The 71447-nt window shown below is 46.8% G+C and overlaps 3 protein-coding genes across 8 annotated transcripts; 2 read left to right on the top strand and 1 right to left on the bottom strand.

The window, feature by feature from the left end:
- The first annotated feature begins 8824 nt into the window (after nt 1-8824).
- gpr132b (G protein-coupled receptor 132b) lies at nt 8825-9904 on the top strand. The gene has a single exon (XM_069685475.1). It carries the CDS (start codon nt 8825-8827, stop codon nt 9902-9904), a length of 1080 nt encoding a protein of 359 aa, XP_069541576.1.
- A 4776-nt stretch (nt 9905-14680) lies between these two features.
- Nucleotides 14681-52111, bottom strand: cdc42bpb (CDC42 binding protein kinase beta (DMPK-like)). 6 transcript variants are annotated; one of them, XM_069657384.1, is made up of 40 exons: nt 51414-52111; nt 47262-47353; nt 42569-42652; nt 42354-42449; nt 41119-41267; nt 39805-39898; nt 39415-39615; nt 38766-39014; nt 38450-38678; nt 38231-38338; nt 37997-38130; nt 36990-37232; nt 35702-35812; nt 35339-35583; nt 33604-33709; nt 33341-33465; nt 33148-33253; nt 32983-33045; nt 32032-32180; nt 31855-31952; nt 29032-29111; nt 28600-28644; nt 25478-25549; nt 25315-25386; nt 23917-24022; nt 23019-23155; nt 22777-22916; nt 21573-21654; nt 21272-21488; nt 21073-21135; nt 20752-20993; nt 20283-20637; nt 19874-19971; nt 19645-19729; nt 19173-19290; nt 18203-18320; nt 17804-18034; nt 16208-16316; nt 15813-15874; nt 14681-15444 (listed from the first exon to the last, which is right to left on the bottom strand). In XM_069657384.1, the coding sequence occupies exons 1-40, from the start codon at nt 51580-51582 to the stop codon at nt 15322-15324; spliced, it is 5406 nt and encodes a 1801-aa protein (XP_069513485.1). In that variant the 5' UTR covers nt 51583-52111; the 3' UTR covers nt 14681-15321. The 6 variants fall into 6 exon arrangements, with proteins under 6 accessions (XP_069513485.1, XP_069513489.1, XP_069513486.1 ...); XM_069657388.1 differs by lacking the exon at nt 17804-18034; XM_069657385.1 differs by lacking the exon at nt 28600-28644.
- A 12605-nt stretch (nt 52112-64716) lies between these two features.
- LOC138585273 (photoreceptor outer segment membrane glycoprotein 2-like) lies at nt 64717-67816 on the top strand. The gene is made up of 3 exons (XM_069657560.1): nt 64717-65297; nt 66769-67015; nt 67562-67816. Exons 1-3 carry the CDS (start codon nt 64717-64719, stop codon nt 67814-67816), a joined length of 1083 nt encoding a protein of 360 aa, XP_069513661.1.
- The last annotated feature ends 3631 nt before the right edge of the window (nt 67817-71447 follow it).

Raw genomic sequence — 71447 nt, 5'->3', positions numbered from 1 at the left:
GCTAAATAAATAAATAAATAAATTAGCGAGAGAAGCAGAGTAATGATAAAGGCTGAGGTAATCGTAATTGTAACAGTTGAAGTCAACAGGTCTACTATTAGCATTAGCAGCAACAATAATGATACTATGGGGAAGACTGATGTTAGTAGGTGTTGCAGTCGAGCAGGTCCACAGCAGCAGGTGGTCTGCAGCAACGATCCTCAGGAACCTTCAAGACAAGGGAGCACAAGAACTCCCGGGAAGATATGTGGTTAGTAATGTTAATGGGACCAGAAGATACGGAGTTAATGAGCTGCATTAATATGACAGAGAGAGAGAGAGAGAGAGTCAGAGAGAGAGAGAGAGAGAGAGAGAGAGTCAGAGAGAGAGAGAGAGAGTCAGAGAGAGAGAGTCAGAGAGAGAGAGAGAGAGAGAGAAGCTTGGTGTGTCAGATCCCCCCGGCAGTCTAAACCTATAGCAGCATAACTCTGGGCTGGTCCCAGCCTGAGCCAGCCCTAACTATAAGCTTTATCAAAGAGGAAAGTTTTAAGTCTACTCTTAAAAGAAGAGAGGGTGTCTGCCTCCCGGACCTTGACTGGTAGATTGTTCCAGAGGAGGGGGGCCTGGTAATTGAAGGCTCTACCTCCAACACTACTCTTAGAGACTTTAGGTACCACAAGCAGGCCTGCATCCTGGGAGCGCAATGTTCTAGAGGGGTAATATGGCACTATGAGCTCTTTAAGATATGATGGTGCCTGACCATTAAGAGCTTTGTAAGTAAGAAGAAGGATTTTAAATTCTATTCTAGATTTTACAGGAAGCCAGTGCAGAGAGGCTAATACAGGAGAGATGTGATCTCTCTTCCTAGTTCTTGTCAGCACACGTGCTGCAGCATTTTGTACCAGCTGCAGAGTTTTTAGTGACTTATTAGGGCAGCCTGATAGTAACGAGTTACAATAATCCAACCTGGAAGTAACGAATGCATGGACTAGTTTTTCTGCATCGTTTTGAGACAAGATGTGTCTGATGTTTGTTGTGAAGATGAAAGAAGGCTGTCCTTGATATTTGTTTTATGTGGGAGATGAAGGACATATCCTGATCAAACAGAACTCCCAGATTCCTAACAGTAGTGCTGGATGCCAGGCTGATGCCATCTAGGGCAGCTATATCATTAGAGAAAGAGTCTCTGAGGTGTTTTGGGCCGAGCACAATAACTTCAGTTTTGTCTGAATTAAGTAGCAGAAAATTTCTAGTCATCCAGATCTTTATGTCCTTAAGGCATGCTTCTAGTTTAGATAGCTGATTGGTTTCATCTGGCTTCATAGATAAGTATAATTGAGTATCATCTGCATAACAATGAACATTAATGGAATGTTTCCTCATGATATTACCCAGAGGAAGCATATATAAGGTAAAAAGAATCGGTCGGAGCACAGAACCTTGTGGAACTCCATGACTAACTTTGGTTTGCATAGAGGACACATCATGAACATTAACAAACTGAGATCGATCTGATAGATAAGATTTAAACCAACTTAGTGCAGATCCTGTAATGAACATTAGCTGTTCTAGTCTCTGTAACAGGATGTGATGGTCTATCGTGTCGAAAGCGGCACTAAGATCTAACAGGACGAGTACAGAGAGAAGTCCTCTGTCTGAAGCAGGAAGTAGATCATTTGAAACTCTCAGTGCTGTCTCAGTGCTGTGGTGGACTCTAAATCCTGACTGAAAGTCCTCAAATAAACTGTTGTTATGAAGAAAGTCACATAATTGATTAGCGACTGCTTTCTCAAGGATCTTTGAGATAAAAGGAAGGTTAGATATAGGTCTATAGTTAGCTAAGGTGCCTGAATCATGGGTAGGCTTTTTAAGAAGTGGCTTAATTACAGCTAGTTTAAAAGGCTGGGGTACATAGCCCGTCGATAAAGACATATTGATCATATCTAGTAAAGAAGTGCTAATTGAGGGAAAGACTTCCTGAAGCAGCTTGGTTGGAATCGGGTCTCAAAGACAGGTTGATGGTTTAGACGAAGATATCAGAGAATTAAGCTCAGGAAGGTCACCTGGAGAAAAACAGTGTGAACATCAGGTTTTTGAGCAGTTTCCAAAGATACATCTGCACCAGGTAACGGCAGGAGGTTACAGAGTCTCTAATCTTTAGGATTTTGTCCTTAAAGAAGCTCATGAAATCATCACTGCTGAGGCCTATAGGAATACTTGGCTCAGTGGAGCTGTGACTCTCTGTCAGCCTGGCTACAGTGCTGAAAAGGTACCTGGGATTGTTTTTATGTTCTTCTATGAGGGAGGAGTAGTAGACACCTCGAGCATGCCGTAGGGCCTTCCTGTATTTATTAAGACTATTTTGCCAGAGTAAACGAGACTCTTCTGTTTTGGTGGATCGCCACATTCTTTCAAATTTACGCGACATTTGCTTCAAGTTACGAGTTTCTGAGTCATACCATGGAGCTAGCCTCTGTCGTTTAATAATCTTCTTCTTTAAGGGGGCAATCGAGTCTAGAGTACTTCTCAGCAAACCTGCAGGACTATCAACAAACTGATCAAGCTGAGAGGGACTAACATTAGCATCAGAGCTTTCTGTAGGAAACAGATGTGGTAAAGAATTGTTTCATTAAATTTAGCTACAGTCCTATCAGACAAACATCTTGTGAGTACATGTTTGTTAACTGGAGAGTAGTCGGTTAATAGGACATCGAATGTTACTAAATAGTGATCTGATAAAAGAGGATTTTGTGGGAAGACAATTAAGTTTTCGGTTTCAAGGCCATAAGCTAGAACAAGGTGGAGGGTGTGGTTAAAGCGGTGAGTAGGCTGGTTTACACTCTGAGTGAAACCAATAGAGTCCAAAAGGGACATAAATGCCATGCTAAGACTATCATTATCAACATCTACATGAATATTGAAGTCCCCTACAATAATTATTTTATCTGAACTCAGGACTAAATCTGATAAAAACTCTGAGAATTCAGTTAGAAAATCAGAGTATGCGCCAGGAGGGCGGTATACTATCACAAATAAAACAGGCTGTAAAGTTTTACAGGCTGGGTGTGAAAAACTCAGAACAAGGCTTTCAAAAGAGCTGAAACTAAGTTTGGGTCGAGGGTTGATTAGAAGACTAGAACTGAAGATAGCTGCCACTCCACCACCTCGACCAGTGTCTCGAGGAGTATGAGTATTAAGATGACTGGGAGGAGTGGATTCATTGAAGCTGACATATTCTTCCTGACACAGCCAAGTCTCAGTTAGAGAGAGTAAATCAATATGATCATCTGATATCAGGTCGTTCACTAATAGAGCTTTAGATGACAGGGATCTGATATTTAACACACCACATTTAATTCTCATATTTTTTGGCATAACTTTGGTTGTTGTTTTAATTTTTATTAAATTGTTTTGATTTACTCCTTTTTTATTTGAGTTTGAATTAACTGTAATAAAAGGCCTGGGTTGGGGGGCAGACACAGTCTCTATAACATGAACATTGTGGCTGGGAAACTGCTCACAGGGAAGCTCAGAGGAGTGTGTAGGACTACAGCTCTGCCTCCTGGTCTCAGCTCTGGTTTGTCAGGTTTTACGACTAACAAACTTAGCCATATTATGAGACAAAAGAGCTGCACCATCCAAAGTGGGATGAATGCCGTCTCTTCCGATCAGACCAGGCTTTCCCCAGAATGTCTGCCAGTTATCTATGAAGCCCACATCGTTTGCTGGGCACCACCTCGACAGCCAGCGGTTGAATGATGACATGCAGCTATACATGTCATCACTCGTCAGATTGGGCAGGGGTCCAGAGAAAACTACGGAGTCCGACATCGTCTTTGCAAATGCACACACCGACTCAACATTAATTTTAGTGACTTCCGATTGACGTAACCGGGAGTCATTAACGCCGACATGAATTACAATCTTATCAAATTTACGATTATCCTTTGTCAGCAGTTTTAAATTGGACTCGATGTCGCCCGCTCTGGCCCCAGGACTACATTTCACTATGGCCGCTGGCTTCGCTAACTTCACGTTTCTGACTATGGAGCTGCCAATAGCCAGAGTTGGTTTCTCAGCGGGTGTGTCGCTGAGTGGGGAAAACTTGTTCGAAACGTGAAGTGGTTGGTGGTGAACCGTGTGCTTCGTCTTGCGGCTATGCTTCCCTCTGAGAGTAACCCAGCCACTGCATCCCGGCTGCTCGGGAGTTGCCGGGGGAGAAGCTACGCTAGGTCGGCCCGCACCGGCTACTGGCCCTGGGGGCTTGCTGCTGATTACAGCAGCTAGCGATGCTTGGTTTTCCAAGGTGCGGAGCCGCGTCTCTAATTCCGTGATCCTCGCCTCCATAGCTCCAAAAATACTACATTTCATACAAGTACCCTTATCCGTAAAGGAGGTCGAGGTAGAGCTAAACATCTGACACACCGAACAGGGCAGATCAGGAGAGCAGGAGGGAGAAGGAGAAGACATTTCAATTGATTAAGCTAGCTGCTAAGCTAACGGCTAAGCGAGTATAAAGTTAAGGGTTTAGCAGATATGACGCTAATGCAACAACGAGAGTGCTTGATGAAAACTAGTGTCTGTTTAAGTACACAGCAGCTGAATAACCACAGTGATGATAACTACAGCAGATTAATTGATTTAGCTCGAGCTCTAGCAGCAGCTACAAACAGCACAGGACAACACAGTAGCAGCGAGAAAACAGGAAATGACGTAATGACGCAATACGCTCACCTGACGCAATACGCTCACCACAAGAACAAAAACACAAGAACATTCTGCCGGCTGCTCAGTGACTTGATTATTGATAACAATGTACACATGAGGTGGATCGATCTGCTGACATGTTTTATGTCTCTATGATTGTAGTGAAGATAAGTCTGGCACGGGGGGCGGCCCACCGACCAAGGAGTTCACTCCAGCAGAGGTCGAGAGGAGGGGGTCGAGAGGAGGAGGAGGAGGAGGAGGAGGAGGGGGAGGTCGAGAGGAGGAGGAGGGGGAGGAGGGGGAGGTCGTTTCTTCTGATATTTTGTGAACGCGTCTCATGTGACGTCACTCAGTGCGGTGCGTTCAGGGACCTGCCGTCAGATTATTGATGTTTTTCTGTCTCATAGTTGTTTTGATTTTTTCAGGAGCCTGATGAATAAATGATGACGGGATGAATTAAAAATTGCGGATGAATAAATTATGATCTTGCTGTAGTGTATTGTCACGTGACCCGCCCCAGTGTTACTCTCGTCACGTCTCATCGCTTCATTTAGAGTCAGAGCGCGCGAGCAGACAGACGGCGATGCGCGAGACAGCGGTGAGTTTTTCCCTCTCTCGTCATGTTCCTGCTGTGATTCTATTCGATATTCAATTGATCGATTCTATTTTACTCAATAACTCGAACCAGAATCTAAAACTTGATTAATGATGACGTCAAATTAACACAAAGTTCGTTCATAAATCAAGAGAATGTTTTGAGTGAATGATAACCAGATTAAAGATCATCTTTGGATACTTGAATCAATGTTAATGATTTTATGTACAAATAAATATGAAATGAGTGTTGATACAGACCGATAGAAATAAGTTAGTTTGTGGAGGATCAACAGGAAAACTAAAGAAACGTTTGTTTTGTGAAATTAAATGTCCGATTCTTTATTTCCTGTTTATCTTTAGAAAATAATCAGTGATAGTATGATGAAGCACACGGTGGTATACTTCGGCCTTGAGTGATCCGTGCAGTCAATAGGGTTTTATACATACGAGTAATGTGAGCAGGTGAAGGTGTGAGCGGGAGCAGCAGGTGAAATAACTGAAGAGCAGCGAGGTGAGCAGATTAGTTTCTGTACATTAATGTGATGTGAAGTGCGGATGATTACCTGGATGTAATGAGGTCAGAGTGCAAACAATCAATCAGAGGGCAGCAGAGAAACAAAGAACATTAGAACAAAGGGGACCAGAGAGCATCATAGGACTTTAGTCTCTTTTTTTTTGAAAATAACAGGCTGACAGAAATAGTTTAAATTTGAGATTCTGAACTCTTATTGGATGACTGAAGCAGCCAAACAGAAACCGTTCAGACCGAACGTTTCACTGTCCAGATGACTCGTTTGTTCCTGAAGGAGTAAAAAACAAAACAAACTTTAATAGAGTTATTGTGTGAAAACTACGACTGACCGACGGCCGTGGCTCCACGCACACTTTATTTTCACATCAACATTTTCTGAGCCAAACAAACTGATCAGATCTGAGCCGGTTTCCTTTGGTCTGTTTCAGACTCCATGAATCAAAACGTAAGGCTGTTGTGGCGGGGACTTCCTGTGAGTGTCACACAGGAAGCGAAGTCTCAGTCAGAGAAACGCTGACTGTCAGTTTGTGGGTGGAAACGTGTCGACACTTGAGAAAGAGATTTAATCTGAATGTGAAGATGAACTTCATCTGACTGTCAGGACGCCAGCGTCACGGATCGAACATGACACCAATGTCACAATGTACAGGTGATGGTTAACAGGTGATGGTTAACAGTTGATAGTGTACAGGTGATGGTGTACAGGTGATAATGTACTGGTGGTGATGTACAGGTGATGGTGTAAAGGTGATAATGCACAGGTGATGGTGTACAGGTGATGGTGTACAGGTGATAATGTACTGGTGGTGATGTACAGGTGATGGTGTAAAGGTGATAATGCACAGGTGATGGTGTACAGGTGATGGTGTACAGGTGATAATGTACAGGTGATGGTGTACAGGTGATTGTTTACAGGTGATAATGTACAGGTGATGGTGTACAGGTGATAATGTACTGGTGGTGATGTACAAGTGATGGTGTAAAGGTGATAATGCACAGGTGATGGTGTACAGGTGATGGTGTACAGGTGATAATGTACAGGCGATGGTGTACAGGTGATTGTTTACAGGTGATAATGTACAAGTGATAGTGTACAGGTGATGAAGTACAGGTGATGATGTACAGGTGATGGTGTACAGGTGGTAATGTACAGATGATGGTGAACAGGTGATAATGTACAGGTGATGGTGTACAGGTGATAATGTACAGGTGATAGTGTACAGGTGATGGTGTACAGGTGATGGTGTACAGGTGGTAATGTACAGATGATGGTGAACAGGTGGTAATGTACAGGTGAGGGTGTACAGGTGATAATGTACAGGTGATAGTGTACAGGTGATGGTGTACAGGTGATGGTGTACAGGTGATGATGTACAGGTGATGGTTAACAGTTGATAGTGTACAGGTGATGGTGTACAGGTGATAATGTACTGGTGGTGATGTACAGGTGATGGTGTAAAGGTGATAGTGTACAGGTGATGGTGTACAGGTGATAAATGTAAAGGTGATAGTGTAAAGGTGATAGTGTACAGGTGATGGTGTACAGGTGATGGTGTACAGGTGATTGTTTACAGGTGATAATGTACAGGTGATGGTGTACAGGTGATGGTGTACAGGTGATTGTTTACAGGTGATGATGTACAGGTGATGATGTACAGGTGATTGTTTACAGGTGATAGTGTACAGGTGATGATGTACAGGTGATGGTGAACAAATGATTGTTTACAGGTGATAGTGTACAAGTGATGGTGTACAGGTGATGGTTTACAGGTGGTAATGTATAGGTGATAATGTACAGGTGATGGTGTACAGGTGATGATGTACAGGTGATGGTGCACAGGTGATGGTGTACAGGTGATGGTGTACAGGTGATGGTGTACAGGTGATGATGTACAGGTGATGATGTACAGGTGATGGTGCACAGGTGATGATGTACAGGTGATGGTGTACAGGTGGTAATGTACAGGTGATGATGTACAGGTGATGGTGTACAGGTGATGGTGTACAGGTGGTAATGTGCAGGTGATGGTGTACAGGTGATGGTGTACAGGTGGTAATGTGCAGGTGATGGTGTACAGGTGATGATGTACAGGTGATGGTTAACAGTTGATAGTGTAAAGGTGATAGTGTACAGGTGATGGTGTACAGGTGATGGTGTACAGGTGATGGTTTACAGGTGATAATGTACTGGTGGTGATGTACAGGTGATGGTGTAAAGGTGATAGTGTACAGGTGATGGTGTACAGGTGATGGTGTACAGGTGGTAATGTGCAGGTGATGGTGTACAGGTGATGGTGTACAGGTGATGATGTACAGGTGATGGTGTACAGGTAGTAATGTACAGGTGATAGTGTACAGGTGATAATGTACAGGTGATAATGTACAGGTGATGGTGTACAGGTGATGATGTACAGGTGATAATGTACAGGTGGTAATGTACAGGTGATGGTGTACAGGTGATGATGTACAGGTGATAATGTACAGGTGATAATGTACAGGTGATGGTGTACAGGTGATGATGTACAGGTGATGGTGTACAGGTGATAGTGTACAGGTGATGGTGTACAGGTAGTAATGTACAGGTGATAGTGTACAGGTGATAATGTACAGGTGATGGTGTACAGGTGATGGTGTACAGGTGATGGTGTACAGGTGGTAATGTACAGGTGATAGTGTACAGGTGATGGTGTACAGGTGATAATGTACAGGTGATGGTGTACAGGTGATGGTGTACAGGTGATAATGTACAGGTGATGGTGTACAGGTGATAATGTACAGGTGATGGTGTACAGGTGATGGTGTACAGGTTGTAATGTACAGGTGATGGTGTACAGGTGATGGTGTACAGGTGATGGTGTACAGGTGATAATGGCCTCAGTTCAACTTTCTGATGTGTTTGTTGAACATTTTAACTTTTTCAGGTTTCTCTTTTTTTCCAGTTTCTTCGTCGTCTGCAGACAAACGGTTCTTGACTGTGATTGGTCGTCTCTCTCTCTCTCTGCACACATCATGGATGAGCTGCAGGAGACCGACCCACTCTTTGTGCTGAACAACACAGGTTTGGAGCCGTGCGAAACTCCGTACGATGAGGGCCGCCTGCTGTTGGTGCTGCTATACAGCGTGGTGCTGGTTATGGGACTTCCTGCCAACCTGCTGACGGTCTACCTCACCTGGCAGCAGGTACAGAGGAATAATGTGCTGGGTGTGTACCTGTGGAGTCTGTCACTGTGTGACCTCACCTACCTGTGCACGCTGCCGCTGTGGGCGTTGTACGTCAGCAAGGGTCACTCGTGGCAGTGGGGCTCAGCCGCCTGCAAGCTAACGGGCTACATCTTCTTCAACAACATGTACATTAGCATCTTTCTGCTCTGCTGCGTTTCCTGCGACCGCTACGTCGCCGTTGTCTACAGCATCGAGTCCCGTGGCCTTCGCCGGCAGCGCCTCGCTACCTTTGTCACCCTCACCATCGTACTGCTGGTTGCTGTCGGTCATGTTCCTGTTTTCATCATGAGGGAGGGGGACGCCGCAGAAGGAGAAGGCCACTGCTTTGAGCCGAGTCAGAGCAGCGCTAAGGTGACGGGCTTCAACTACGCCCGCTTCGTCATTGGCTTTCTGATCCCACTGCTCATACTGGTGGCGACGAACCGTGGCATCCTGATCAATGTGCAGCGCAGCACGGGGCTGCAGCGGGAGCAGAAGGAGCGCGTCCGCTGGCTGGCGGCGGCGGTGGTGGTGTTGTTTCTGGTCTGCTTCGCTCCGTATCACGTGATCCTGCTGGTTCGAGCCGTCATCTTCCACTTACCCCAGCCGGAGGGCAGCACCTGTCTGTTTGAGAGGACCATGTACACACCCTACACCATCTCGCTGGGCCTGTCCACTGTCAACAGTGCTATCAACCCCATCCTCTACGTTCTGTCCAGTGACAACATCCGCAAAGAGCTGCGCCGTGGCCTCTCCCGGGTCTGTGACAGAGCACACCTAAGACCACGATCCGACAGCAGCCAGAACAGGATCCAGCCCACCAGGAACTCCTCGGAGCTGAATGCACAGGCTGAGACCGACAGACCCCAGGGACCACAAGGGACCTGACAGAACCACTCTGCCAGTCTCTGCTGGTCTCTATTGATCCCATATGGACTCTGTTGGTCCCTGCTGGACTCTGCTGTTCCCTGTTGGTCCCTGCTGGACTCTGCTGGTCCCTGTTGGTCCCATGTGGACTCTCTCAATAATCTGTCTCTCCAGCAGTGGGTGGATGTGCAGGTTGTCCTGAAGGTGGCGCTGCAGAGGTGAAGGTGTGTCCTGGGAGGAGCAGGACAGGGATCAGGACTGTCCTGGGAATGTGGTCTACAGACCTCAGAGACCATCAGATTCAGGTCTTCAGACTAAATAAAGGTTTCAGATAAAAATGACCTGAAGCAGTTGTTTTAACCTATGACAGTGTCTCCCTCGGGTCTCAGGTACACCTGTTGTGGCAGCCGGCGGAAAGAGACGGCATTACCTGTTGGAATAAAAATGGTCTACCTGGTCTGTGCTGTATCCACTGTTTGCAGGTCTTCAAGTCTCTCTTTCTGTTTCTCTGCAGAGCATGTGGGACCTTCAGGGTGAAACCTCCCCACGAAATCAGAACAGGTAGGGGAGGGCGCCCAGTGCCAGTTAAACGATCACAGATGGCGTCGTTCCCTCAGATGGATTAAAAAAATGCCAGTCATCAAATATACTTTGTACAGGCGTTGAAATACTCGAGCGACCCGCCAAGTGTATGTGTGGTCTGCTCTTTAAACAGTGACCCATGTGTTATATATGATGACATATATGATGACATATATGATGATTATATGATGATTATATGATGACATATATGATGATTATATGATGACATATATGATGATTATATGATGACATATATGATGATTATATGATGACATATATGATGATTATATGATGATTATATGATGACATATATGATGATTATATGATGACATATATGATGATTATATGGGGGGTGTCCAGATGTTTTTCACTGAGGGCCACATACAGAACGATATGAGGGGGGGCAGGGCCACTTTAATAAACTCACCTGGAGTGTATTGAAGTAAAAATGATCTCATGTAGGTGAGATGTGCTTCAAGAAAAACAGCCTACATCACAACTTTCAACAATCAGATTTTATTAGTACAGCACCACATCATACACTGTAAAAACAATTAGTCATAGTTAATTATAATTTATTCATAGTTTAACTAGCAGCCAGTCAAATGTTGTTTCTGTCATCTCAACTCAAGCAAACAAAAAGATTTAAATTAAGAATGCAAAAGGAGTGACCTCACACTAAAGTTAGCTCAATATCAATACATGGTTATGTCGACATGATCTGCAGTGGCTCCGTAGTGTAGTGGGTAATGCTGTTGCCTCATAGCTGGAAGGTTGACAAAACAACTAAATTGTTCTCAAGTTCAACTCAACCCGGACACTAACTGTTTTTAGTTCAAACAACTAGTGTTCTGTTTTTACAGAGTAACCAAAGTTACCTGAGGACACCTCACAGACAGAGCACGTCTAAACCCACTCTTTGTTTTTAAAGAGAGGCCCGACAGGAACCACCACGAGCAGCTCTGAGCAACATTCAGCACAGAGACAGAAACACTTCGAGAAACCTCGAGCAGAACCAGACTCATGTTCGACATCTGAAGAGACTGGACGGGCCGAGACAGGGAGAGAGGGAGAGAGGGAGGGAGAGAGGGAGAGAGAGAGAGAGAGAGAGAGAGAGAGAGAGAGAGAGAGAGAGAGAGAGAGAGAGAGAGAGAGAGGGAGAGAGGGAGGGGGAGAGACAGAGAGAGAGAGAGACAGAGAGAGGGAGAGAGGGAGGGGGAGAGGGAGAGAGGGAGAGAGCGAGAGAGAAGAGCGGTGTGTCAAATCCCCCGGCTAATTCACACATGAAGCGTGGCGTGTGCGTGACGCCTGCTCGGCGTGACGGCTCCGGCTCGCACCGTCAAGATTTCCACATCGGCTGCGGTTCTCAGCTGGGCTGATCCTGCCAGCCTCGTCTTTCTACCTGAGTTTGACCTGAATAAAGGCCGTAAACAATTTGAACATATTCACTTTATTTAGATTTATTATGTACATATGTATTCCATATTCTATATTTACTCTTCTCAATATATACCACCTCACTTAGTTCAATCATCCCCTCCCATGATATCTCTAAATGGATGAAAGAACGCCTCCTTCAGCTCAGCCTATCCAAGACTGAGCTCCTCGTCATCCCAGCCAGTCCCTCTGTGCAACCACAGATCAACATCCAGCTCGGACAAACTGAACTCATACCCACTGAGGGCCCGATCACACAGGACGCGTTTTAGCAGCTGGGGCGGCTTTTTGTCATTGTTTTCAATGAGAGGCTTTTTGCGCGCTGCTTTTGCTTTGCAGAGCGCCGCGCTTTTTTCCGCTCCGAGCGCCTCGCGTTTTTGAGGAAACGCTCTGTGCGCCTCGAGTTGAAAAAAGTTCAACTCAAAGCAGAAAAGTGCCCGACGTCATGGGCGTTTTTTCTCATTGTCCAATCGGATGAAAGGAGAGGCGAGCCTTCTGTCGGTTTACAATGTAATGGTTAGGTTAATGACAGCTAATGGTTCGGTGGTTGCCTTAACAACAGTTGGAAAAAAAGCCGCCCCCAGCTTCTAAAACGCGCTCTGTCTGATCGGGGGTTTACTTCCACAATAAAGGCAGTGCGGTGCGCCTCGCGTTTTACAGCCTGCAAAGCGCGTCCTGTCTGATCGGGCCCTGAGCGTCATGATTAAAGACCAGCTAACCTTTAAGGTTCATGTGGACTCGATTGCTTGCTCATGTTGATTTGTCCTGCACAACATCAGGAGGATCAGACCCTACCTGTCAGAGCCTGCAACACACCTGCTGGTACAGGCTCTCGTGATATCACGCATTGATTACTGCAGGTAGGCCTTCCTGCATGCACATTCAAACCTCTGCAGATGATCCAGAACGCAGCAGCGCGACTCAAACCAAAACAGCACTTCACTCCACCGCTCATATCCCTCCAACATCAGAAACGTCTCCTGCCGACCTGAACGCCCTCATCCAGGTGTACACTCCGTCCCGCCCACCACGCTCTGCCACTGAAAGGCTCCTGGTGCTCCCACCACAACAGGGCCCTAAGTCTCTAACTAGACTCTCTCTGTCGCCCCCCGGTGGTGAGCTACCAAACTCCATTCGGTCCGCAGAGTCCCTTTGACCTTTAAGAAGAAGCTAAAGACCCAGCTCTTTATGACCTCTGACCTTAATGATACTGATGCTATTGATGATGATGATGATGATGATGTTGACCTTGTTGATGTTGCTGACGCCCTGTGCTCTGCCTTCCAGCACCTGTGTCCGATCACACCTGAAGCTGTGTGTTGGCTCTTACTGACTCCGCCCCCTCCTGTCTCGGTCGTTGCTTGTGTCGTATTAACTCTGATCAGATGTTTGTTGCTTTGGACAGAAGCGTCTGATAAATGGAACTGTAAGGTCTCTCACCATCAGCTCTCAAAGCTCCTGAATCAAGCGACCTGATTGGTCAGTAGGTGGAGTGTAGTTCAGGTTGATCTCTTATCTCAGACATCACCTGCTCCAGAGCAGGTCAGGTGTTCAGCGTAAGTTACCATGGTGATCTACCCCGGTAAGAAGTGGACCACCTTTGTAGTACTGAAAACTCAGAGTTAACCCTGAAGTTACCTGGATAACACCTGATCGGGCCTCGTAGTCCACCTGGTCACCTGTATACACCTCTTTTTTATTTACTTCTGTATTTTGTCTCTGTGCTGCTTCCACACCTGAATTTACCCTCTGGGGATCAATAATGGATGATCGTATATTATTTTGAAATGACTGCAGCAGCTGTGTGAAGGGGAATACACCTGAGACAGGTCATGTTTACCTGCTCATCACTGAGACAGGTTGATGTACTGACAAGAAACAGATTACTTTATGAACATTTTTCAAAATAAAACGTGTTTCCTGCTCAGTAAAAACATGTGGACGAATAAACAGGAAGCTGAAGTTCAGACAATTACGAGACGTCGGAGAGGTCGAGGGTGAGACGGAGGAAGACCACACGCTGAGGCTGAAAGCTCCAACAGGAAGCGTGTTTGGATTCTGTCCCGGTTACTGTTATGAGCTGCTCTCTGATTGGCTCTGCTGTCTCTCTGCTCTCAGCCTCAGCATCTGATTGGCTGACTCTTCGTGTGTCAACAAGGCAGGCCACGCCCCTTGTTAATCATTTATGAACCTGCCAGACACCACTGAGGGCAAAATGAATTATTAACGAGTGCCTGATGTCTGACCTGGAACCTGAATAAAATATGACAACACCCTTCTGTGAGCGTGCTCAGAACCACCCTCTGACCTCACTGATGATGTCACATTAACCCCCACATGTCCTGTTGTTTACACTTTGATACTACAAATAAAGTTTGTCCTCTCCTGTCTCAGGTGTGTCCTCTGTCTCAGGTGTGTCCTCTCCTGTCTCAGGTGTGTCCTCTCCTGTCTCAGGTGTGTCCTCTGTCCTGTCTCAGGTGTCCTCTCTCCTGTCTCAGGTGTGTCCTCTGTCCTGTCTCAGGTGTGTCCTCTGTCCTGTCTCAGGTGTGTCCTCTATCCTGTCTCAGGTGTGTCCTCTGTCCTGTCTCAGGTGTGTCCTCTCACCTGCCTTAGGTGTCCTCTATCCTGTCTCAGGTGTGTCCTCTGTCCTGTCTCAGGTGTGTCCTCTATCCTGTCTCAGGTGTGTCCTCTGTCCTGTCTCAGGTGTGTCCTCTGTCCTGTCTCAGGTGTCCTCTCACCTGTCTCAGGTTGGTCTCTGACACAGACACACTCTCAGACTCTGTTCAGATTTGTTTATTGATTTCTGTTTGGCTGCTAACATATTTTATAATTACAAAGATTCTTTAACTGGTGATTCTGGAAGAAACAAAGTAGTAGTGTTCAGGTGTGCCCCCCCCCCCCCCCGCCCAGGTGAGATGTGTGTGGGGGCGTGGGGGTGGAGGGGGCAAAAGGAAAGATCATTACTGACACAAAAGCAAAGATTATTTTTCTCCTACAACAACAATGATGATGTGCAACTTTAACAAAACTTTAAAATTAATTCATACAGTGTTTTTTCATCAGAGTGAGACCTCCCGCCTGACAGGAAGTTAGCCACCACTAGCCCAGTGGCTAATAGCCCGCTAAAGCTTAATAGGAAGTTACTTTAAAATAAGAGGAAGAAGGCGATTGGTCCCACAGAGCCAATCAGACAAAAGGTCAAACATACAGCAGCCATCAGCAGGGGCGGGGTCTAAACCAGGGGTGTGGCTTCCCAGCAGGTAAAATCCAACAAATGTAAAAGCAGCAGGAAGCACAGACTCACTCCGCCACAATAAAATCATCAAGTAAAATCTAAACCCTCAGTCTGCAGCCACTTATTTAGCCCCTCCTCCTCGCTCAGCTGTGTATGGGTGGGGCCTCATAGCGGGGGCGGGACTTCAGGGCTCCATATCCAGGCTGTCTAGGGTGAGCTGGCTGCGGTGGGGGGAGTTTGGGCTGGGGGGGCTGCTGGGGTTAGAACTGTTGGAGGGGGTCGAGTGTTTGGTCGAGTCCGAGTCCGGCTGGGTGAGAGAGAGAGAGAGAGAGAGACACAGACAGACAGAGAGAGAGAGAGAGACAGAGAGAGAGAGAGAGCGAGAAAGACAGACAGACAGAGAGAGAGAGAGCGAGACAGACAGACAGACAGAGAGAGAGAGAGAGGGAGAGAGAGACAGACAGACAGAGAGAGAGAGACAGACAGACAGACAGACAGAGAGAGGAGGGAAAGAGACAGACAAAGAGAGAGACAGACAGACAGACAGACAGACAGAGAAAGGAGGGAAAGAGGCTATTACTCCAAAGACTTCAGTCTTGTTTTCTCTCATCAACTGCTTCTTCATGTTTACATTTGGAGTGTGTGTGTGTGTGTGTGTGTGTGTGTGTGTGTTACCTCTCGATCCAGGTCCTGGTCTGGATCAGAGATGCTGCGAGATGAAGCTCCGCCTCCAAAATCTGAACCAAAACAACCAAAAGAGCTCAGATTACACACCACACCAAACTACAGTCAGTACGACACAGTCGACCTTGATGTTTTATTCCAACAGGAAATGATGCAATCAGTGTGACATCACAGGAAATATGCTTCCTGTTAAACTTCAAACAGCTTTCACAAAGTTTTATTTTCTCACATCTGTCTGCAGCTTCAGCATTTCCTGTGTGCAGTGCATTGTGGGAGAATAGTGTTCACCCACATCACACAAAAACACTGTGTGTACAGGTCGCTGTGTGTGTGTGTGTGTGAGTGTGTGTGTGTGTGTGTACAAGTGTGTGTACAAGTGTGTGTACCTGACGCTGTACGTGTGATGTGTGTCTTGCTCCTCTGTTGCCGGGAGATACTGGACAGCGGGCGGGGCTTATCTTTAACAGAGTCGTCCTGAGAGGAAGGCATTACACTCTGCACACACACGCACACGCACGCACACACACACACACACACACACACACACACACACACACACACACACACACACACATTAGTGTCCACATGTTGAGCAATGAATTGTGTGTTTGGCACCCCCCCAGTGGTTGTGTTAAGGTCCTGTTTGCTGTGTTTCTGCGTGTAAGCCTATAGTTATATATACATATATAACTAATAACTACAGCTCCCAGCTCTATCAGTGCTTCTGAAGCAAGGACACATGGGATATGTAGTAAGGCCATGAAACACAGAGCGCAGGATTTTAGGGACCACTGATTGAAGGTGCAGAGAAAAGGTCCTCCACAGTTTAAATACAGCAGCTGAGTGAGGGGGCAGGAAGTGGAGTGAGGGTACAGGAAGTGGAGTGAAGGGACAGGAAGTGGAGTGAAGGGACAGGAAGTGGAGTGAGGGGACAGGAAGTGGAGTGAAGGGACAGGAAGTGGAGTGAGGGGACAGGAAGTGGAGTGAAGGGACAGGAAGTGGAGTGAAGGGACAGGAAGTGGAGTGAAGGGACAGGAAGTGGAGTGAGGGGACAGGAAGTGGTGGTTTGTCGAGGCTTTAGAATGTATTTTTAAACCTTTACTCCAGTTCAGTTGTTAGTGCAAATTGATAAAAAAAATCTTATTTTGTTAGAATACCTGAAAGTCTGAGGTCACAAAGAGCAGCTCACTCATGTTTTCAGACACATTAAATGTTCTGCTTGAAATTATAAATTGTGTCTGATGTTTTCTGTTTATTGATATTGTAAAAATCCTCCAAAGGCATCTCCTCCTTCTCCCTCATTCAAAATTCCTGAATCTGCATAGGCCCCGCCCACTATGCACATTTCAAACTACCCCGTCCGTTGTGTAAACAAACACGTCTCTGCCATCGTTTAGTGGTGACTTGTTGAAACTTAGCTAGCTTGAAATGTAGTAATTAGAAGCAGTAACGCTAACGTTAGTAGTCAGTACTGAGTTTGCAAAAATTACGATGACAGTTACAGCTGGCTCGTGCTTCGCTGACGTGGTTGCCATAGGTTACACATAATGATATGCATAGCGTCACCCCGTCCATTAACGGGATTGGCTCCTTAGGTTTGTGACGTCTCAAACCTGCCAATCTGAACACGTGTTATTCAGCCTGTCCTTGGTACACTGCAGGCTAACAGCAGACAGGCCCAGCCGTGGAGATGATGCTGCTGTGTTCCTGATATGTCTTTCTGAACGACACCACATGGAGATGTTTACGATTAGAGATAAAACAATTAGTCGATTTATTAATAGTAATTCATTAGTAACACAGTGACTGGTGATTCAAACAAAACATTTACAGACGTCACTCAAACTGGGATGAACATTTCTGACCAGAGTCTGCAGGTGTGTGGTGTACCTGAAGGCTCAGGTAACCACAGCAGACCAAATGGGAGAGGAATGTGGGGGTGTATAGGGGAGCAGGGGGGAGATAGAGAGAAGCTGGCCTACCCTTCCCAGAGAGGAGGTGGAGGGAGAAGAGGAGGAGGAGGAGGAAGGCTGCAGGAGGCTCTGCTGGGAGGAGGAAGAGGAGGCGTCTTTCTGCAAGAAGGCGCCGGCCGATGCCGAAGTCATGTGATAGACGTGCTCAAAGTTGGAAGGGGGAGAGATGAGGGAGTGACGGGAGGAGAAGGAGGAGGGGGAGGGGGACGGGGAGGGGGTGAAGGAGGTGACATCACAAACCTGAACATCAGGGAGGAGGGTTGAGGAGGGTAAAATAGGGGAGGGAGGAGGAGAGAAGAGAGGAGGAGTCAGTGTGATGAACTGAGCGGTCAGGGGGTGGATGGGGGAGGAGGTATGGGAGAACATGCCGGCAGGAGGAGAGGAGGAGGTGCAGTGGGGAGAAGTTACCAGAGGGAGGTCCATGAGGACCTGCATGCCGTCTCCTGGTCCCATGTGAGCCACGTGGTTAAAGTTTGTAGGATTCGAAATCATCTTTGATCTGAGCTCAGGATCCCTCAGCATCTCCCTGCAGACAGAACAACACCGCTATTACACAACACAGTTATTACATAGTAATAATACAGCTATTACACAGTAATAACACAGCTATTGCATTGCAATAACACAGTTATTACACAGTAATAACACAGCTATTGCATTGCAACAACACAGTTATTACACAGTAATAACACAGCTATTACATAGTAATAACACAGCTATTGCATCGCAATAACACAGTTATTACACAGCAATAACACAGCTACTATATAGTTATAACTAGGGATGGGTACCGAGAACTGTTAATTTTTCGTACCGGTACTTAATTAGTCGGACGCAAAAGTACTGATAAGCTTATAAATTTCTGATAAATTTATAAATTATTGTAAAATATTTACTTCACTACAGTGGAGCCCAGCTGGTTTAAGTACGCTGGTAACTGATAGCAATACAATAAGCAATCTGGCTGTCATGGCAACTCACAATTCACACTTAGATGAGCTTATTGTTACTGTTACTACATTTACAGTTAATGTTAACTGTTGTTACTGTAGGGAGATGACCACAGCCCTTAACCCCAGTTACAACCCCCCTTACTGAGGCACATTATCCTAATTACACCCTTATAAAGACCTGTCTCTATTTTTGCACCAAATAATGGAGAACAATCGATGAGTATCGATAAGTATCGGTATCGATACCAGTATTGATAAAATCCTAACGATACCATCCCTAGTAATAATATGGCTATTTCACAGTAATTACACAGCTATTACACAGTAATTACACAGTAATAGCTATTACACAGTAATACCAGCACTAACAAAAAACATTTACAGTTTTTTTTGGTGAGTCAGTGTGTTTTATTTTGGCGTGTCACCTCCTCTGCTGAAGTCGCTCCTCCTCTGGGACCTTAAAGAGGAACTTCCTCTTGCTTCGAGTTCGAACCATCAACTTCCTGCTGTGGTCTGACGTGTCTGGGATGGTGAGGTCACCCTCTAAGGACAGGACAGGTTGAGAGGAAGACAGGTAGAGAGATGGGCAGGTAGAGACGAGCGGACAGGTAGAGACAGACAGGTAGAAACACAAAGACAGGTTAGTTCCAGGGTGGAAGAGTGTAAAGTCAGGGTCTATGTGTGTGTCAGGGTCCAGGTGAGTCAGGGTCCATGTGTGTGTCAGGGTCCAGGTGAGTCAGGGTCCAGGTGTGTGTCAGGGTCCAGGTGAGTCAGGGTCCATGTGTGTGTCAGGGTCCATGTGTGTGTCAGGGTCCAGGTGAGTCAGGGTCCATGTGTGTGTCAGGGTCCAGGTGAGTCAGGGTCCATGTGTGAGTCTGGGGCCAGGTTTGTGGTTACCTGATGAGCTGTTGCTAAAGTAGATGAGACGAGGAGGTTCTGAGCTCAGCAGGTTTAACGTCCCTTCAACATTCAGAGGTCTGATCTGAGGACAGAAGACACATCACTGGATGTTAGCTGAGCTGTGATTGTCCGGTTCAGAGCAGTGCAGAGCTGTGATTGGCCGGTTCAGAGCAGTGCAGAGCTGTGATTGGCCGGTTCAGAGCAGTGAAGAGCTGTGATTAGTTACCTTGCGGAGGGAGATTGTCTGGACCCACTCTGTGGTGTGAATGTCAAAGACATCGACTCCGTATTCGCTGTAGACGGTCAGGTGGGACGAATTAGAGCCTAGCGAGAGAGTTAGAATTCATCAACACCTTTATGACATCATGATCAGCTAATCACAGAACGAAGCTTACCTGAAACCAGGTTCAAACTCCATGCAGAGATCAATAACTACACTTGCTGCTTACAGGAGACACAAGAGAACATGCAGCTACACCTGAACTCACCTGAGAACCTGCTACACCTGAACTCACCTTAGAACCAGCTACACTTGAACTCACCTGAGAACCAGCTACACCTGAACTCACCTGAGAACCAGCTACACCTGAACTCACCTGATAACCAGTTACTACATGTACTGCGTGTATACGTACTGCATGCGAGCGGTGTGGCCGGCCACATCAGCTCCTGTGTTCTGGAGCGGCGTCCGTGTCCGTCCACGTAGACTCCGAGCTGGCTGAAGCAGAGCAGCAGCTCGTTGGGTCCCACCTCCAGGGCGTGCAGAGCGTCCAGAGGCTGCTGGGCCAGGAAGGACAGCGACGGGTCCCCTGGACTCACCAGGCTGATGGGGGACGACTCCCCCTGCAGGGCCAGCAGAGCGAAGCCTGAAGGATATCCAACACACAGCCGCTCCCTCACCATGCCCAGCCACTGCACCACCCCCGGAGCCTGCACCTCCCACAGCTTCTTATGGTGGGGCTTTGCTCGAGTGAGCTCGTAGCACAGAACCTGCAGGGGGTGGAGACCACAACCTTTAAGAACAGAACCACAGGGGGGGAGACTACAACCTTTCAGAACAGAACCACAGGGGGGGAGGGGGGTTTGAGTTTCAAGGGGTCTGACCTGACGTTTGACGGCGGCCAGCAGGCAGGCGGGGCCTCCGGGCCGGAGCACCCCTGTGGTCAGAGCCTGGCAGCCTTTGGTCTCCGTGAGCTTGATGTCAAAGGAGGTCTCTGCACCCTCCAGCGCCCCCCAGGGGTGAAGATGAATGTAACGGTTTCGACCGCAGAGTAGAGCGATGATCTTCTCCTTGGGGATCAAATCGATCTGATAAACCTTCTTACTGTCTGCTGCCCGCACGATCACTGGAGAGGGAGACAGGCCAGTCAAAAAATATCACCTGTCTGTCTATCTCTCTGTCTCTCGCCTGTCTCTGTGTCTTACCGTCTCTGGTGACCTCGACCACAAACAGCCCATCTTCTGTTCCCAGAGCGATCCTCTCTCGGTCTGCAGTGATTTGTGAGGTTGAATGTGAATCACATATTCAAAGTCAATAACATCTTTACAGACAGATGAAACCAGAGAAAGCAGTGCTCAGTGCACTCAGTAGTATTTGTCAGTGGTATGCAGCAGTGTTACTGACCCAGCACAGCGGCGGACAGCGTCGTCTTGATGATGGGCAGTGAGGCGTCATAGGCCTCATGCAGGACGTGCACCTGAGGGTTCCTCAGCTGGTTCTTGGTCAGGATGGTCTGCAGACCCTCCAGGATCCGGACCCACTTTCTCTTCTCCACCTCACTCTCCGCCAGCACCAACAGAGACACCGAGGACAGCTGCGACACCAGCTGAGCCGACGTCACCTGATCAGCACACGCAGCGACATGGGTCAGAAAACATGGAGGTCAAATGTCAGATAGTGAGGGGGCAGGGGCGGGGTTTCCTACCCTAAAGATGCAGGGGATGTCCTTCCTGGTGGCGTGGATGACATCTGACGCCAAGACTGAGCTGACAGAAAACTCCTCGTCTCTGGAATGTCCACAAGAATCACAGGCGACTGAATCACAGACGACTGAAGTACAGACGACTGAATCACAGACGACTGAAGTACAGATGACTGAAGTACAGACGACTGAAGTACAGACGACTGAAGTACAGACGACTGAATCACAGACGACTGAATCACAGACGACTGAATCACAGACGACTGAAGTACAGACGACTGAATCACAGACGACTGAAGTACAGATGACTGAAGTACAGACGACTGAAGTACAGACGACTGAATCACAGACGACTGAATCACAGACGACTGAATCACAGACGACTGAAGTACAGACGACTGAATCACAGACGACTGAATCACAGACGACTGAATCACAGACGACTGAAGTACAGACGACTGAATCACAGACGACTGAAGTACAGATGACTGAAGTACAGATGACTGAAGTACAGACGACTGAATCACAGACGACTGAATCACAGACGACTGAAGTACAGACGACTGAATCACAGACGACTGAAGTACAGACGACTGAATCACAGACGACTGAATCACAGACGACTGAAGTACAGACGACTGAAGTATAGACGACTGAATCACAGACGACTGAAGTACAGACGACTGAATCACAGACGACTGAATCACAGACGACTGAAGTACAGACGACTGAATCACAGACGACTGAATCACAGACGACTGAAGTACAGACAACTGAAGTATAGACGACTGAATCACAGGCGACTGAATCACAGACGACTGAAGTACAGACGACTGAATCACAGACGACTGAAGTACAGACGACTGAATCACAGACGACTGAATCACAGACGACTGAACTACAGACGACTGAATCACAGACGACTGAAGTACAGACGACTGAATCACAGATGACTGAATCACAGACGACTGAACTACAGACGACTGAATCACAGACGACTGAATCACAGACGACTGAACTACAGACGACTGAATCACAGACGACTGAAGTACAGACGACTGAATCACAGACGACTGAATCACAGACGACTGAACTACAGACGACTGAATCACAGACGACTGAAGTACAGACGACTGAAGTACAGACGACTGAATCGCAGACGACTGAATCACAGACATCCTTGAGTAAACAAACAGGTAGATGTTACCTGAGATCCAGGACCAGACTGGCCACCACACCTGGCTGGGTGGACTTTCCCTCCGGAACATCATAGAGAAACAGTTTACAGTCAGACACCACGGCGAACGCTCGCTGCCAGCCCTTCTTCACCCCGCTGGGCTTTGGGATCTGACAGAGAGAGAGACAGACAGGTAGACAGACATATGAAAGTCTAGTACTGTGGAGCCAAGTACAACTACTAAGTCAGCCCTGTGTTAGCACTGCACTCACCCTGACGTAGCCTTTGTAGGCGGTGCCAATGCCTCTCTGGACGTCGATGCCCTGCGGCCTCTTGGCCTGCTCTGCTGGGATTGGACAGACCAGGGGGGCGTGGTCTTTACAGGAAACATGGCAGATGAAGGAGCACACTGAGGAGAGACAGATTGAGATTAACCTCCTGAACGAGTCCTGCCAACCACACCGAGTGCTCCCTCTCTAATGTGGTCAGTGAACAATAAAATGGTTTACATCATTAAAGGATTCACCTGGCCTTTATTACCTGTATGGCACTGATCGTCTTTTCATTAGCATTAAGCTGCAGCTAGCTCAGTTAAGCCACCAGGTGAGAGTACAGTAAGTCAACAGTCTGTAGTGAGCTGCCCTCTGGAATCCCACATCACTGACAACCAGCCGCAAAACATATGTGCAGACTCACCTTTGGACCACCTTCACCTCTGAGCTAGCCAACAAGCAACTCTTACCTCTGAGCTAGCAACGAGCAACTCTTACCCTTATGCTAGCCAACGAGCAACTCTTACCTCTGAGCTAGCAAGGACCAACACTTACCTCTGAGCTAGCAAGGACCAACACTTACCTCTGAGCTAGCAACGAGCAATTCTTACCCTTATGCTAGCCAACGAGCAACTCTTACCTCTGAGCTAGCCGACTAGCAACTTTTAGCTGAGCTAGCAAACAAACAACTTTTTGCTCTGAGCTAGCCAACGAGCAACTCTGACCTCTGAGCTAGCCACTGAGCAACTCTTACCCTTATGCTAGCCAACGAGCAACTCTTACCTCTGACCTAGCCAATGAGCAACTCTTACCTCTGAGCTAGCTAATGAGCAACTTTAGCTCTGAGCTAGGCAACGAGCAACTCTTAGCTCTGAGCTGAGTAGGTTGTGTTGCATACCTTCACAGGCATAGCCCTGGCGGGTGAGTCCGACCATCAGGGAGGTGCAGTGTGTGCACTGGGCGGGGCTGGAGAACGTCTTGATGCTCAGCTGGTGAGCTTTAGGCTGAAACAACACAAACATGTTAAAAGCATTCACAGGTAAAGACACATTTCATCTGACTGGATTACTCAGGTAACCGGGGGAAACGCGGGCGTACTGTATAAAACCCCCCGTTCCTGCCGCGACTTGGACTGTTCCAATTCACCCCCTAGCTGTCGCTAAAGTGGTCTAACCCATATTGCAGATGCTCTGTACAGGCAGGATCGGTGTGCTGATTTCACCAGGTGCATAGTATGGAATTCTGTGTTGTGGACATGCTGTGTTTCCGCTACATACATTTTGCAGCAGCGGCCCGAAGCTCACATTTCTATAACGTGTCCCGAAGTTGCAAGTAAATGACCAAATAAACGGTCGTTCGCCCGCTCTCCTCGTTGAGAGCACTGAAACAGCGACAGGAGTCACATGACATCAATCACACGTGAAGTCGTGGCAACCACATAAACAACAGCGGGACCAGTTTACTCCTCACACAGTGTTCTAACAGCAAAAGAGGGTCCGACATCGGACGCTCTCTGTCCGCACACTATTGTTTGCAGTTCTGTTACGCAATGTTAACAATCCTATTACTGTAAATGCATTGATTGTCACTGTTTACAAAGCTTATAAAAGGTGCAGATGTCATTTGGTAACGATCGATCAGTTTGATCGCTACGTCCCTCGTGCACACGCGGCTCACCTGCTGTGAGAAAATATTTTACTTTTGTAACTTCATTAAACAGACTGCTGATGAAGACAGCAAGACACAGCAGACAGAGAGGCTTGAAAAGTGTGAATCAACTTCATGAGGTGAAGAAGAGAGAACAAGAAGTGTGGAAGTAAGAAATAAGCATTTAAAAAGAGGGTAATCCAGACTGAGTCAGTATACAAGTGATGTGCTTCTCACAGAAATCATTGATATATGCGATTAATTAATTACAAAGCCTGTAATTAATTAGATGATTTTTTTAATCACCCTATGTCCTATCCTGTGTCAATCCTTCATACTGTATCAGTTTTTTCGCCACTAGCTAGCAGCATACACCAGCTAATTGTAAATTTATTCACCCCTGTTCTTTGCAATATTTGTACTTTATATGCTTATTTATTGTTTCTTATTTGTATCTTTCAGACACCATATACTACCTAATACATTCCACATTCCCCATGTTCACTGTGTTCGCTCTGCTGGAGGAATAAAGTCCAGAAAATGTCCTTAAAAGGATCGCGGAAAGACGATTATTCCCCATCAGTACATACACAGGGATATCGAGCTGCAGCACACCAGTATTCACGCATATAGTGTTCATAACAAATACCTTTGGTGCGGCCAGGGCGGAGCTCTGGTAGGGGGGGGAGGGGCTTGTCGGGACTGATGCTGCTTTTACTTCCTGTTGACACCAACATGTTGACGCAGGTTAAAGAAAACTTCTATAAGCTACAGTAGCATGAAACACAGGAAAACTACAGTGTGTGACTGACCTCGTGTTCGGAGGTGTTGGAGGGCGAGGGGGGCGTGGTCTCTGATCTCTGGGTGGAGTCAATGTCTGAGGTCTGCAGGTGGAAGAAGAAAAATGTGAAGAGATATAAACACATCAATCAATCAATCAATCAATCAATCAATCAATCTCGTTATCCAATCCAATCCACTTTATTTATATAGCACATTTTAAAAACAACAAAGTTACCAAAGTGCTGCACAACAGATAAAAACAGTAAGTAAGTAAAATTCAAATGTTAAAATAAAAATATATAAAGTAAAAGATTAAAAAACACAGTAAAATAAAAGCATATAAAAGCACTAAGAAAAACATAAAACACAAAACAACAACCAATGATTTAGAAACAATAAAGACAAACAGAGACCACACAACTCTCATGCTGGATTAAAAGCCAACGAATAAAAATGCGTTTTAAGACGAGATTTGAAAGTATCTAGTGTGGCGGCCATTTTGACGTGGGTGGGTAGCTCATTCCACAATTTAGGAGCTACCACTGAAAAAGCACGGTCCCCCCTGGTCTTATGTCTGCTCTTTGGGATGACAAGACGCAGCTGATCAGCGGACCTCAATGCTCTTGAGGGGGTGTAGGTGTGTATGAGGTCTGTGATGTACTGAGGCGCCCGACCATTTAATGACTTAAAAACAAACAATAAAATCTTAAAATGAATTCTAAAATGGACAGGGAGCCAGTGGAGGGAGGCGAGAACGGGGGGAATGTGTTCATGCTTGCGCGTTCCTGTTAAAAGACGAGCAGCCGCGTTTTGGACTAACTGTAAGCGAGCGAGGGAGGCCTGGTTGATGCCAGTGTAAAGTGCATTACAGTGGTCCAAACGGGTCGAGATGAAAGCACGAATCAAGCACTCAAAATCATTAAAAGATACAACAGGTTTAATTTGAGATGAAAGCCTCAGATGATAAAAACTTGTTTTAACTAACGAGTTTATCTGTTTATCAAGTTTAAAATCACTGTCCATTTGGACACCGATGTTTGTGACTATGGGTTTTACATATGACTGCAGGGAGCCCAGGTCTATAGGAGGGACATCACAGCCTCGACTGGGTCCAAACACCATGACCTCAGTTTTGTCTTCATTTAACTTTAAAAAGTTAAAAGCCATCCATGCCTTGATGTCCTTTAGACACTCTAGTAGGGGTATCAGGGAGCTCTTATCGTTTCTCTTAAGTTTAAAAGTTAAACCAAGGGGGAGCATGTATAAAGAAAACAGGATGGGCCCAAGGATTGAGCCTTGGGGAACTCCACAAGATAGGGTGGCAGAAGACAATGCAGAGTCACCACGCCTCACTGAGAAGCATCTCTCGGACAGGTAAGACCTGAACCACTCCAGGGCAGCATCCCTGATACCCACACAGTGCTCGAGACGGGAAATGAGAATTGTGTGGTCAACTGTGTCAAAAGCAGCAGTAAGGTCTAAAAGCATAAGAAAGGCAGAGTCACCGGAGTCAGTAGTTAATCAAAGGTCATTAAAAACCCTTAAAAGTGCAGACTCAGTGCTATGCAAAGCTTTAAAACCAGACTGAAAAATCTCAAGAATGCCGTGTACTTCTAAAAAGGACTGAAGTTGTACAAGTGCAGTTTCCTCTAAGATGTTTGAGATAAAAGGAAGCTTTGAGATCGGTCTATAATTTGATCGAACCGAAGTGTCCAGATTTGGTTTCTTAAACAGGAGTTCCACAACTGCTTCTTTAAAATATGTTGGCACAACCCCTGAAGCAAGACTGCTATTAATAATTTTTTGGACACAAGGTCCAATAGTCTCCCAGACCTCTTTAAAGAGGCGAGGAGGAACAGTGTCTGTGGGACAGGATGAGGGTTTAAGTTGAGTGACGATTTTTGTGAGAAATGAGAGTGACACAGGCTCGAACCGATTTAAAACAGTTGAGCAAGTGACGGCTAAGGAAGGTTCAAAAGAGGGGGGTGAGATATGAGTCCTGATGGTTACAACCTTATCAATAAAACAGCAGAGAAAGTCTTCACAGACTTGTGACGAAGCTTCCAGACAGGTGGATTGGGAGCATTTAAAATCGAATCAATAGTTTTAAAAAGAACACGTGGTTTAAGATTTTGGGAAATAATATCAGAAAAACAGACATTTTTTTCTGCTTTGACAGTTCTCTGATATTTTCTCCAGCTTTCTGTGAGAATTTCATAAGACACATGACGGCCATCTTTTTTACACCAATAAATCTCTAAATCATAAAGGTATCTGAGGACAACCTGTTACGAACAGACCAACATGAATCCACCATGAGACGGTGCTCAGCAACACCTGAAATCTACGTCTGACATGTCCAGACCAAAGGGCCGGGCCGAGCCGGGCTTGAGACCAGGTCCAGTTCACTCAGCAAGTTAAATGTGGTCCTGAATAATGAGGTAATTACAGACACGCTCAGTGAAGACCTCAGCCCCAAGGACTTCCTGAGTCGTGCTGCGTTCAAGTCATGTTGGGAGAATGCATTACTCTGACTGTGGGTTCACACAGGCTGACAGCACAGAGAGTTGTAAACAGCAGGTCGGACGTGTTTCATGATCCATACATGAAAAGATTTACAAACACGTGAGATGATCACAAACACAGTGTCACAGATAAACACACCAGACGTCAGTGGTGTACGTATATGTGACATGTACATACTTTCACATGTACGTAGAGTACTGGATGAAACACAGCTGCTGATGTCTGACACATGAATCATGTTTATCTCTGAACAGCTCTGACGTAAACATAGCATTAGCTACTGTTGATGCTTACTCTGCTTAGCTCTAACGTAGCTCTAACGTGGTACTACTGTTAAAGTATCACTGCAGTACACTGTAGCCTGCAAGTGGGCGGGGCCTCGGCATTAGGGTGGGGTGTCCTGTTTAAAGTTAGGGTATCTTGTGTGAAGATTGTGGAGGTGATTGTGGTTAAAGGTCACTACAGTCTATGTCATTTTATGCTAATTAGGGCTAACAGACTACTGTTAGCACAAAGCTAACAGCTATGACTATGAGGTTAGATCTGACAGCTAGCTGCCCCAGAGGATTGTAGGTATGGGTGGTGGTACGCAGGGGATTGTGGGTAACCTGGCGAATGAACTTACTTCTTCCCAGAGAGCGAGCAGCGAGGAGGCGGAGCAAACTGACGCCTCCATGTTGCAGAGAAAAACAAACACACATACACCTGAGTGACATCATCATCATGTGACCTGATGTTTGTGATACTAAATACTTGTTGTATGTTTGTCTTATTGTGTTTTTGTACTTGGAAAAGGTTCCTGTTTAAAAGATGATATAAGAAAGGATAAAATAAAGCACCTGGTGATGAGGTCACAGGTGCACCTGGTTTCAGTATGAAACTTTGAATGTCTTTGCTCAGGTGTTAGTTTGACTCTGAACATCTGAAAGGAGCCAGAACTTATAATCATAATTTAAACAGGAGAAGTGAAAATACATCTTTCTGAACCCTCTAATCATCGTCTGATCCCTCACACCTCTGTGGGTGAGACAGACAGGCAGGTAGACAGGTGACTCACTCTGAAGGTGAGGTCTGGAGCCAGAGGAGACGTGTTGAAATATTCAAAGATGGAGTCCTGGAAGTCTGGAAGCTTCAGACCTGCAGACAGAGAGAGAAGGAGTGTCATGTGACTGTGCTCCGGCCCCTCCCCGCTGCTGGAGGCGGAGCATGAGGAGGTCATGAGCAGGAGGTCATGTGGAGGAGGTCATGTGGAAGAGGTCATGTGCAGGGGGTCATGAGCAGGAGGTCATGAGGAGGAGGTCATGAGCAGGAGGTCATGAGCAGGAGGTCATGTGGAGGGGGTCATGAGCAGGTGGTCATGTGCAGGAGGTCATGAGCAGGAGGTCATGTGCAGGAGGTCATGAGGAGGAGGTCATGAGCAGGAGGTCATGAGGAGGAGGTCATGTGGAGGAGGTCATGAGCAGGAGGTCATGAGGAGGAGGTCATGTGGAGGGGGTCATGAGCAGGTGGTCATGTGCAGGAGGTCATGTGGAGGAGCTCATGAGGAGGAGGTCATGTGGAGGAGGTCATGAGGAGGAGGTCATGTGGAGGAGGTCATGAGGAGGAGGTCATGTGGAGGGGGTCATGAGCAGGAGGTCATGTGGAGGAGGTCATGAGCAGGAGGTCATGAGCAGGAGGTCATGTGGAGGAGGTCATGAGGAGGAGGTCATGTGGAGGAGGTCATGAGGAGGAGGTCATGTGGAGGGGGTCAAGAGCAGGAGGTCATGTGGAGGGGGTCATGTGGAGGAGGTCATGTGGAGGAGGTCATGAGCAGGAGGTCATGAGCAGGAGGTCATGTGGAGGAGCTCATGAGGAGGAGGTCATGTGGAGGGGGTCATGAGGAGGAGGTCATGTGCAGGAGGTCATGTGGAGGAGGTCATGTGGAGGAGGTCATGTGGAGGAGGTCATGTGCAGGAGGTCATGAGCAGGAGGTCATGTGGAGGAGGTCATGTGGAGGAGGTCATGTGCAGGAGGTCATGAGCAGGAGGTCATGTGGAGGAGGTCATGTGCAGGAGGTCATGAGCAGGAGGTCATGAGCAGGAGGTCATGTGGAGGGGGTCATGTGGAGGGGGTCATGTGCAGGAGGTCATGAGGAGGAGGTCATGAGGAGGAGGTCATGTGGAGGGGGTCATGAGCAGGAGGTCATGTGGAGGAGGTCATGTGGAGGAGGTCATGAGCAGGAGGTCATGTGGAGGAGGTCATGTGGAGGGGGTCATGAGCAGGTGGTCATGTGCAGGAGGTCATGAGGAGGAGGTCATGTGGAGGGGGTCATGAGCAGTAGGTCATGTGGAGGAGGTCATGAGCAGGAGGTCATGTGGAGGAGGTCATGAGCAGGAGGTCATGTGGAGGAGGTCATGAGCAGGAGGTCAAGAGCAGGAGGTCATGATCAGGAGGTCATGTGGAGGAGGTCATGAGCAGGCGGTCATGAGCAGGAGGTCATGTGGAGGAGGTCAAGAGCAGGAGGTCATGAGGAGGAGGTCATGAGCAGGAGGTCATGAGCAGGAGGTCAAGAGCAGGAGGTCATGTGCAGCAGGTCATTAGCAGGAGGTCATGTGGAGGGGGTCATGTGGAGGGGGTCATGTGGAGGAGGTCATGTGGAGGAGGTCAAGAGCAGGAGGTCATGAGCAGTAGGTCATGAGCAGGAGGTCATGTGGAGGAGGTCATGAGCAGTAGGTCATGTGGAGGAGGTCATGTGGAGGAGGTCATGTGCAGGAGGTCATGAGCAGGAGGTCATGTGGAGGAGGTCATGTGCAGGAGGTCATGAGCAGGAGGTCATGAGCAGGAGGTCATGTGGAGGGGGTCATGTGGAGGGGGTCATGTGCAGGAGGTCATGAGGAGGAGGTCATGAGGAGGAGGTCATGTGGAGGGGGTCATGAGCAGGAGGTCATGTGGAGGAGGTCATGTGGAGGAGGTCATGAGCAGGAGGTCATGTGGAGGAGGTCATGTGGAGCAGGAGGTCATGTGGAGGAGGTCATGAGCAGGAGGTCATGAACAGGAGGTCATGTGGAGGAGGTCATGTGGAGGAGGTCATGAGCAGGAGGTCATGTGGAGGAGGTCATGTGGAGGGGGTCATGAGCAGGTGGTCATGTGCAGGAGGTCATGAGGAGGAGGTCATGTGGAGGGGGTCATGAGCAGTAGGTCATGTGGAGGAGGTCATGAGCAGGAGGTCATGTGGAGGAGGTCATGAGCAGGAGGTCATGTGGAGGAGGTCATGAGCAGGAGGTCAAGAGCAGGAGGTCATGATCAGGAGGTCATGTGGAGGAGGTCATGAGCAGGCGGTCATGAGCAGGAGGTCATGTGGAGGAGGTCAAGAGCAGGAGGTCATGAGGAGGAGGTCATGAGCAGGAGGTCATGAGCAGGAGGTCAAGAGCAGGAGGTCATGTGCAGCAGGTCATTAGCAGGAGGTCATGTGGAGGGGGTCATGTGGAGGGGGTCATGTGGAGGAGGTCATGTGGAGGAGGTCAAGAGCAGGAGGTCATGAGCAGTAGGTCATGAGCAGGAGGTCATGTGGAGGAGGTCATGTGGAGGAGGTCATGAGCAGGAGGTCATGAGCAGGAGGTCATGTGGAGGAGGTCATGAGCAGGAGGTCATGTGGAGGAGGTCATGTGGAGGAGGTCATGAGCAGGAGGTCATGTGGAGGAGGTCACAGTGCCTGCAAGAAAAAACACTGAAAACATTACACGTTTCTGACTCTTTATTTTGAAGCCCAAGTTCCTGCTCTCGAGTAACCCCAGGTGTGTGCAGGTGAAACCTCAGGTGTGTGCAGGGGTAATCTCAAGTACGTGCAGGTTTAACCTGAGAGAATTGAGCAGTGAACCCTGAGGGACTCCAGTGGCCTCACCTCTGTCAGAGCGGGAGCGACTCTCCTCCACCTCCTTCTTCAGACCCTCCATCTGCTCCCCCATCTCCCTGCTCCTCTCCTCTGTCTCCTTCAACTTGCTGCACACACAAAGACAGACAGGTGAGCAGACATACAGGTGAGCAGACAGACAGGTTGTATGTCTGAGTGACCTCTGACCTCTCCAGGCTCATGTTGTTAGCTTTCATCTTGCGCAGCTCCTCCTGAAGCAGCTGTTTGGCTCTGATCTCTGCATCCAAAGCAGACTGCAGCTCCAGACGGGCCGACATGTCCAACTTCTGACTGCGCCGCACCTTCCACAGGGGGTCCTGGGGGGGCAAGAGAGGGGGCAGGGGGGACATGCAACTAAAGGTTCTGTTTCTGTTCAACTAGAGCCCGGCCCATATCAGGCAGCAGGTAACCATGGCAACAAAACAGTTCAGGTGCTTTCAGACGGCGAGCGGTCTCCCCTGAGTCTAAAGGTGGTTCAACTGGAGAAGAAATAATTTAACTTCCCAATGACTGAACTGTGTTGGACGCTGTCTGAAAGCACCTTTACACTGAGGGAAGCATTCAGCCAATCAGAGCAGCCCGTGAACACCGCCTCCTCTAACCAAGGTCCTGATTGGTCCTCTGAGGGATGATGTCACTGATGGTATGTCTGACTCTGCTTCATAATGAGACTCTTCAGGGTCTACAGGACCCTCACATTGCTCCTAGAATAGTTTCAAGGGCACCTGAACTACCCCTAAAATCTCCTGTAAGCCCCTCAGGGCTGCCTTAAAGGACCTCTGGAGCCCTCGCTGAGACCTGGCACCCAAAATCTCACCCCACCTGGAAACCCCTGAAGTAACTCAAGGACCCTCTGTGTTAAAGCCCATAAACTTGAACACACCCCCGTGGCCACACATCGCTCCAGAACAAGTGAAGCCAAGAGCCCTTGACGACCACCATGGCTTCCTCAAGCACCCTTGAATTCCCTGGAGGATCCTTTGAAGTCCTTAGAGCTCATTTAAGGTTTGTTCTGGGTGACACACATGCAAGCCAGTAGCCATGCAAGCTTCTTAGATCTTGCCTACAATGAGGGAGAGTGAGTCCGGATTGGCTTGAAGCAGGGACTGACACACTCACCCTCCTGTCTCCACCAATAGGAGGCCAGGGCTTCTTAGGGGGCGTGGCCAATCCCGACTCAGGCTGAGGCAGCACATTGAAAGAAACATCAACACAGTACTGCTCCTACAACGTGTTTGTATTTGTGTTGTGTTGTGTGTGTGTATTTCTGTGTATGTGTGTTACCAAAGGTCTTGTTCCCAGGCTGGAGCTCCTCAGTGTCTCCAGCTCCTCCGTCATCTTGGTGGCCAGAGCCTGAAGGTAACCTCGAGCATCCTTCTCATCACTCACCCTGTGATGCACACATGTGTACACACACACAGGTTAGACACACAGCGCCCCCTGGTGTCAGCATCACATGATCAGAAGGAGCACTCACCACTGGATGATCTCGGCGATCTGAGCCTCCCAGTGAGCAACGCTCTCCTTCTTAGAGGAGACGTCCTGCAGGTCCTCCTCCAGCTGACGGTTCTGAGCTGTCAGCCTGTCCACAAAGGAGCACAGCTGAGGAGGAGCAGGAGGGAAGAGAGGAGGAGAAGGAGTAGAAGGGCAGTCACTCACTGAGCATGTGCAAACACAGCAGCAGGTCTACGTAGAGTCTGAGCCCAGAGGAAACATTCAGACCCCGCCTCCTTCACTCACCTTGTCGGTTTCAGATGTCAGTTTCCGGTTTTCTTCTGTCAACAGGTGTTTCTCTCGTTCATGTTTCTCCTTCAGATCTGCAACCGCTTCATCCAGCTCCGTCTGCCTGCAGGGACACAGCAAGACCTGGATCAGGACCCAAAGGCCTGTGTCAGGACTCAAAGGACCTAGATCCGGATCCATAGACCTGGGTCAGGACTCATAGGACCTAGATCTGGACCCAAAGACCTGGGTCAGGACTCAGAGGACCTGGGTCTGGACCCAAAGACCTGGGTCAGGAGTCACAGAACCTGGGTCTGGACCCAAAGACCTGGGTCAGGACTCAGAGGACCTGGATCTGGACCCAAAGACCTGGGTCAGGACTCAGAGGACCTGGGTCTGGACCCAAAGACCTAGGTCAGGACTCAGGGGACCTGGGTCAGGACTCAGGGGACCTGGATCTGGACCCAAAGACCTGGGTCAGGACTCAGAGGACCTGGGTCAGGACTCAGAGGACCTGGATCAGGACTCAGAGGACCTGGGTCTGGACTCAGAGGACCTGGGTCTGGACTCAGAGGACCTGGGTCTGGACCCAAAGACCTGGGTCTGGACTCAGAGGACCTGGGTCTGGACCCAAAGACCTGGGTCTGGACTCAGAGGACCTGGGTCTGGACCCAAAGACCTGGGTCTGGACTCAGAGGACCTGGGTCAGGACTCAGAGGACCTGGGTCAGGACTCAGAGGACCTGGATCAGGACTCAGAGGACCTGGGTCTGGACTCAGAGGACCTGGGTCAGGACTCAGAGGACCTGGATCAGGAAGTCACAATTCACCTAATTTTTAAATTTAAGGAGAACAGTACAACGCACAAAAAATAAGTTACGGGCAGAATTACTAATTGCAGAATCTTAGGATGGCACAAAATGCTCACACCACAACACTTCCTCTTCTCTTCACCATAATGTAGGAAAAAATGAATAATTAATGAAAGAGGCACACAAGTGTTGATCAACAAGAGTGATATTGTTATAATTAACTAAAAACAACCAACATAGTTGGCACCAAACAGAACAAAAAACGAATACAGATACTTAAATGCCAAACAAGATCCACTCAACAAAACATCAAAAATGTTTCAGTCCCAAACTTTCCAACGAGTCCCCAAAGTTCATTAAATAAAGACTTATAAATAATAATGTCCAAAACAAAATAATATTCTCAATGGAGGTCTAGTTGGCAGCGTGGCGAGGTGCAACGGCTCAGTATATACAAAAGATCCACGCAACCTCACCCAGTCCGTTTAGACGCTGACACGAGATCCCAGAATAGTCTAGCAGGAAAGGAATAATCAGATTTTCCCGATTGATTTCCACAATCCACATTTATATTCCCCTGGAAAAGATTTCTTCACTAGGTCTCTCCAAACAATGTCTGCCTCACCTGCAGAGCATTCCCGCTTTCCACCTCCTCCAGGAAACGTCACTTCCCAACTATATATTTTATAATTTTCCAGAACGCATGTGATATTAATAGTTCTTGGTCCTAAATTGATTCCATGGCCACAAACAGTTACTTAATATTTTACAGGTGTAACTTTATATGTGAAGTTAAAATTGATCAATAAAACAAAACATTGCTCACCCTCACAACATCATACACCATAATGGAACTTAGGTTACCATTACAAGGACTCACAGGACCTGGATGAGGACCCAAAGACCTGGGTCAGGATTGACCCTGTAGAGGTCATCACTCACCTGTCTCTCTTGGCCTTGTCCAGCTTGTCTCGGAGCTGCAGCAGCTCCTTGTTGGCGGCAAGCTGTGCGCCCTCTGACTCGTGCAAGTCTTTACGGAGGTTTTTGATCTCGGAGGAGTGGGCAGAGTCTCTACTCAGTAGCTCCTCCTCGTAGAACAGGATCTTCTTATCAAGCTCCGCCTTCAGGCGGGAAAGCTCCTGCTGAGACTCCGCCCCCCCGGATCCAGCTCCCCGACCCTGCTGAGACTGAGACCAGAACCACAATGACTCCCTTGTTTTTATGGATCTCTGAGATTTAATAATATGAGATGTGATAATGGTGAACAAACACATTTATACTGTGCATCTTTGTGTGGACTCTGACCTTTAGGCTCTCTAGCTCCGCCTCCAGCTGTTTGGAATAGCCCTCACTGTGCTCCCTCAACTTCCTCTCCTTCGATGCCTCGGCCTTTGCGTCGTCCAGCTGAGCCTCCAGCTGACAAACACACACATGCTTTTGTTGTGAAGTCTCCCCTCCTTCCTGTCCTGTCTAGTTGGATCTCCACTAAAACATCACACACTGCCCCTTTAAAGCTCCAAACAGGAGGTGACCCTGATCCTGACACACTGACAAACAGGTCATGTGACCATGGTGTGATTGAAACGACCAATACAGGAACTGATATGAACTTCAAAATAAAAGCTGGTACTGTTTCTGTACTCTGTCTCCATGACCCTTTTGTGAGGAGGAGGTGAGGAGAGGAGGACGGACTTCCTGTCTGCTGTTAACATGTGAAGGACTTTGTCGTCCTCTGGTGGTGAGCAAGAGGAACTACAAAACATCCAACCTGCTGTCTGCCTGTTAGAGGACAGTCCCCCTCTGCTCCCCTTCTGCCTTTCCTCTGCTCCTCCTCTGCTCCTCTTCTGCTCCCCCTCTGCTCCTCCTCTGCTCCCCTTCTGCCTTTCCTCTGCTCCTCTTCTGCTCCCTTTCTGCCTTTCCTCTGCTCTCCTCTGCTCCAATTATTCTGCTCCCCCTCTGCTGCCTTTCCTCTGCTCCTCCTCAGCTCCCCTCCTCTGCTCCCCTTCTGCCTTTCCTCTGCTCCCCTCCTCTGCTCCTCTGCCCCCCTTCTGCCTTTTCTCTGCTCCCCTTCTGTTCCTCCTCTGCCCCCCTTCTGCTCCTCCTCTGCTCCTCTTCTTCTCCCCCTCTGCTCCTCCTCTGCTCCCCTTCTGCCTTTCCTCTGCTCCTCCTCTGCTCCCCCTCTGCCCCCCTTCTGGCTTTCCTCTGCTCCTCCTCTGCCCCCCTTCTGCCTTTTCTCTGCTCCTCCTCTGCCCCCCTTCTGCCTTTTCTCTGCTCCTCTTCTGCTCCCCTTCTGCCTTTCCTCTGCTCTCCTCTGCTCCCATTATTCTGCTCCCCTTCTGCTCCTCCTCTGCTCCTCCTCAGCTCCCCTTCTGCCTTTCCTCTGCTCCCCCTCTGCTCTGCCTTTCCTCTGCTCCCCCTCTGCTCTGCTCCTCCTCCAGATCACTGAGGTGAATTTTCTAAACTTCAGTATGAAAACAAAGGACCTCCTAATGTCTTGTCTGGATCTTTTACCCACATTCATGGTGTTCCTCAGTGAAAGGAGGTATCTAAAGGAGTAATTCACCCCCTCGTGTTAAAGACCAGACACTCTTACCTCCTTGCGGTTCTTCTCAGTCTTGCGGATCTCCTGTTTAATGGTGTCAATCTTCTGTAGGAGGGCGTCCATCTCCTCTTCCTTGTCCCGCAGCTGACGGGAAAGACGCTGTTTGGAGGATCGGAGGTCTGCCATCCTCTCCGACAGCTCAGAGAACTCCTGCAGGGCCAGTTTCCTCTGAGAGTGTGCCTCCTTCAGCTCCTTCGTCTGAGACCGGAGGCGCTCAAGAGAGTCTGCCAGCTGCTGCTCCCCAAGGACACAGGAATCAACAAAGACACGAGGGGACATCTGACCCTAGTAGACCTGAGGACATTGGACCTAACCCTAGTAGACCTGAGGTAATTGGACCTGAGGACATTAGACCTGATCCTTGTAGACCTGAGGACATTAGACCTGATCCTAGTAGACCTGAGGACATTGGACCTGATCTTAGTAGACCTGAGGACATAAGACCTGATCCTAGTAGACCTGAGGACATTGGACCTGATCCAAGTAGACCTGAGGAAATTGGACCTGATCTTAGTAGACCTGAGGACATTAGACCTGATCCTAGTAGACCTGAGGACATTGGACCTGATCCTAGTAGACCTGAGGACATTGGACCTGATCTTAGTAGACCTGAGGACATTAGACCTGATCCTAGTAGACCTGAGGACATTGGACCTGATCCTAGTAGACCTGAGGACATTGGACCTGATCCTAGTAGACCTGAGGACATTGGACCTGATCTGAGTAGACCTGAGGTAATTGGACCTGATCCAAGTAGACCTGAGGTAATTAGACCTGATCCAAGTAGACCTGAGGACATTGGACCTGATCCGAGTAGACCTGAGGACATAAGACCTGATCCTAGTAGACCTGAGGACATTAGACCTGATCCTAGTAGACCTGAGGACATTGGACCTGATCTTAGTAGACCTGAGGACATAAGACCTGATCCTAGTAGACCTGAGGACATTGGACCTGATCCTAGTAGACCTGAGGACAATGTGAAGTTTGTGAAGTACCTTGTGGACCTCTTCCTTCTCCTGTCTCAGGGTCTTCACCTGCTTCTCCAGCGTCTTCAGTTTGGAGGCGGAGCTCTCATAGTCCTGTCTGAGAGTAACGGCCTCCTCCAGCTGGTGCTCCAGCCTATCAGAGTCTACAGAGACGTGTTTGTTAATATATTAAAATCTGCAGTGACGTGCAGTGTCACCATGCTACACTGTTTCTACAGCTAGTACTACCACTGGCCCTCTGACCTGCCAGCTTCTTCTTCAGCCGTTCTATCTCCTCGTTCAGCTTCTTGATCTCTTTATCTCGGCTCAGAGTACCTCCTCGAGCCGGAGCCTGTAGGGCCTGAGTAGACTCTACGAGAAGAGGTCAGAGGTCAGGAAAAACTACAAAATAGTACATACACTAGGAGTACTACATCCAGCACAGAAATGTACTTCATATGAATCTTATTAGAGGATTATCACCCTGCAGTTTGCGGTTTAGCTCCTGTTTCTCCTGCTCCAGGCGGCGGATCCTCCTCTCGAACGCCTCCACTTCCTGCCCTCCTCCTCCTCCTCCTCCCTCCTCCTGGCTGAGCCCCGCCCGGCTGATGGAGCCGCGGTCAGAGAAGCAGCTGTCGGTGGTGTAGGTGAAGCCGACAAAGGGGAGATGCTGACCAGTGAAACCAGTGTGAGACACTGGAGGGCTGATGTCCTGCAAAAGAAACACTGTCAGGCCGGACTGTGTACTCTTACTCATGTGATTGAGTTAAAGACTAGAGGACCTGATACCAGTCCTCACCGGGTTCTTGAGGACGTCGTCATCCACGTCAAAGTTGGACGTGTCGGTGGGCGAGGACACGTCGGGGATGTATGGGGCCTCGGCAGACCGGATGTTATCCCAGTCAATCCCGCTGAAGAATGGGTGACTCTTGAAGTCTGAGATCCCGTTCAGACCGAGTCGGCGTTCCCGGGAGCATAGCAGGCGCTGTATCAGGTCTTTGGCATCCTCTGACACGTCGGTCACATGAGATGGGAACTGGAAACGCTCCTGGAGACAACCACAGAAGAAGAAACCACAGAGGAAGAAAAACTGTGAGGAAGAAGTACTCAGAGGCTCTCTAGTTTTAACAGACAGACAGTCAGAAAAGCAGAAAAGCAGACACACACACAGACAGACAGGTATAAAGAGCAGGGCAGCAGCTGGGTGGTCCACTGGGAGTAGATCAGATTTAGAAAGAGGAAGTGGGACGAGAGTCTGGAGACAAACAGACCTGAAATCAGAGGAGCTCAAACACATAATCTATCTAATAGCTAATCTCATTTTAAAAACTGGGTTTCATTCTTTCTAAGAATCATTTGACTGAACTGATAAAAACCATAAAGTGGATATACACGTAAATGTTTTTTAAGGACCGGTGAAATGGAGCCAGACTGAACTCGGTTCTGACCTCGTGGTTCATGATCTTTCCGTAGGTTTCCACCAGAGACTCAGCGTAGAAAGGTGTTTCTCCGTACAGCATCTCGTACATGCAGACCCCCAGAGACCACCAGTCACACTCTGGTCCATAGCGGCCCATCCCGTCCTCCATCGCCTGCAGGATCTCTGGGGAGATGTAGTCCGGTGTGCCCACCGCCACAGATGACTGCACCTGATCCGAGACAAAAGACACCACAGCACAGATCCTTAAGGCTGGAGGACTTAGATCACCAGACTAAAGCTGAATTACTTTAAAACGTACCCCACTTAAACTTGGACTAGACTAAACTAACTGATCTGAACCTGGTTTACTCTTAGCTAAGCATACTAACTTTAAACCACCAGGTTCAGTTTTTGTTACCGTGCCATCCTCCATCATGCGGAGACAGGATCCGAAGTCGGCTAGGCGGATGTGTCCGTTGACATCCAGCAGGACGTTGTCTGGTTTAATGTCTCTGTGACAAAAACACACTCAGAGTTAGTTCCCTGCTCACCCCTGTGTCGCAATATCACTCTGATCTGCGACCACAGTAACCAGTCCAGGTGAGGGCTGCTGAGTCACAAGAGGAACACATGGCCGCCCCACAAACCACTCTGACTAAAGCAGGAAACAGGTCAGAGTAAGGGAAAGGAGGTCAGAGCTACTGAGAGTTATCAACATGAGCAACATGGATACAGCTTCTTCTTCTACTACTTTCTCCCTGTCTGACTCACACACAGGGAGGAGAAGAAGAAGAAGGTCTGCCTTTTTTTGGCCTGCATCAAACATTCGAACAGAAACATTAAAGCAGCTGTTTGTTAGAATCATTACGTCATTATGACCGAACAGAATTTATATTGTTAATGTCCACAATTAATAACTAACTGTGAGTCCTGCTGGGAGTCATACTGGAAGAGGTCTGACAGAGTGAGTGTGTAGAAATGGGAATGGAACGCTGCCCAGTGTCAGTTTCTGCACAGGAAGGAAGGTCAAGGCTGAGCTGGCTGGACAGGAAATAACTACATTTCCCAGAGGACACTGCTGCCAGGAAGAGCCCACTTCCTCAGACACACACACACACACACACACACACACACACACACACACACACACACACACACACACACACAGGAGGAAGCAACTCACCAACAGCCAGCATTCTAAGCAGTGTAACAATCAGCTGACCAGTGTTACCAGCATAACCAGTATTATCAGTATAACCAGTGTTAACAATATAACCAGTGTAAGCAATGTTACTAGTGTAACCAGTGTTACCCATATAACCAGCATAACCAGTGTTACCAGCATAACCAGTGTTACCAGTATAACCAGTGTTACCAGTATAACCAGTGTTGCCAATGTAACCAGTGTTACCAGTATAACCAGTGTTACCAATATAACCAGTGTTACCAGTATAACCAGTGTTACCAATGTAACCAGTATAACCAGTGTTACCAATATAACCCGTGTTACCAATGTAACCCGTGTTACCAATGTAACCAGTATAACCAGTGTTACCAATGTAACCAGTGTTACCAATGTAACCAGTATAACCAGTGTTACCAGTGTTACCAGTGTAATCAGTATAACCAGTGTTACCAATATAACCAGTGTTGCCAGTATTACCAGCATTACCAGTATAATCAGTGTAACCAGCATAATCAGTTTAACCAGTGTTACCAGGGTGACCAGTACCTGTGGATGTAGTTCTGCTGGTGGATGGAGTGGACGGCAAGCATCATCTCAGCGACGTAGAACTTGGACATGTCCTCTGGGAGACGGTCCTCAAACTTACTGAGCAGAGTCAGCAGGTCCCCCCCCACGTAGTAATCCATCACCAGGTACTGCAGGTTCACACAGAGAGACAGAGACATGTACTGTGATCTTAGCAGAGACACACAGACACACAGAGACATGCACTATGATCTTAGCAGAGACACACAGACACACAGAGACATGCACTATGATCTTAGCAGAGACACACAGACACACAGAGACATGCACTATGATCTTAGCAGAGACACACAGACACACAGAGACATGCGCTATGATCTTAGCAGAGACACACAGAGACATGCACTATGATCTTAGCAGAGACACACAGACACACAGAGACATGCACTATGATCTTAGCAGAGACACACAGAGACACAGAGACATGCGCTATGATCTTAGCAGAGACACACAGAGACACACAGAGACATGCACTATGATCTTAGCAGAGACACACAGAGACATGCACTATGATCTTAGCAGAGACACACAGACACACAGAGACATGCACTATGATCTTAGCAGAGACACACAGAGACACAGAGACATGCGCTATGATCTTAGCAGAGACACACAGAGACACACAGAGACATGCACTATGATCTTAGCAGAGACACACAGAGACATGCACTATGATCTTAGCAGAGACACACAGAGACATGCGCTATGATCTTAGCAGAGACACACAGAGACATGCGCTATGATCTTAGCAGAGACACACAGAGACACACAGAGACATGCGCTATGATCTTAGCAGAGACACACAGAGACACACAGAGACACACAGAGACATGCGCTATGATCTTAGCAGAGACACACAGAGACACAGAGACATGCACTATGATCTTAGCAGAGACACACAGAGACACACACAGACACACAGAGACATGCACTATGATCTTAGCAGAGACACACAGACACACAGACACACAGACACATGTATTTACACAATAATCCGTAGTCATTACAGTTGCGAGTTCCAGCTCTGGTCGCCATTTCTGGTACCAGCTACAGTAACGTATTAGTCCAAGTTACTTTATCAGTAGCAGAATCAGTTAATATGCTAGTGCTGGTGAAAGTAACTGCAGCATTGTTAGTTATGAACCAGTGCAGGTAGTTATAGTAGCAGTATTAACAGTAGTACTTGTAGTACTGACCAGGTAGTTGTCGTCCTGGAAGGCGTAGTGCAGAGTTGTGATCCACTGACTGTCTCCTTTCACCAGGACGTCTCGTTCCTCTCTGAAGCACGCCGTCTGTACACACACGTTTACATGATGAATATAACACATCAATATATAAACACATCATATACACATCATCCACCTGGTCCACACCTGGACAGGCTGGAGGTAGATCCAGACCCCAAACTTACCTCGGCCCTCTTTAACATCTCCCACTTATTGAGAATCTTCATCGCATAAACTCTCTCTGTGTGCTTCATCTTCACCACGGCAACCTGAGAGAGAGAGGGGCGAGAGACACTTTAACACAGAGAGAGAGAGAGGGGCGAGAGACATTAACACAGAGAGAGAGAGAGAGGGGCGAGAGACATTAACACAGAGAGAGAGAGGGGCGAGAGACATTAACACAGAGAGAGAGAGGGGGCGAGAGACATTAACACAGAGAGAGAGAGAGAGGGGCGAGAGACATTAACACAGAGAGAGAGAGGGGCGAGAGACATTAACACAGAGAGAGAGAGAGAGGGGCGAAAGACATTAACACAGAGAGAGAGAGGGGCGAGAGACATTAACAGAGAGAGAGAGAGGGGCGAGAGACATTAACAGAGAGAGAGAGGGGCGAGAGACATTAACACAGAGAGAGAGAGAGGGGCGAGAGACATTAACACAGAGAGAGAGAGGGGCGAGAGACATTAACACAGAGAGAGAGAGGGGCGAGAGACATTAACACAGAGAGAGAGAGAGAGGGGCGAAAGACATTAACACAGAGAGAGAGAGGGGCGAGAGACATTAACACAGAGAGAGAGAGAGGGGCGAGAGACACTTTAACACAGAGAGAGAGAGGGGCGACAGACATTAACAGAGAGAGAGAGAGAGAGAGGGGCGAGAGACACTTTAACAGAGAGAGAGGGGTGAGAGACATTAACACAGAGAGAGAGAGAGGGGCGAGAGACACTTTAACACAGAGAAAGAGAGAGAGAGAGGGGCGAGAGACATTAACACAGAGAGAGAGAGGGGCAACAGACATTAACAGAGAGAGAGAGAGAGAGGGGCGAGAGACACTTTAACAGAGAGAGAGGGGTGAGAGACATTAACACAGAGAGAGAGAGAGGGGCGAGAGACACTTTAACACAGAGAAAGAGAGAGAGAGAGGGGCGAGAGACATTAACACAGAGAGAGAGAGGGGCAAGAGACATTAACACAGAGAGGGAGAGGGGCGAGAGACACTTTAACACAGAGAGAGAGAGAGAGAGGGGCGAGAGACATTAACAGAGAGAGAGAGAGGGGCGAGAGACACTTTAACACAGAGAGAGAGAGAGGGGCGAGAGACATTAACACAGAGAGGGAGAGGGGCGAGAGACACTTTAACACAGAGAGAGAGAGAGGGGCGAGAGACATTAACAGAGAGAGAGAGGGGCGAGAGACATTAACGCAGAGAGAGAGAGAGGGGCGAGAGACACTTTAACACAGAGAGAGAGAGGGGCGAGAGACATTCAGCTCGCTCTCAGTTAAAGCTGCAGTAGGTAACTTTATTAAAACTAACTAATGTCATATTTGCTCAAACTGTCACTTCAAACATGCAGTCGTACATGAGAGAGATAATCTGTGAAGCAGTCATGTTCCTCTGGCTCCTCCTACTGCTCCTAATGGCTCCTCCTACTACTCCTAACGGCTCCTCCTCCTGCTACTAATGGCATTTGTATGAATCCAACGCTCCCGAAACACAACAACCAATCAGAGCGAGCAGTCTCTCAGGCTGCTGTCAATCACACACTGCGCAGCACCGCTCCTCCGCGCACGCTCACACTGTCGAGCTCAATTTGTCCAGTGTGCGCAGCGTCAGACTCTTTGTGTCCAAAAAGGCTGAAAAACAACCACCAGGAAGGAACAAAGTGCCCGTCCCTCCACTGCCAACGAGGCTGACACTACAAAGAGCGTTACACCGAAGAAGAGACATGAGGAGGAGCAAGCTAAAGAGAGAGTTGGACCGAGACAGAAACGAAACGACTGTAAACGCTGGAGCAGCGTTTCTGAGGTGGAGAGAGCTACGGGAGCTGAGAGGATTAAAAAGCGATGCTGAGTTAGACAGGTCTGCTCCACAGGTAATTACCCCAGCTTCATTTCTGCTGTGTTTGTTCCACATTGCTGAGATGTCTGCGGTTACTGTGACGTTGTGTTAGTTGGTGTAGCAGTTGGGCTAACGTTAGCTTGTTCTCCATGCGGCAGCTGTTCAAGCGTTGTTTCTTGGCGGTGTGGCTGAAAATATCTCTCTGAAGTGCCCAGGCAGTGTGACCGTGTCAGACTTCCTCCTGATAGTTCTGTGTGCCTGTGCTCGCACGGCTAAATGTTCTCAACATCAGTGAGTTACTGCTTAGTCTCAGCTCAGGAGTTGTTGACTTTTCCCCGGAGAGATTACAGCGGACCGTAGTGATGAGAAGATAGGTGATTTTACGTTTCCTGTTACGGGTCGATTCGCCGCTCTCTCCCCGGGCAAGCGAGCAGCGAGTCCGCTACTTCTTTAGTCTGAATACTAAACACATGCAGTCAGTCACCGTCACAAGCAGAATCTCCTCTGTGAGACACATGAAGTCAAACTAGCTCATTCATTATTTATACAGTCTATGGCTAATAACCACTAGCTACGCTGAGGAGCATATAGCCTAGCTTCTGGCTGGTTCATGCGGCCCGCCCATAGAGCTCAGCCATAGGCTTAAGCTCAGTCACGCTCCGCCTCTTTGCGCGTCTCTGGATTAGCCGGCTCTGGCATTTCCAATACTGCGACCCCCAGCGGCGGCGCAATTCGGGCTTCAAAACACTTCTTCAGGAACCAGTGGGTGACGTCACTGAGACTACGTCCATTATTTATACAGTCTATAGTTAAGCACCACATATTTTCTAAGTGATTGTAGTGCTGTAGTCTTACACGGCTCTGTTTACACTTCTTCTACTGTTAGTGTTCTTCATTTGTGTTTTTATTTTCACACTTGCTTACGCATCGTAAAGGTATGAGAGAGAAAGAGACAGAGGGAGAGAGAGGGGCGAGGTCATTGACCCTGTTATCAAACATTGCCTCAGGTACAGTACACCAGGTGTGTGCAGTGCAGGGATGTGATTGGCTGACAGAAGTGAATCTGAACAGGTTCTAGTAACCTGCCAGACTGTTGTGATCCAGAGACACACCTGTAATCACCCACACTCTCTCTCACACACACACACACACACAAATCTGATTGGCTGTTCTTCTGAGTGTGTTTGTGTATGTGTTGACGCCATATCTGTGTGTTTGTGAGGACCAGAGGGACAACTGTCCTCACAAACACACAAACAAAAAGCTGTGTGTGTGTGTTTATATCCTGAGGCAGCAGGCAGGTGTGGCTCTGACACACCTTTCCTCTGGTATGTGGACAATGTACACACACACACACACACACACACACACACACAGAGCTGGGAGAATCTGTTCAAGTTTAAGCTGAAGAGAAAAGGCCTTACAAAGCATAAACATAATGAACTTAATTACCCACAAACCCTCAGTGATGATGTCACCAGGTCTGGTGTCATCAAATTTCAACTAAAACATGAAATTAACTACAAAAAGAGAATTAAAATGCAAAGATAAAACATCGAATACTGACAGGAGGCGGGCCATGTGAGTGACTGACAGGAGGCGGGACATGTGAGTGACTGACAGGAGGCAGGACATGTTAATGACTGACAGGAGGCGGGACATGTTAATGACTGACAGGAGGCAGGACATGTGAGTGACTGACAGGAGGCGGGACATGTGAGTGACTGACAGGAGGCGGGCCATGTGAGTGACTGACAGGAGGCGGGACATGTTAATGACTGACAGGAGGAGGGACATGTGAGTGACTGACAGGAGGCGGGACATGTTAGTGACTGACAGGAGGCGGGACATGTTAATGACTGACAGGAGGCGGGACATGTGAGTGACTGACAGGAGGCGGGACGTGTTAATGACTGACAGGAGGTCGGACATGTCAGCGACTGACAGGAGGCGGGACGTGTTAATGACTGACAGGAGGTCGGACATGTCAGCGACTGACAGGAGGCGGGACATGTTAGTGACTGACAGGAGGTGGGACATGTGAGTGACTGACAGGAGGCGGGACATGTTAATGACTGACAGGAGGCGGGACATGTGAGTGACTGACAGGAGGAGGGACATGTTAATGACTGACAGGAGGCGGGACATGTTAGTTAGACATGTGAGTGACTGACAGGAGGCGGGACATGTGAGTGACTGACAGGAGATGGGACATGTGAGTGACTGACAGGAGGAAGGACATGTGAGTGACTGACAGGAGGCGGGACATGTGAGTGACTGAAGGGAGGCGGGACATGTTAATGACTGACAGGAGGTCAGACATGTCAGCAACTGACAGGGGACGGGACATGTGAGTGACTGACAGGAGGCGGGACATGTTAATGACTGACAGGAGGCGGGACATGGAAGTGACTGACAGGAGGCGGGACATGGAAGTGACTGACAGGAGGTGGGACATGTGAGTGACTGACAGGAGGCGGGACATGTTAATGACTGACAGGAGGCGGGACATGTGAGTGACTGACAGGAGGTGGGACATGTGAGAGTGAGGGTTTGCGATGCTGATGAAACACCATCGTCATATGATCAGCTGTTTGTTCTGTTTAAATATAGTTTACTAATAAAAAACAGACTGAGTTCCAGCAGGAGGCACAGAGGAAGAGGACAGGAAGCTCTGTGTTATAAACAGGAATGCAGAGTCACAGTTAAATGGAAGCACTTCCAAAAATGACAGTCAGACAGAGTGATGTCATCAAAATGAGGAGGAGGAAGAGGAGGAGGAAGAGGAGGAGGAAGAGGAGGAGGGGCAGAAGTCTTACCTCTCCAAAGGCTCCTCGTCCAATCACCTTCAGCATCTCAAAGTCGTCTCTGTGCAGCCGCATGTCCTTCAGTGTGCTGGTGAAGGGTTTCACTGAAGACGCAGACAGTATCATGTTATCGTCATATTATCATCATGTTATATTCATGTAATCGTCATGTTATCATCCTGTTATCATCATGTTATATTCATGTAATCGTCATGTTATCATCCTGTTATCATCATGTTATATTCATGTAATCGTCATGTTATCGTCCTGTTATCATCATGTTATATTCATGTAATCGTCATGTTATCATCCTGTTATCATCATGTTATATTCATGTAATCGTCATGTTATCGTCCTGTTATCATCATGTTATATTCATGTAATCGTCATGTTATCGTCCTGTTATCATGTTATATTCATGTAATCGTCATGTTATCATCCTGTTATCATCATGTTATATTCATGTAATCGTCATGTTATCGTCATATTATCATCATGTTATATTCATGTAATCGTCATGTTATCATCCTGTTATCATCATGTTATATTCATGTAATCGTCATGTTATCATCCTGTTATCATGTTATATTCATGTAATCGTAATGTTATCATCATCTCATAGTCATGTTATCATGTTATCATCATGTTAAGGTCATTTTATCATGTTATCATTATGTTATTGTCATGCTGTCATGTTATCATGTTAACATTATGTTATCATTGTGTTATCATCGTGTTAACATCATGTTATATTCATGTAACCGTCATGTCATTGCCATGTCATTGTCATGTTATCATCATGTTAATAGCATGCTATCATCATGTTGTCATAATGTTATCGTCATGTCATCATCACATTAAGGTCATGTTATCATAATGTTATGTGTAAATAGACAGTACTTATATAGCGCTTTTCTAGTCTTTGCAACCACTCAAAGCTGCATACCAACATATCTACATATATCTACATATCTTAGCTTCAGTGTGAGGGAAGATATCTTAACTTCACTGTAAGGGAACATATCTTAGCTTCGATGTAAGGGAACATATCTTAGCTTCGATGTAAGGGAACATATCTTAGCTTCAGTGTGAGGGAAGATATCTTAGCTTCAATGTGAGGGAACATATCTTGGTCTCAATGTAAGGGAACATATCTAGCTTCAGTGTAAGGGAACATATCTTGCTTCAGTGTGAGGGAAGGTATCTTAGCTTCAATGTGAGGGAACATATCTTGGCCTCAATGTAAGGGAACATATCTTGGAACATATCTTGGCTTCAATGCGAGGGAACATATCTTCACTCCAATGTAAGGGAACATATCTTGGCCTCAATGTAATAGAACATATCTTGGCCTCAATGTAAGGGGACACATCTTGGCCTCAACGTAAGGGAACACATCTTGGCCTCAACGTAACGGAACACATCTTGGCCTCAATGCGAGGGAACATATCTTCCCTCCAATGTAAGGGAACATATCTTGGCCTCAACGTAAGGGAACATATCTTGGCCTCAACGTAAGGGAACATATCTTGGCCTCAATGTAAGGGGACATATCTTGGCCTCAATGTAAGGGGACATGTCTTCCCTCCAATGTAAGGGAACATATCTTGGCCTCAATGTAAGGGAACATATCTTGGCCTCAATGAAAGGGGACATATCTTCCCTCCAATGTAAGGGAACATATCTTGGCCTCAACGTAAGGGAACATATCTTGGCCTCAATGTAAGGGAACATATCTTGGCCTCAATGTAAGGGGACTTATCTTAACTTCAATGCAAGGCAACATATCTTTGCGTTAATGCAAGGGAACATATTAGCGTCAATGTAAGGGAACATATCTTAGCTTCGCTGTAAGGGAACATATCTATATAAACTAATGTGTTCATCGGTGCACAATAAGAATAAAGATGAGGTCAAGGCCTTCATGTGTTATGGGAGGAGTATGATGGGATTTCAAATATAATATAGGGTAATTATTTACCCTATGTTATATTTGAGTCAAATTCCTTGTATGTGTACACCTGGCCAATAAAGCTGATTCTGATGGTTATAAATGACACCTTAACTACACAGCTGCACTAAAATCTTTTAAAACAGTGGCATAAGAAGGTCCGTATTTAACATGGGCGTACAGGAGGTCCTCTCTCTCTCTGTGTTTCTCCGCAGAGTGTGTGGAGACGCTGCACTAAAACCAAAACGTGTGTGTTTATCCCGTCAATGACGGTATTAGGGCTGCAACTAAAAAATATTTTGATAATCAATTAATCTGCCAATTATTACTTGGATTAATCGATCAATAGTCGGATAAAAACAAAAGAAGCTCAGTTTGAGTATTTCCAGCATTTTATTCAAAACACAAAAATTCTTAAATCTTGTGTTCTTGTACAGTGCAATGTTAATATATCAATAATGTAACTTAATTAATATCTTAATCTTGATTTACTTAATTGCTTCTCTAAAAGGAAAGTACTGAAGAGGCCACTACAATAAAAAAAGGGACATGGGACTGAGGAAAATGGGAAATGTAACTAACCAATATTTAATCAGATATTGCTCAAGTTTCTGTTGTGTATTAATTAAAGATTCACTCTTGTCCATCTCGAACTAATGCCATGAAATATTCAAAATCTTCATAACTGTTAGCTTATTCTGCCGTCTCTTGCAGGTTAGTGTCAGACAAACACGATTACAAGTTAATTTAAATACAACATGACGGACAGAAATACGGTCGTTCGGCCGCTCTCCTATTCTATTCTGTATCTCCATGTCCCCATTGTAAATGCATTGATTGTCGCTGTTTATAAAGCTCAGAAAAGGTGCAGATGTCATTCAGTAACGATCGATCCTTTTGATCGCTACGTCATTAATAACGTCCCTCGTGCACACGCGGCTCACGTGCTGTGAGAACTGAATTGCAAGAGAAAATATTGAACTTTTGTGACTTAATGAAACAGACTGCTGATGAAGACAGTCAACACAGCAGACAGAGAGACAGACAGGAAGAGGGGGCGGGGCCAGCAGCTGTGCAGAGAGCAGAGGTGCAGGTGTGCTGGGGGACTGAAGCGAAGCAAAGGGATCAGATTAAAGTAGTTTGTGAATTAAAACAATACGGTGAAGAACAGAGTACAATTAAAGTGTGGAAGGAAGAGAACCATCTAGAAAGAGGATAATCCAGACTGAGATGTGCTTCTCACAGAAATCATAGATATGTTATTAATTGTGATTAATTAATCACAAAGCCTATAATTAATGAGATGATTTTTTTTAATGACCACCCCCTTAGTTGTTGCAGCCCTAGACAGTATTGCAAAATCCAATGTCGTGGCAGAACATGACACCGGTGACGGTATTACAACCGGTAGACCACCCACCCCATCTCTGCAGGTTAGAGCTCACATTAAATCCTTCAGACGGAGCGTCAGGCTCTCCTGATTGTCACAGACGATCATTAAGGGACAGAAAATAGTTCCACATGAAAAATAACCAGAACTATGTAGCTCAAGCTATCCTTACATCATCCATACTGATATTGATCCTCTGAAAACTGTCAGTCAAAGGACTAAAGCCCCACCCACACAGCCTGACCAGTAAACTTTGTTTGTTTTAGCTGCGGCCACTTCATCAGTTCATCATTCTCCACGATACAGCTCAGAGAGAACGGAGCTCCAATGACCCCCAAAACCACACCTGGAACTAGAAGTTCTGAGGATAAACGTGAGGTCTTCTGAAACTACACTAGAACCTCCTTCTAGTTCTCCCAATGACCTTTCACCTTCCTGAAACTTCTCTAAAGGATCCTTGAACCTCCCTGAGACCTCCTAGAACTTCTTACAAGGTTTCTTTAATACCCTGGACACACTCCAGGTTCATCACAATATTTCTGGCCATAGACATTAAAACTTGAGTCCTGGAACCCCCTGGAACTCCTATAGAACCCTGATGCTCGTCTTGAGCCTAATTCAAGGACTCTCAAGGACCTTGATGGGACTTCGAGGAACCTTTAAAGCCCCTTGAACCTCCATGGTGCCCCCTGTGTGTTCCCGGGATCCTCTGGGCCCCGCAGTGACCCCTGAGAAGTCCGGGGACCTGCTACATTGCATATATTGTGTTTCTGATCATTGGAACGGGTCCTGGAGCAGGACCGGACCAGGCTTAGACTCTTACCCCACTCCAGGAAGTCGTGGACGTGCTTGTCCCTGCGGAGCGGGGTCTGGGACAGCTCGGTGCAGAAGCAGAGAAGCAGGTCGAGCAGCGCCTCCACGCTCAGGTAGCCCGCCTCCTTCTGCTCCAGCAACAGCTCCTCCAGCCGCTTCAGGCGGTCCTGGGCCGACATCCCGCCAGGGACGAGCCTCTCCGCTCCGGCTACAGTACGACACGAGCCCCGCCGCACAGTCCGAGTGCTCCCTGCCGCCCAAGCTCCGACTCCTGCCGAGTCTTGCCGAGCTCAGCCGAGCTCAGCCTACTAGCTTCGGCTAGCTCGTTAGCTCCGGGAGAACATTCCCGACATTTTGAGCAGTCCGGGTGTCGGTGTATAGTGAGTTCCCTCCGTTTTCCGTCCGTCCGTCACGTCTGGAGCCGTTCAGCCTGTGGGCCCGCGCCACCCCGTAATCCCGGTCAATCTGGACTCTGCTCTCAGATTCGGGATGTCGACCAGACCGTCGCCTCTCTCAGGCTGTCCGCGGCTGATCCATGTCCTCGCGCTGGTGCCTCAGCTCGGTAACATGTCCTGTAGGACCGGGACGGACTCGGTTCTGACAGTGATCTCCGTTCACCGTGAGAGCGGGAGCGGAGGACGGTACAGGCGGTTTTTGGGAGGTTTGAGGAGGCTGCCGGTGTGGCTGCTCGGTGGGAATATGGCTGAATCCAGATCGGATCATTGAGAGCAAGCTGCGGAGACTCCACCACACTTCCTGTGTCCGAGAGTTTCAGAATAAAAAATCCACGGCCCACCTTCTCCTGAAACCCGCCTTAAAAAAATCTTTAACCTTTGTGTTTATTATAACACAAAGTTGAGTTTCTTAAATAATAATAATAATAATGATTTATATTTGATTCACTAAAGGTGAATCTTTTAAGATGTCACAGTGACAAACGTGCTGAGAAACTTTATTTTCATGAATCACAAAAGACTGAAAATTAATTTAAAACACTTTAAGAACATTGTTTAACAAATCTGAAATAAATTTGAATTAACACAAGACAGTCAATAAATATGACATTAAATAAACTGATTAAAGGTTTTAAACATAAACATTTCAATGGTAAATGGACCGTACTTATATAACATGTTCAGTCTTCAGACCACTCAAAGTGCTTTTGCACTACATGTCACATTTAACCTTTCACACACACATTCATACACTGATGGCAGAGGCCAAAGTGCCAATCTCCAATCAGGATCTATAGGCATTCATACACCAAAGGCTCTGCCTGAAGAAGTCAGGGATCGAACCCCCGACCTTCCAATTGAGAGACAACCCACTCTACCACTGAGCCACAAAAAAATAAAAAGTAGGGCAAAGTTAATTAACGCGTTAATAACGCGTTAACGCACATTCTCTTTAACGCCACTAATTATTTTAACGCGCGATTAAGGCACGCGTGTTCTATTATTATGACCCTCAGCCCGCCCCGTAGTTTGAGAAATCAGGAAGCGATGCAGCTGCAATGTTGTGGATAGCATGCAGAAACAAACTTTTAGACTTGGCAAATTGAGCCTCAACGCCCTGCTCGATGGTTCTCTGGACAAGACAAAAGTTATTTGTATTTCCTGTCGATGTGAACGGAGTTACCACCAGCAGTGTTTCCGCTACATACTTCCGCTGCTTCACATTTCTGTGTAATTAAACGACTCCGCTCCAAACGAACGGTCGCTCGCCCGCTCTCCTTGTTGAGGAAGAGCACTGACACAGTGACAGGAGTCACAGGACACCAGGACGCTCTCTGTCTGCACACAATCATATATAAAAGAGGGGGCGGGTCCAGAAGCTATGCAGAGAGCAGAGGTGCAGGTGTGTTGGGGGACTGAAGCAAAGAGATCAGATTGAAGTAGTTTGTGAATTAAAATATGAATTAAGGTGAAGCAGAGAGAACAATGAAACTGTGGAAGGAAGAAATCAGCATCTAGAAAGAGTTTAATCCAGACTGAGTAAGTCTGCAAGTGATGTGCTTCTCACAGGAATCAGTGATATATGCGATGATCGCCATGTTCTGCTTTCAGCATATTTTTTGAGCGTGCAGAACCTTTGAGGTTATTCTGTAGAATATTCTGGACAGTATTTCTCATTTTCATGTGCAATTAATTTGCGATTAATCTCGAGTTAACTATGGACAACCATGCGATTAATCGCGATTAAATATTTTAATCGATTGACAGCCCTAATAAAAAGCAGTAAGAAGTATAATTTAGGAAACAGTTAAAAATAAATCAGTCAGTCAGTTCCATGCTCTTATTTTGAAGGAGAATATCCCGATCCCGGAAGTGAGTACCTGCTGCTGTGTGCAGAGTTTACTCACCTGTCTGTCTCTCCCTCAGGAACACGAAGGCTCCGCCTCCCTGCACCGGAAACGCTCTGGACACATGACGTCATGCCATGATTGACAGGAGCTGGGAGAGACTGGTACCGCCCCCAGGAGGAGGGGGCTGGGGGTCTGACATCATTGCAGTGACATCATGACAGGATATAAAAGTCTTTGTTTACATTTAGTGTTCAGATGTTTACAAAATAAAACATAAACAAAAGATGATGATGAACAGTGACGATTTACTTTGTTATCCACAGTCTCCTGTTCCTGAACAAACTGTTATTGTCACTATGATGTCACATGATGTTATTATCATTTACAGTTGTGTTACAGAAAGATTTTTTTGTTATTATTTACTGTTCTGTCACCCTTATGCGCCCTGCTTAAATAGGCAGACAGATAACTCCTCTTCCAATCACCACACTGAAGAAGGACTGTTCGACTTCTTTTATTGAGTCACTGAAAGTAGAGTAAAACAACCCTGCTTCAAAAGGCTTGGACTGCGATACGTTTTGACTGACAGTCTTTCATACACTTCCCTCAGAGATGTTTCACTTAACAGATTGTCACTTTCTCCGAGGCTGAAGTGTACACAAGTACCGCTTTTGCCACCTGTCCCAGAAGGTGCTTGCCAGACTTTGTACTTGTTTCCACTGGCGTCTGTAAAGGTCAGTACCCTAAAACTCACCGGGAAAAGCAGGATGAGGACTTCTGTGTAAATAGTGTTGCAGGGGTAAGTATGAAAGGGTTTTCAGGATCGGTGGAAACAGGACCCAAAGGCCTCGGGTTTATGATGCCTGTCACTTCGGCCATCAATGTCGCGAGAACTTTGTGAGTGAAGGTTAGGGTTAGAGTCACAGCTCCATTGAGCCATGTATTCCTATAGCCCCCAGCAGTGATGATTTCATGAGCTTCTTTAAGGACAAAATCCTAAAGATTAGAGAGTCCTTACCTGGTGCAGATGTATCTTTGGAAACTGCTCACACACCTGATGTTTACACTGTTTTTCTCCAGTTGACCTTCCTGAGCTAAATTCTCTGATATCTTCGTCTAAACCATCAACCTGTCTTTGAGACCCAATTCCAACCAAGCTGCTTCAGGAAGTCTTTCCCTCAATTAGCACTTCTTTACTAGATATGATCAATATGTCTTTATCGACGGGCTATGTACCCCAGTCTTTTAAACTAGCTGTAATTAAGCCACTTCTTAAAAAGCCTACCCTAGATTCAGGCACCTTAGCTAACTATAGACCTATATCTAACCTTCCTTTTATCTCAAAGATCCTTGAGAAAGCAGTCGCTAATCAATTATGTGACTTTCTTCATAACAACAGTTTATTTGAGGACTGTCAGTCAGGATTTAGAGTCCACCACAGCACTGAGACAGCACTGAGAGTTTCAAATGATCTACTTCCTGCTTCAGACAGAGGACTTCTCTCTGTACTCGTCCTGTTAGATCTTAGTGCCGCTTTCGACACGATAGACCATCACATCCTGTTACAGAGACTAGAACAGCTAATGTTCATTACAGGATCTGCATTAAGTTGGTTTAAATCTTATCTATCAGATCGATCTCAGTTTGTTAATGTTCATGATGTGTCCTCTATGCACACCAAAGTTAGTCATGGAGTTCCACAAGGTTCTGTGCTCGGACCGATTCTTTTTACCTTATATATGCTTCCTCTGGGTAATATCATGAGGAAACACTCCATTAATGTTCATTGTTATGCAGATGATACTCAATTATACTTATCAATGAAGCCAGACGAAACCAATCAGCTATCTAAACTAGAAGCATGCCTTAAGGACATAAAGATCTGGATGACTAGAAACTTTCTGCTACTTAATTCAGACAAACTGAAGTTATTGTGCTCGGCCCAAAACACCTTAGAGACTCTTTCTCTAATGATATAGCTGCCCTAGATGGCATCAGCCTGGCATCCAGCACTACTGTTAGGAATCTGGGAGTTCTGTTTGATCAGGATATGTCCTTCATCTCCCACATAAAACAAATATCAAGGACAGCCTTCTTTCATCTTCACAACAAACATCAGACACATCCTGTCTCAACACGATGCAGAAAAACTCGTCCATGCATTCGTTACTTCCAGGTTGGATTATTGTAACTCGTTACTATCAGGCTGCCCTAATAAGTCACTAAAAACTCTGCAGCTGGTACAAAATGCTGCAGCACGTGTGCTGACAAGAACTAGGAAGAGAGATCACATCTCTCCTGTATTAGCCTCTCTGCACTGGCTTCCTGTAAAATCTAGAATAGAATTTTAAATCCTTCTTCTTACTTACAAAGCTCTTAATGGTCAGGCACCATCATATCTTAAAGAGCTCATAGTGCCATATTACCCCTCTAGAACATTGCGCTCCCAGGATGCAGGCCTGCTTGTGGTACCTAAAGTCTCTAAGAGTAGTGTTGGAGGTAGAGCCTTCAATTACCAGGCCCCCCTCCTCTGGAACAATCTACCAGTCAAGGTCCGGGAGGCAGACACCCTCTCTTCTTTTAAGAGTTCAAACTTTCCTCTTTGATAAAGCTTATAGTTAGGGCTGGCTCAGGCTGGGACCAGCCCAGAGTTATGCTGCTATAGGTTTAGACTGCCGGGGGGATCTGACACACCAAGCTTCTTTGTCTCTCTCTCTCTGTGTCTCTCTCTCTCGCTCTTTCTCTCTCTCTGAGTGCATGGTGGGAGTGAGCGTGTTGGTCGGAGAGCGTTTGGAGTGTGTTTTTGATTATTTTCTATCTTTATCTCTTGTTTAATTGTTATTGTTAGTCTCAGTTTAATAGTTTAGTTGTTTCTTTTGTGTTTTTTAGTGGAAGAACAGGTGAAAGTAGGTAAGACAGGTGAGTTTGCAGGTAGGGGTGTCGGCAGCTAGGCAGTATGCCAGTTGTCGGCAGCCATGCCGAGCTGGAGAAGCTCACACGCCGACACGGTGTGAAGCTGCTGTCGGGTGGGGGCTTCTCGGTGGAGGAGGCCAGCTATGCTGTCGGGGAGGCTGTTGGTTTCGACAGTGTCAAGTCGGCCTCCCGGATGAACGGCGCCATAGTCATCTTTTTAGACCAGGTGATTAAAGCAGAGCAGGTAGTGGAGGAAGGAGTCGTGATCTGCGGCACATTCACCCCCGTCCTCCCGTTATCAAACCCGGCGAAAAAAGTCATGATTTCTAACGCCCCCCCGTTCATTAGAAACGAGGACTTAGCTAAAGAGCTATCACGCTACGGGCAGCTCGTGTCTCCCATTAAGATGGTTCTACTGGGCTGCAAATCATCCCAGCTGAAGCACGTCGTCTGTCACCGTAGACAGGTTTTTATGTTACTAAAAGATAGCAGCAAAGACCTGAACCTAACATTCAGTTTCAGAGTGGATGGATTCGCCTAGTCATCCAGATCTTTATGTCCTTAAGGCATGCTTCTAGTTTAGATAGCTGATTGGTTTCGTCAGGCTTCATTGATAAGTATAATTGAGTATCATCTGCATAACACTGAACATTAATGGAGTGTTTCCTCATGATGTTACCCAGAGGAAGCATATATAAGGTAAAAAGAATCGGTCCGAGCACAGAACCTTGTGGAACTCCATGACTAACTTTGGTTTGCATAGAGGACACATCATGAACATTAACAAACTGAGATCAATCAATCATCAATCAATCAAATTTTATTTGTATAGCGCCAAATCATAACCAGGGTTATCTCGAGACACTTTACAGAAAGAGCAGGTCTAGACCGACTCTTTGTTATGTTATTTAAAGAGAGGCCCAACATGAATCCACCATGAGTAGCACTTAGCAATTCGGCACATTGGCAAGGAAAAACTTCCTTTTAACAGGCAGAAACCTCGAGCAGAACCAGACTCATGTTGAACAGCCATCTGCCTCGACTGGATGGACCGAAAGTGGGATAGAAGGAGATGCAGGATAGAGACAGGCAAAGAGAGCAACAACAAAATATGTTCTTGTTACCACAACAACATATGTCCTTGTTACATGAACAACAACAGACACATACTTATGGTTACAATGCCAATAATAGTGGTAGACTAGGGTGAAGATTGGCTAAATAAATAAATAAATAAATAAATAAATTAAAGTAAGAGTAAGAGTAATGATAAAGGCTGAGGTAATCGTAATTGTAACAGTTGAAGTCAACAGGTCTACTATTAGCATTAGCAGCAACAATAATGATACTATGGGGAAGGCTGATGTTAGTAGTTGTTGCAGTCGACCAGGTCCACAGCAGCAGGTGGTCTGCAGCAACGATCCCCAGGAACCTTCAAGACAAGGGAGCACAAGAACTCCCGGGAAGATATGTGGTTAGTAATGTTAATGGAACCAGAAGATACAGAGTTAATGAGCTGCATTAATATGACAGAGAGAGAGAGAGAGAGAGTCAGAGAGAGAGGAAGAGAGAGAGAGAGAGAGAGAGTCAGAGAGAGAGAGAGAGAGAAGCTTGGTGTGTTAGATCCCCCCGGCAGTCTAAACCTATAGCAGCATAACTATGGGCTAGTCCCAGCCTGAGCCAGGCCTAACTATAAGCTTTATCAAAGAGGAAAGTTTGAACTCTTAAAAGAAGAGAGGGTGTCTGCCTCCCGGACCTTGACTGGTAGATTGTTCCAGAGGAGGGGGGCCTGGTAATTGAAGGCTCTACCTCCAACACTACTCTTAGAGACTTTAGGTACCACAAGCAGGCCTGCATCCTGGGAGCGCAATGTTCTAGAGGGGTAATATGGCACTATGAGCTCTTTAAGATATGATGGTGCCTGACCATTAAGAGCTTTGTAAGTAAGAAGAAGGATTTTAAATTCTATTCTAGATTTTACAGGAAGCCAGTGCAGAGAGGCTAATACAGGAGAGATGTGATCTCTCTTCCTAGTTCTTGTCAGCACACGTGCTGCAGCATTTTGTACCAGCTGCAGAGTTTTTAGTGACTTATTAGGGCAGCCTGATAGTAACGAGTTACAATAATCCAACCTGGAAGTAACGAATGCATGGACTAGTTTTTCTGCATCGTGTTGAGACAGGATGTGTCTGATGTTTGTTGCGAAGATGAAAGAAGGCTGTCCTTGATATTTGTTTTATGTGGGAGATGAAGGACATATCCTGATCAAACAGAACTCCCAGATTCCTAACAGTAGTGCTGGATGCCAGGCTGATGCCATCTAGGGCAGCTATATCATTAGAGAAAGAGTCTCTAAGGTGTTTTGGGCCGAGCACAATAACTTCAGTTTGTCTGAATTAAGTAGCAGAAAGTTTCTAGTCATCCAGATCTTTATGTCCTTAAGGCATGCTTCTAGTTTAGATAGCTGATTGGTTTCGTCTGGCTTCATAGATAAGTATAATTGAGTATCATCTGCATAACAATGAAAATTAATGGAGTGTTTCCTCATGATATTACCCAGAGGAAGCATATATAAGGTAAAAAGAATCGGTCCGAGCACAGAACCTTGTGGAACTCCATGACTAACTTTGGTTTGCATAGAGGACACATCATGAACATTAACAAACTGAGATCGATCTGATAGATAAGATTTAAACCAACTTAGTGCAGATCCTGTAATGAACATTAGCTGTTCTAGTCTCTGTAACAGGATGTGATGGTCTATCGTGTCGATCTGATCAATAAGATTTAAACCAACTTAATGCAGATCCTGTAATGAACATTAACTGTTCTAGTCTCTGTAACAGGATGTGATGGTCTATCGTGTCGAAAGCGGCACTAAGATCTAACAGGACGAGTACAGAGAGAAGTCCTCTGTCTGAAGCAGGAAGTAGATCATTTGAAACTCGCAGTGCTGTCTCAGTGCTGTGGTGGACTCTAAATCCTGACTGAAAGTCCTCAAATAAACTGTTGTTATGAAGAAAGTCACATAATTGATTAGCGACTGCTTTCTCAAGGATCTTTGAGATAAAAGGAAGGTTAGATATAGGTCTATAGTTAGCTAAGGTGCCTGAATCATGGGTAGGCTTTTTAAGAAGTGGCTTAATTACAGCTAGTTTAAAAGGCTGGGGTACATAGCCCGTCGATAAAGACATATTGATCACATCTAGTAAAGAAGTGCTAATTGAGGGAAAGACTTCCTGAAGCAGCTTGGTTGGAATCGGGTCTAAAAGACAGGTTGATGGTTTAGACGAAGATATCAGAGAATTAAGCTCAGGAAGGTCAATTGGAGAAAAACAGTGTAAACATCAGGTGTGTGAGCAGTTTCCAAAGATACATCTGCACCAGGTAACGGCAGGAGGTTACAGAGTCTCTAATCTTTAGCATTTTTTCATTAAAGAAGCTCATGAAATCATCACTGCTGAGGCCTATAGGAATACTTGGCTCAGTGGAGCTGTGACTCTCTGTCAGCCTGGCTACAGTGCTGAAAAGGTACCTGGGATTGTTTTTATGTTCTTCTATGAGGGAGGAGTAGTAGACACCTCGAGCATGCCGTAGGGCCTTCCTGTATTTATTAAGACTGTTTTGCCAGAGTAAACGAGACTCTTCTGTTTTGGTGGATCGCCACATTCTTTCAAATTTACGCGACATTTGCTTCAAGTTACGAGTTTCTGAGTCATACCATGGAGCTAGCCTCTGTCGTTTGATAATCTTCTTCTTTAAGGGGGCAATCGAGTCTAGAGTACTTCTCAGCAAACCTGCAGGACTATCAACAAACTGATCAAGCTGAGAGGGACTAACATTAGCATCAGAGCTTTCTGTAGGAAACAGATGTGGTAAAGAATTGTTTCATTAAATTTAGCTGCAGTCCTATCAGACAAACATCTTGTACATTTTTGTTAACTGGAGAGTAGTCGGTTAATAGGACATCGAATGTTACTAAATAGTGATCTGATAAAAGAGGATTTTGTGGGAAGACAATTACGTTTTCGGTTTCAAGGCCATAAGCTAGAACAAGGTGGAGGGTGTGGTTAAAGCGGTGAGTAGGCTGGTTTACACTTTGAGTGAAACCAATAGAGTCCAAAAGGGACATAAATGCCATGCTAAGACTATCATTATCAACATCTACATGAATATTGAAGTCCCCTACAATAATTATTTGATCTGAACTCAGGACTAAATCTGATAAAAACTCTGAGAATTCAGTTAGAAAATCAGAGTATGCGCCCGGAGGGCGGTATACTATCACAAATAAAACAGGCTGTAAAGTTTTCCAGGCTGGGTGTGAAAAACTCAGAACAAGGCTTTCAAAAGAGCTGAAACTAAGTTTGGGTCGAGGGTTGATTAGAAGACTAGAACTGAAGATAGCTGCCACTCCACCACCTCGACCAGTGTCTCGAGGAGTATGAGTATTAAGATGACTGGGAGGAGTGGATTCATTGAAGCTGACATATTCTTCCTGACACAGCCAAGTCTCAGTTAAAGAGAGTAAATCAATATGATCATCTGATATCAGATCGTTCACTAATAGAGCTTTAGATGACAGGGATCTGATATTTAACACACCACATTTAATTCTCATATTTTTTGGCATAACTTTGGTTGTTGTTTTAATTTTTATTAAATTTTTTTGATTTACTCCTTTTTTATTTGAGTTTGAATTAACTGTAATAACAGGCCTGGGTTGGGGGGGGCAGACACAGTCTCTATAACATTAACATTGTGGCTGGGAAACTGCTCACAGGGAAGCTCAGAGGAGTGTGTAGGACTACAGCTCTGCTAGACGCTTTTCTAGAAACACTTTTAAGAGGAGGCTTCAACCAGTCCACAGTGATGCCGCTGTAGGCTTAGACTGCCGGTCTATTGCCAGTCACTCACATGTCCAACTAACATGTCCCGCCTCCTGTCAGTCACTCACATGTCTAACTAATATGTCCCGCCTCCTGTCAGTCACTCACATGTCCAACTAACATGTCCCGCCTCCTGTCAGTCACTCACATGTCCAACTAACATGTCCCGCCTCCTGTCAGTCACTCACATGTCTAACTAACATGTCCCGCCTCCTGTCAGTCACTCACATGTCCAACTAACATGTCCCGCCTCCTGTCAGTCACTCACAAGTCTAACTAATATGTCCCGCCTCCTGTCAGTCACTCACATGTCCCGCCTCCTGTCAGTCACTCACATGTCCCTCCTCCTGTCAGTCACTAACATGTCCCACCTCCTGTCAGTCACTTACATGTCCTTCCTCCTGTCAGTCACTAAGTTGTCCCGCCTCCTGTCAGTCACTAACATGTCCCGCCTCCTGTCAGTCACTCACATGTCCCGCCTCCTGTCAGTCACTAACATGTCCCGCCTCCTGTCAGTCACTCACATGTCTAACTAACATGTCCCGCCTCCTGTCAGTCACTCACATATCCCTCCTCCTGTCAGTCACTCACATGTCCCTCCTCCTGTCAGTCACTCACATGTCCCGCCTCCCGTCAGTCATTAACATGTCCCACCTCCTGTCAGTCACTCACATGTCCCTCCTCCTGTCAGTCACTAACATGTCCCACCTCCTGTCAGTCATTAACATGTCCCACCTCCTGTCAGTCACTCACATGTCCCGCCTCCTGTCAGTCACTCACATGTCCCGCCTCCTGTCAGTCACTCACATGTCCCGCCTCCTGTCAGTCACTCACATATCCCTCCTCCTGTCAGTCACTCACATGTCCCTCCTCCTGTCAGTCACTCACATGTCCCGCCTCCCGTCAGTCATTAACATGTCCCGCCTCCTGTCAGTCACTCACATATCCCTCCTCCTGTCAGTCACTCACATGTCCCTCCTCCTGTCAGTCACTCACATGTCCCGCCTCCCGTCAGTCATTAACATGTCCCACCTCCTGTCAGTCACTCACATGTCCCTCCTCCTGTCAGTCACTAACATGTCCCACCTCCTGTCAGTCATTAACATGTCCCACCTCCTGTCAGTCACTCACATGTCCCGCCTCCTGTCAGTCACTCACATGTCCCGCCTCCTGTCAGTCACTCACATGTCCCGCCTCCTGTCAGTCACTCACATATCCCTCCTCCTGTCAGTCACTCACATGTCCCTCCTCCTGTCAGTCACTCACATGTCCCGCCTCCCGTCAGTCATTAACATGTCCCACCTCCTGTCAGTCACTCACATGTCCCTCCTCCTGTCAGTCACTAACATGTCCCACCTCCTGTCAGTCATTAACATGTCCCACCTCCTGTCAGTCACTAACATGTCCCACCTCCTGTCAGTCACTAACATGTCCCGCCTCCTGTCAGTCACTCACATGTCCCGCCTCCTGTCAGTCACTCACATGTCCCGCCTCCTGTCAGTCAATCACATGTCCCGCCTCCTGTCAGTCACTCACATGTCCCTCCCTACAGTACGCTGCCCCTGCGGTCCTCTCTTCCCAACCCTCCTCCCCAACTCGATTGTGTCTTTAATGTACTCAGGTGTGTCTTCTTCAGTGTCAGGTAGCTGATCAGGGTGTAACATGTGTGGGAACATTGTACTTTCCTGTTGATGTTCCAGCTGGTGAATGGGGGGGCGAGGTGGGGGGGGGGTTGGAGATTTCTCAGCTTATTACAAGGCTGATTAGCTGTAAGGAGATTAGCGCCGCGGGTTAACAGGCGCCTGAAAACTCTTTTTCTCAGCTTCAATATTTGCTCGGCAGCTTGTGAAGTGTGGCAGGACTCAGCTCCCCGAGATGACGAGAGGTTGAAGGGACGACAGCTCTCCAAACGTCTGGCAGCTTCAAGAAAAGCAGGTAAAACTCTGTTACCTTCTGCACGGAGGGGGGAGGGGTATTTGGATTTAAGATGGCAGCTGACATCAGTTCAGTTCATCTCCACTTTCGTTTGTTCTGAAGTCACAGTTTTCTCTTACAGTTAATAGTAATGAATGAATCTTCAACGCCTCTATTAACAGCGCTGGCGACTCGTTTGAACAGGTTAGATCCTGTTTGCTGTTTGTGTCATGTGACCTTTCTGCTCTGCCGCTCAGTATGATCAGTTTGTGTTTCTGTCATAAATGTTTAACATCAGCTGTTCAGAGATGTTCTTTGAGACAGAAGCTCCTCTGTGAACTCTGTCAGAGACCAGTGGAGGTCTTCCCATGAGAACATCTCTGACTGAGTTCACAAACAGACTCAGATCGAACTGAACCGGCAGTAAACTCTGATCCACATGTTTAAAGGACTCTTTGACTCTGGTTCAGATCACATTTTGACTCAAAGATCTTGACCATGATCAGAACTTTAAGTAAACTTTGACCTTCTTCCTGCAGCGCTCACATCCTGGTTGTGTCTTCGAGTTCAGTCAAAGAACCTGAAATACCTTCTAAGCTCCTTATGACGCTCTGCAGAGAGCAGCCAGCAGCCGTCTCCCTGCTGTTTTCTCCTGCTTCACTTTGGAGAGCTCCCCACTCTGACCTCTGACCTTTGAACCCTCAGACACCTGAACTGTTTGGAGGTTCATCTATACGCTCAACAACATTTAGTTAGTTAATGCCTCCTTAATGTGTGCAGCAGGCTGGGGGTGGTCCGAGGAAGGCGATGCCTGACTGGAGGAAACCATCGAGCCAGCCACAAACATCTGCTCTCAGCTGGCCCAGACTCTAAACCCCCTCTGATGTTGTGGTGCCTTCAGTTCTACCAACACATGTGAACAGTAAACTGAAGAAACTGAACGTGTCTAAAAGGATGCTCAAGACTTCTTTAATATTTCCACGTTATGGAAACATGCAGTAACAAAAACATGGAGTCTGAACAGGTTAGATGAGCATTGTAGCTTCAGTGATATAAGAGCTGGAGCTTGAGATCAGCGTAAAGGGGAAGTAAATATTGAAATACATCAGGAAGTGCTGAAATCTTATCATGTAGAAACTAAAAAAGAGAAGAAGTTTGGTGTGTTTTTGGCACCAGAAAGGTTTTCATGCAGCACCTGGTGGTCGTTCATCGATCTGCAGCTGGAGGTGCTCCGGTCTGGGCCATGTTTGTGGCATTTTGGACGTGAGACACTTAAGAACCACAGGACGGACATGGCGGTGGGTAAGCTGACTTTCACAAAGGCGGAGAGAGAGAAGCTAGCCGAGGTCCTCTGGCTGCTCAACTGGATCTCTGTGGTGACGGGAGCAATCCTCTTAAGCCTCGGCTTGTTCCTCAAAGTAGAGATTCATAAATGGCAGGAAGTGATGTCAGACCAGGGGATCCTTTACGTGCCAAATACTCTGATCACCACGGGTCTGGCCGCCTGCTGCATCAACTTCCTGGGTGGGAAGATCTGCCTGGACTGTGCTGACACCAACAAGTTCCTACGCTGGAAGCTGGTGATGATGCCGTACGTCATCTGCACCTTCTTCTTCACCTCCTGCGTCCTGGCGGGGGCGCTAATGTGCTACAGCATCCGCAGCCAGCTGGAGGAGTCTCTGTTCCTGGGCCTGAGGAACGCCATGTGCTACTACAAGGACACAGACACACCGGGCCGCTGCTTCCTGAAGAAGACTCTGGACCTGTTGCAGATCCAGTTCCAGTGCTGTGGAAACACTGGGTACCGGGACTGGTTCCAGGTCCAGTGGATCAGCAACCGCTACCTAGACATGACCAGCAGCATCGTGGTGGAGTAAGTGAAGCTCTTTTTGGTTCAGGTGAACTGTGCAGGATTTAAGCAGTTTCCGTCTCTGTTCAGACCCACAGTTTGTAATGAATCTGTATAAATACCTAAAGATCTACACGAATGTCCGTCCCTCTGGAATCTGGTGGATTCTACTGGAACCAAATTGATTCCAACTGGATTTCAATTGTTGGTAATAGATTCTACAGGGTTTGATCGACTCACGTGTGTCTAAGTAGAGTGTCAAAGGTCATCCTTCTTTTAAAAGGTTCAGACTGAACACAAAGCTGTTCTTAAGTCTGCAGAAAGATGCGAGAATGTGTAGACTTAGTCCACGTGGAGCAGACTGCACTGACCTGCTTCATGGTACGGCTCAGTGAATGAACAAAGACAGAACAAGACAGTTTATATCTGTCCTATCAGCTCATCAGCTGTTTGTGGACAGAAATCACAACCTTCTTAGATTGAAGAAGATCTTTCCTGATTCCAGTGGATCCCAATGTTTCTGAACACAGTCTGTGAGAGTCTAGAACCCAAAAGACAGACTGAGTTCTTGTAGAACCCAGTAGTTCTGTGTAATTCTGATGGATCTCCCTGAACCTGATGTTGGATGCTGGTTGACCTTCAATCGAGGACCAGCTTAGATTACAGTCAGATTGTATTGTTCAACAGTGATTTTACTGGACTACAAAGGAGTCTAGTGGCTTCAGATGGATTGCAGTAAATCCTTATGGGTTCTGGTGGATACAGACCTGGTGGCAGAAGCCAGAAGGGGTTGGAAGGTTCTGCTGGCGCTCTCTGATTGGTGGAAAGTGCACAGAAAGAACACATCCCTTAAAGTTAACAGGACATTTGGGGTCTTTCACGGTGTCACTAAAAAACAGAATCCGTGTCATTTTAAACCATTTTGTCCAAAGTAGTTTGGGACTGATGTTCTTCAGACTTCAACCCGAAACCAGAACACCTTAATGGATCCGCTCAAATAAACACCTGAAGAACGTTTCAGTTTACCTGACTGACCTCTCTGTCAGCAGACCGTAAACAGAGTACTCGCAGATTGAGGCCACTGGTTCACTGCAGTGAAGGCTGGAAGCTGCTGGGGTCAAAGGTCAGGGGATTTATTAGGCTTAAACAACGGGGTTCAATTCAGGTTGAAGAGACTTAATATAACCTGTCTGCAGGATTTAGAGACAAACTGTTTGACAGTGTTCACCTTCCACCTCATCTTTATTTTATTAATAAATATTAATTAAGTTTAAAATGCATCAAATCAAAACAGAAATGATTTCTGAAGCATGATACAAAGAGCAAGTCCAGTCAAATTAAAATCCTGAGCCAGTGACGAGTCAAACTCACTCAGTACACCTGCAGCTCTTTGCAGTACTAGTGAAGTAGTGGTAGCAGCACCAGTAGTGGTAGTACTGATAATACTGGTAGTAGTTTTAGTGGTAATACTAAGACTGCCTGCTCCTCCCTGCAGCCGTCTGAGGAGTAACGTGGAGGGGAGGTTCCTGATGGACGGCGTTCCCTTCAGCTGCTGCAGCACGCTGTCCCCCCGGCCGTGCATCCAGCAGCAGGTCAGCAACAGCTCAGCTCATTTCAACTACGACCAGCAGAGCCAGCAGCTGAACCTGTGGAGGAGGGGCTGCCGACAGGCCCTGATGGACCACTACACTGGCATCATGCAGTCCATCGGCCTCACCGTGCTGCTCATCTGGCTGTTTGAGGTACTGACTGAACATCCTTAGTGATTCCGACATCAGGGTCAGTCAGAGAACAGGAAGCAGATCAGAACCTTCACACACCTTCAGCTACAAAGCCGTCGGTCTCAGCGCTGCGTGGTACAGATCCCAGTACTTCATCAGAACTGCATTTTTAGCTACAGCTTATGTCTGTACTGTTGAAGGTTTGTTTGTGTTTATTTGTAAACAAATAAAGCTTCAACAGTTTCCGCTCTGTGAACAGAGCATGTGCGAGGACGGACTTCTGTTGAAGTTTAGTGGATCCCTTTAAAACATTGTAATTGAAAGCAGATCCTGATCGATCTCTGGAATCCAGTTCAGCCGGACGGCAGTAGATCCTTGTGGATCCTTGTTTCTGAGGCAGACACTCTGACATCACACGAGCCTCACTCAGTGATTGGTCAGGTGTGTTGAGGTGATAAAGTAGGCGGGGTTTGAACTTGAAAGTTGACTCTAAAGATGCCTGTCTCTCTGTCAACACACAGCTGTCCCTGCTGCTCTAAACACTCTGTGCTCTTCTTTTCCAACCAGCTGCTGGTTCTGACGGGGGTCCGTTACCTGCAGACGGCCATGGAAAATGTTCTCCGGCTGGGTGATCCGGACTCTGAGTCTGATGGTTGGATTCTGGAGAACAGCCTGGCAGAAACAGCCCGCTCCAACTTCAACATCATTAAGAACCTGGGGAAGTGTTACCAGGTCGATGACGACCCAAACATCAACATCCCAACCACCACCACAGAGCAGGAGGTGCCATCCCCCCGGGTACACATACCTGTGACCAGCTAGAACCCAACATGGACCTCTGAAATTTCAGGACCAGCAGAACACCAAGGGTTCAACACCTCCTCAGGTGACTGTTGGTGCGTCTCAAAGACTCCAGCTCCAGGCTGCAGAGAGCTGGACCTCATGAGGAGAAGAAGAACTGATGTGAAGTCCAGCTGCTGCTGCGACACATTCTGACTTCAGATTAAAGTTACGAGTTTGACAAAGTTTTACAAACAAAACATGAAAAATAAAAGCTGCCTGAGCTCAACGTGTTCGTTCATCAGAGTGGAGTCGTGGAGAGTTACAGGGACACTGTTTGTTCCTGCAGGTTTGTACCTTCTGGTGTCTGATGTCCTTTTGAAGGTGCAGATGTGCAACAAAGGGTGCTAAATATTAACATGTGTGTAGTATCACTTAGAGGCAGAACTAATGTTCACAGTGGACCGGTGTGTGTGTTACACACTCTGGCGTGATACCAGGTGATACCACACTGGGCTGCGGTGAACTCGTCACATCAAACACTGGACAAAATAAAAGTCTCTTGTTTCTGTGTTCACTTCCTGCTCAGACTCTCCCCTTCCTGTTTCCTGTGGGCTTCCTGTTGTTTCTGTAGCAGCTGATAGAGTATCAGAAGGAATGACTGATAAAAAAGGGGAACTCATCCAGCCAATCACAGTCCAGCTCTGACATCACATTCATCTCTGTGTATCCTGGTCAGAGGTCAAGGTTGTGTTTAGCCTAGCTTAGCACAAAGACTGGTAGCAGGGGGAAACTGCGAGCCTAGCTCCATCTGAGAAACCTCATAACTCAGAGTGTGTCAGAGTTTAAGCTGTGTGATATTTTGTGTGTTCATGAGCTTTGTTATGATTCATCATTTAATAAAGAGCACAGTCACTGTGTCGTTAGACTGAAGCTTTCAATCTGCACGTTGTCACTGCGTTACAGTCGTCGAACATTGTGATGACACAACATCAGTCTGCTGAGTCACATTATATATATATATATATACACACACTGTATATATATATAAATATATATATTTATATATATATACACACACAAACAGGACTGTGCAAAAGTTCCAGGCAGGTGTGAAAAATGCTGTAAACTAAGAATGCTTTCAGAAATGGAAGTGTTCATCGTTTCTTTCCATCAATGAACAAAATGCAGCGAATGAACAGGAGAGAAATCAGATCAATATCTGGTGTGACCACCCTTTGCCTTCTAAACAGCATCAGTTCTTCTCGGTACACTTGCACACAGTTTCTGAAGGAACTCGGCTGGTAGGTTGTTCCAAACATGTTGGAGAACTAACCACAGATCTTCTGTGGATGTAGGCTTCCTCAGATCCTTCTGTCTCTTCATGTCATCCCAGACAGACTCCATGATGTTGACATCAGGGCTCTGTGGGGGCCATACCATCACTTCCAGGACTTCTTGTTCTTCTTCTTGCTGAAGATAGTTCTTAATGACATTGGCTGCATGTTTGGGGTCGTTGTCCTGCTGCAGAATACATTTGGGGCCAATCATACGCCTCCCTGATGGTACTGCATGATGGATAAGGCCCCAAACTTGCAAGGAACCTCCAGCATGCTTCACTGCTGCCTGCAGACACTCATTATCGTAGCACTCTCCAGCCCTTTGGTAATGAATCTTCCATGAAGACCACTTGTGGCTGGCCTTCTCCGGACAGTAGATGGGTGTACCTGGGTCCCACTGGTTTCTGCCAGTTCTGAGCTGATGGCTCTGCTGGACATCTTCCCATTTGGAAGGGAAATAAGCTCGATGTGTTTTTCACCTGCTGCACTAAGTTTCCTCGGCCGACCACTGCGTCTACGATCCTCAACGACGCCCGTTTCTTTGAGCTTCTTCCAAAGAGCTTGAACAGCACATCTTGAAACCCCAGTGTGCTTTGAAATCTTTGTCTGGGAGAGACCTTGCTGATGCAGTATAACTACCTTGTGTCTTGTTGCTGTGATCAGTCTTGCCATGGTGTCTGACCTGTGACATGAAACTGTCTTCCACAGCCTCACCTTGGTAGCAGAGTTTGGCTGTTCCTCAGCCAGTTTTAGGCCTCCTACACAGCTGTTTCTGTTTCACTTAATGACTGTGTTTCAACCTACATGTGACACTGATGATCATTAGCACCTGTCTGGTATCATTGGTTGATCATACACCTGACTATAATCCTACTACATCCCTGACTGTGTGCAGGTGTACCTGTAAGAATTGCTGCTAGTTTGAAAGCAAAGGGTAGTAACACCAGATATTGATTTGATTTAGATTTTTCTTTTGTTCGTTCAGATATATATATCTATATACATAGCTCTATATATATATCTATAGATATGTATATATATCTATAGATATATATATACACTGTCTATGTATTTATATATATATATATGTATATTGCACAAAATCACAAGACCAACACACAGTGATGCTGTATTAGTTCAATCTGCTCGTTGTATCTGTGATCTACCAGCAGAGGGAGACAGAGACTCACTGACCTCTGAGCTGTCTGTGGTGCTGAAAATACTACCACTACTTTAGTACTGCAACTCCAGCAGCGTGAAGGGAAGTAACCAAGTATTTACTTGGGTACGGCACGGGTTAGGGCTTGTACTCTGTGTACTATGTGCTTGTACTCTGTGCTTGTACTTTGTAATCTGTACTTGTACTCTGTACTTTGTACTCTGTACTTTGTACTCTGTACTTGTACTTGTACTTGTACTGTGTACTGTGTACAGTGTACTTGTACTCTGTGCTTGTGCTTGTACTTTGTAATCTGTACTTGTACTCTGTACTTGTACTTGTACTGTGTACTGTGTACTGTGTACTGTGTACTTGTACTTTGTACTCTGTACTCTGTAATTGTGCTCTGTGTACTCTGTACTAGTACTTTGTACTCCTTACTTTGTACTCTGTGTACTCTGTACTAGTACTTTGTACTCTGTACTTGTACTCTGTGCACTCTGTGCACTCTGTGTACTCTGTACTAGTACTTTGTACTCTGTGTACTCTGTACTAGTACTTTGTACTCTGTACTCTGTGCACTCTGTACTAGTACTTTGTACTCTGTGTACTCTGTACTAGTACTTTGTACTCTGTACTCTGTACTTGTACTCTGTGTACTCTGTACTAGTACTCTGTACTCTGTACTTGTACTCTGTACCTGTGTCAGAGGGAAGTGTTGTAGTTTTCTCTGCAGTACATGACGTCGGGAGTTCCTGCTGAAGACTGTATTAAATATGAAGCTTTGAAGTACTCTGAGTACTCATATTTAAAGGCATCGTTCAGCAGCCAATCACAAGGCAAGCTGCAAGCTGGTTGTGATGGTGATGACCACATGGTACTTAGTGCCCCAGATTACTTTGCTGCTGATCCGATCCCCCCCCCCCCACCTCATCCCTTTGTTTCCTCATTATTCCTTTGTTCCCTTTTTGCCCTCCTTCCCCTCCTTCCTCCCCGCCTCCCCCCCTTGCTCTCTGTTCTCTCTCATCTTTCTTTTTTATTTTTCCTCCCACTTATTTCCATCTGTTGTCCCTCCCGCCATCTTTATATTTTCTCTTCCTACCTTCCTTCTTTCCCTCCCTCCTTTCCTTCCTCTCATCTTTACCTTCTGTCCCTCCTTTATCCGTTCTTTCCT

This window comes from Semicossyphus pulcher, unplaced genomic scaffold, assembly GCF_022749685.1.
Source record: "Semicossyphus pulcher isolate SPU_LCO1_2020_fin unplaced genomic scaffold, fSemPul1.0.p SCAF_11, whole genome shotgun sequence".
Classification (NCBI taxonomy): domain Eukaryota; kingdom Metazoa; phylum Chordata; class Actinopteri; order Labriformes; family Labridae; genus Semicossyphus; species Semicossyphus pulcher.
Note: the sequence above shows the minus strand (reverse complement) of the source record. Positions and strands in the feature narration are given on the sequence as shown.

Coding starts and splice junctions, on each gene's coding strand:
- gpr132b (XM_069685475.1), top strand. CDS start 8,825: ATGGATGAGCTGCAGGAGACCGACCCACTCTTTGTGCTGAACAACACA.
- LOC138585273 (XM_069657560.1), top strand. CDS start 64,717: ATGGCGGTGGGTAAGCTGACTTTCACAAAGGCGGAGAGAGAGAAGCTA. Junction 65,298..66,768: donor ACCAGCAGCATCGTGGTGGA/GTAAGTGAAGCT, acceptor TCCTCCCTGCAG/CCGTCTGAGGAGTAACGTGG. Junction 67,016..67,561: donor TGCTCATCTGGCTGTTTGAG/GTACTGACTGAA, acceptor TTTTCCAACCAG/CTGCTGGTTCTGACGGGGGT.
- cdc42bpb (XM_069657384.1), bottom strand. CDS start 51,582: ATGTCGGCCCAGGACCGCCTGAAGCGGCTGGAGGAGCTGTTGCTGGAG. Junction 33,254..33,340: donor ATCGCCGAGATCATCCAGTG/GTGAGTGCTCCT, acceptor TGTGCATCACAG/GGTGAGTGATGAGAAGGATG. Junction 21,136..21,271: donor GCTGTCCGCCGCTGTGCTGG/GTCAGTAACACT, acceptor AAATCACTGCAG/ACCGAGAGAGGATCGCTCTG.